Below are 63,994 nucleotides of genomic sequence, written 5' to 3'. Positions count from 1 at the left end.
TATCTAAACCGGAATTCCACTTCTCCTCTGTTATGTGCCTTTCCAATTAAGCTGAACCAGGCATTATCCACCCCCTCATATTCTGTCTGCAGTCTCACATACCCTCATATTTGATCTCAAGCGGCAAAAAAAAAGGACTTCTCTCAAAAAGGCATCACAGCACTTGTTTGGTGGGCTTTAAACAAACCAGACTGGAAAAATAAATACATTTAACAGAGAAATAACCTCTCACTCTCTTTATCTAGGAATCTTCTGCTACTATCTTCTCATGTCTTACTTTTTTTAAGATTTTATTTATTTGAGAAAGAGAGAGAGAGAGAGTGCGCCTGAGCCGGGGTAAGGGACAGAGGGAGAGAGTGAAGTAGACTCCCCGCTGAACAGGAAGCCCAAGGCCGGGTTCAATCCCAGAACCCTGAGATCATGACCTAATCTGAAGGCAGACACTTAACCAACTGAGCCACCCAGCATCCCTCTTACCACATCTTTGACCTCTACTCTCCATTTAGTATTCCTGATTCTCCATAGCAAATTCAGAAGCCAAAGATGATTGCCAAAAGAAAACCACCAGCACAGAAATGTTTGGGGGAAAAAAACCATTTGTTGATTCATTGGTTCCTAGATCAGAGCCATATTCTAGAATATTCTATGATCTTCTAGAGATTGATTGATCTTGTTTTCCTCACATCAGCACTAAAAACTTGCAAGTATTTTGCCTTCCTTTTGTGTGTGCTTTCCTGTCTCCTCACCAGAAGATAAGCTCTATGAAGATATGAAAGGGTCTCTCTAGTTCAAGATGTATCCCCAGAGCTCAGCGTAAAATCTCACATTTAGCAACAGATGGATGAGTAAATGAAGTCGCTTGGCTTACCAGTTATGTAATCCTGGGTAAGGCATTTTATATTAATGAATTTGTAGATAATATTTGAAATAAAGTTATATACAAATCAAAAAAGATAACAAAGGGGGCGGCCTGGCTGGCTCCAATGGTATAGCATGTGTCTCTTAATCTTGGGTCATGATTTCAGGCCCCACACTGGGTATAGAGCCTATTAAAAAAAAAAAAAAAAAGATAACTCGGTGGTGAAAAACTTGTTAAAAGTTAAATCTATCTGGAACAGCTGTCCCAAATAAAGCATCACAAGGATTAATACTCAGTGGAAAAACTGTTTACACTCAGGTGACCCAAAGTAAAAAGACGAGTTCCACTTGGGTTATTTTGAGCACCTCCTATGAGCCAGGTACTCTTCTAGATAACGAGTAGACAAGTACCCTGCTCTCAGAAAGCTTACATTCTAGTGGAGGGAGAAGGAAGATTTAAAAAATAAGATGTCAGACGGAACACTAAGCCGAAATTTAAAAGAGACGGATAAGAATGACTTGTGGCTTATGCAACATTGGATGTCAAGGACAAACTCTCCAGAGAATTTGGCATTTAAGTTTAAATCTGAATGGGAAGAAGCAGCCAACTATGAGAACATATGAACAACAGTAACTACTAACGCCAAAGCCCCCAAGGATGAAGCTGAAACCTGGTAGATCCAGCAGAGTGTCAAAATGAGGAGGGAGTGATAGAAATATGAAGGATTTTACAGGTTAGAGGAAGTTTTGATTAACTTACTCTCAGTAGAGGGAAGCCTGTGAATGTTTTCAACAGTAGAATGACATGATCTCAGATTTTGAAAAGATCTGCTGGCTTATGTGACAAATGGAATAAAGAGGGCAAGGGTGAAAGCAAGGAAATTAGTTTGAAGGTCAAGCTGCTGTAATACCGAGCTGACTAAAATGGTAGCAGTAAAAATAGAGAGAAGTAAATGGATTGAGGATATGTGTAGACATACATGGTTGGTTTTTATTTCAGGTTTTTTTTTTCCTTTGTTTTCTTTCTTTCATTTTGTTTTTGTTTTTAATGCATTGAATATTACATTCAGTGCTCGATTTTATAACTCTCAAAGTGTAATTCTCCCCCCCACCATAGTCATCTCCACTTAACAAACAGAGAAGAATAGGAATCTATAGTAAAAGATTAGGGAAGAGCTGGGAAATAATTTTATATTCAAAATAGAAATATTAAAAATAAGTTAGTTAAATAAAAAATTTTTTAAATATTAAAATTATTATGTAGGGCTGAATGCTGTGCTGTCTCTACCTCTAGAATAGCTAAAACCATAAATGCCAAGGAGAAGAAACAACAACAAAAAATCAACTCCAAAAAGCACTGGCTAGACATACAAAGGAAGACAAAATATTTTTACTCGTTTCTACCCTCTGGTGGCTACACATTACCATGGAATGTGTGTCATTTTTAAAGCTCTGGGTAGGATGGCTGTTCACCATTCCCTTTAGAAATTCTACTGTCACAAGATATATTTAAATGGTGTTGGATTTAAAAAAAGAAGAAATGAAGAAGTGAGTCCTCTCTATTTCTTGAAAATTAACCTAATCATAATAACAAATTCATGAGGGGATATAATATTTCTATTTTTCTTTCTTTTTTTTTTTTTTTTTTTAAGATTTCATTTATTTATTTGACAGAGAGAGACACAGTGAGAGAAGGAACACAAGCAGGGGGAGTGGGAGAGGGAGAAGCAGTCTTCCTGCTGAGCAGGGAGCCCTCTGCAGGGCTCCCAACACCCTGGGATCATGACCTGAGCCAAAGGCAGATGCTTAGCGAATGAGCCACCTGGGCTCCCCAATATTTCTGTTTTTCTTATAAGTCCACAGGATCACTTCTACTAGTACTTCACCTGCTCACTCAAGTCTTTTTTTTTTTTTTTTAAGATTTTATTTATTTGACAGACAGAGATCATAAGTAGGCAGAGAGGCAGGCAGAGAGAGAGGAGGAAGCAGGCTCCCCGCCGAGCAGAGAGCCCGACTCGGGGCTCGATCCCAGAACCCTGGGATCCTGACCCAAGCTGAAGGCAGAGGCTTTAACCCACTGAGCCACCCAGGTGGCCCTCAAGTCTTGATTCCACAGCAAGATGTCATAAACAAACACTGTTCTGCCTTGTCTTTTTTTTTTGCTTACTTGCTTGTGTGTGTCCACCTTCTGCTAAGTTTTATATCCTTTCACCAGTTGCTTCCTCTTCAAAATATAACTGCAACCAAAAATGTGTTCTGTTCCTTGAACTTTTTTCCACCTTGAGAGCAGGCCTCAAACTAGGAAAATATTACCTGACTTGGAAATGCACCCCACCCCCCATATTTCAATCAACTTTCCCAAATCCCTTAAAAATATTTAATTATATATAATTGATAATTATGGTATAATTGACATACTCAACTCCTTTTTGAAAAGGTGTTAGGTATCAATAGAAACGTGTTTGAGTGCACGGTACTACTCACCTCTCCACACTCTTGTCTGTTCCTTTGCAGGGCATCTCCGCCATCTGCCTCCAGCTGGCCTCAGTGAACAGGGCTCTGGTTTTCACCACACTCTGTCACCAGTGGCTTTGGATTCAGCCATCTTCTTCTAGAGCTGGACTTCGCAGAGCATCTAAATGATAGCAGGCCCCCGGACCTAACACACACACACACGGGTAAGAACCGCTGTTCAGATTTATAATGAGCGTTCTCTCTAAATGTTGAATCTTGAAATCATTGAATTTTTTAAAATTTATTTGAGAGAGAGAGAGATAAGAGAGAGAGAGAGCATGAAAAGAGAGAGGTCAGGGGGGCCTGCGTGGCTCAGTGAGTTAAAGCCTCTGCCTTCGGCTCAGGTCATGATCCTAAGGTTCTGGGATGGAGCCCCGCACCGGGCTTTCTGCTCAGCGGGGAGCCTGCTTCCCCCCCCCCCCCGCCCCGCCCTCGCCTGCCTTTCTACCTACTTGCGATCTCTTGTCTCTCAAATAAATTAAAAAAAAAAAAAAAAATCTTTAAAAAAAAAAAAAGGAAAGAAAAGAAAAGAGAGAGGTCAGCGGGAGAAGCAGACGCTCTACTGAGCAGGGAGCCCAATGTGGGACTCGATGATCCCAGGACCTGAGCCGAAGGCATTCGCTTAACCAGCTGAGCCACCCAGGCACCGGAAATCATTAAAAAAAAATTTTTTTTTAAATTTCACCCCTGAACACAAGCACTAAGTCACCCCTGGAAGGACACAGGAGGCCACTCCACACGGGTGGCTCAGCAACCCCCTTGGTCGCACCGGTTCTCCGAGATTTCGCGCGAAGTGGAATCTGTGAAAAGCCTGAATTCAGGCACTCCAGCCTAAAGACCTCATTCCTGGAAATCCCTGCACTAAGAGAGCAGAGAGAGCCGATCAAGGTGCGAGGAGAGCCCTCCACCGGCTTTTTCCTCCGCGAAGCCTGGTGCCATCTCACAGGGCCAGGGCCGTTTATCCACAGACTCTTCAGGGGGAAGACGGAGGTGTCCTGGAACCGCCTTGGAGCCTGCCCTACTGGGGCATCCTGACTCTCTTGTCACTGAGATTTCATCGAGCTGAGGGAGAAGACGGCCTCTATAAGGATCCCTCCCGAGCAGGCTCTTCCCACCTACCTCTCGGCGCCCGACCATCTTACCTTGGCTTAGCCCTCAAGTCCCTCGAGACTTAGCCTCCCGCCCAAAGTGCTCCTCTCCCTGTGATTGGTCGTCCGAGGAGCCTTTGGCCAATGGGGATGACGTATTCAGGCAGACGTCAGACTGAGGGCTGGGGGAGGAGGAAGGACGTCGGGCCCACAACGCGCACTGCGCAAGGACGGCGGCGCGAGGTGTGTGGCTGGCGCGGGCCGCGTGGCCTCAGGCCCTCGCTGTCACCACGCCCCGGTGCAGGAGGGTGGGGGGGCCCGCAGCGGTACGAAGGCAACAGGGGGTGGCTGCAAAGCCCGTGCGGCTGGGCGTGGTGGTGACGGTGAGCCCTGAATTCGGGCCTCGGGGAACCCCACGCTCCATTCCCAGAAATCTTCGCGCCGAGAGTTCTCTCTTCAAAGGAGTTGGGCCAGGGCGGCCAGAGCGTGCGGGACGCCCAGCATTGCAGGGCCTTCCCTGAAGCCCAGCTTTCTCCGCCAACCCCGATTCCTCCGTTCTGGACAGGGAGAGGAACCCTCAGGTCACTGGCCCACCTGAGCTGCTTTGTTAAACCTTCCCGCGCAAGGCTGGACTTTGGGAGGAAGCAAGGCAGGCTGGACAGAGGACCCAAGCTCAAAGACGTCGGCGAGCGCAACTCCGACTGCAGAGCTCTTCCAGGTTGGGTCTGGGAGCAAGGCCGGGTGCTGGTGGGTTGGGAAGCCTCCCCAGAGCCTCTGTTTGGGACCTTGCAAGAGCAGCCACCCTCCGCCCCCATTTCTCTGGCTGAAATGGAAATTGAGCCTACCCCTTCTTAATTAACCCTTCCACTCTTTTCTTTCCTAATAGTTTGACGGGAACTGTTCAGATCCTCGGTGCCACCTGACAGAAAACTGCATACCAAGGAAGGAACACCAGCTGTTCCTTCCTGTGCAGTGAGTGTGGGGGTTTCAGTGCAAAAAAGCTGGAAATGGAGTAAGCCTGAATTCAGGATATCCAGCTTGTATCAGGAAGGGTAGAATGCTTAATTATGCCTTCTCCGTTGTTAGCCCGTCGATTAACCAGACTGACAAACCTAAAGGCTAGAATCTTTGCCAATTCCCAGGCCGTATTAGGCTCGCTTTGGTCAAGAACGTCTGAAGCAAGGGTGGCAGTGTCCTTATTTCTGTGAGAGATTTTTCCCACCAAGTTCAGCACCTGCTTTTCTTTACTGTGCACCCTCTGCTGGTTAGCGTGATAGAGCGAGCTCAAAGAAAAGAAGGTGTGTACAACTTCCTAGAGAATTGTCTATTCAATGTTGTTTCTTTAGAAGTGTTAAATTGAGGTTTATACCTATGGAACTCAGAAGTGTGTTGCTCAGGAAGAATACGAGTTGTCAGCACCGTAGGCGTTGAGTCTCAGTGGTAATGTGAATGAAGAAGGTTTGAGGACAACAATAGCTACCATTTTAGAAGTGATAGTTGTTATGTGTCAGACACTCGCGGTGCTAAGCAATTTTACCCGCATTGACTCATTTAATCTTTAAAACAGCTCCACCGGGTAAGTACTGTTATCATTATCACTTCCTAGATGAGAAAAGTGAGACTCAGAAAAGTTAGGTCATTGCTTGAGATTATACAGCTAAGCTAATAAATAACAGAGCTGAGATTCAAATCTACCCTTGCTTCTAAGCTCCCACATGTAACCACTATGATATTCTTAAGAGACCCTTGGCACAATTTCTGGGCTTATGGTAACTCAGTCCGTGGCTATTATCTCCCACTTTTAAGATTTTCCTACCATTTCAAAAATGAAAAACAAATTAGATACAGGCATTCTTCTGAAATACACTTTCTCATCTACAGGAATCTGATCTGTGAAAACCTAGAAAGTTTGTTAAGAGACCAACATGTGCTCTCCTGCCAGTTCCAAAATCCTATACAGGAATCCCCGGTTTCTCCGGTTAGCTTTTCTGCAGCTTCATCACCAGCAACAGACTGGTGTGTTCTGTGATGTCCTTCTGCAGGCAGAAGGTAAGACACTAGTGCGGACTCAATTAAAAAGTCACTATAGAGGGACGCCTGGGTGGCTCAGTTGGTTGAGCAGCTGCCTTCGGCTCAGGTCATGATCCCAGTGTCCTGGGATTGAGTCCCGCATCGGGCTCCTTGCTCAGCGGAGAGCCTGCTTCTCCCTCTGCCTGCCATTCTGTCTGCCTGTGCTCGCTCTCTCTCCCTCTCTCTCTGACAAATAAATAAAATCTTTAAAAAAAAAAAAAGTCACTATAGAATACTCACTATAGGGCGCCTGGGTGGCTCAGTTGGTTAAGCAGCTGTCTTTGGCTCAGGTCAGGATCCTGGAGTCTCGGGATCGAGTCCCACATCGGGCTCCCAGCTACATGGGGAGTCGGCTTCTCTCTCTGACCTTCTCACCTCTCGTGCTCTCTCTCACTGTCTCTCTCTCAAATAAATAAATACAATCTTTAAAAAAAAAAAAGAATACTCACTATAGAATGATAAAATGAGTTCAGGGCCAGGGAGTAGAGCACAAAACCAAGAAAATGTGCCATCACCCTTGAGCACTATAAGTTATTTGGTAAAGCTGTTTGTTTCTAGGACAGTTACTGTTTCTGAGAGTGAAAATGAGACTGTGCTTTTTTTCTCTTAAGAAATGTAAGTAGATGAAAAAATAAAAAAAAAAAAATTAAAGTGCGGTATCACCACACACACACACACACAAAAAATGTAAGTAGAGGGCCCCTGGGTGGCTCAGTGGGTTAAGCCTCTGCCTTCAGCTCAGGTCGTGATCCCGGGGTCCTGGGATCGGCCCCGCATCGGGCTCTCTGCTCGGCAGGGAGCCTGCTTCCCCCCTCTCTCTCTGCCTGCCTCTCTCTGCCTACTTGTGATCTGTCAAATAAATAGATAAAATCTTTAAAAAAAAAATGTAAGTAGAGGGGCACCTGGGTGGCTCAGTTGGGTAAGCATCTGCCTTTGGCTCAGGTCATGATCTCTGAGTCCTGGTATTGAGCCCTGTGTCCCACTCTTCCCTGCTCAGCAGGGAGTCTGTTTCTCCCTTTCTCCCTCCCTCACCCCTAGGTTCTTTCTCAGGTGACTAAATAAAATCATTATTTTTAAAATTTTTTAAAGATTTTATTTATTTATTTGACAGAGAGAGAGAGAGCACAAGTAGGCAGAGACGCAGGCAGAGAGGGAGGGGGAAGCAGGCTCCCTGCTGAGCAGAGAGCCTGATGTGGGGCTCAATCCCAGGACCCCGAGATCATGACCTGAGCTGAGGGCAGAGGCTTAACCCACTGAGCCACCCGGGCGCCCCAGTAAATAAAATCTTTAAAAAAAAAAAGAAAGAAAGAAAGTAATGAAGTAATGTAAAGTTTATTAAGTGTAGAAATTCTGTGAAAGGTGGATAATTAAAATGTAACAGGGTGATTGTGAAGATGGAGCTAACATACACACAGGACTTAGAACAATTTTTTTTAATAATTTTGATTTTATTTATTTATTTAACAGAGAGAGAGAGATCACAAGTAGGCAGAGAGGCAGGCAGAGAGAGAGAGGGAAGCAGGCTCCCCGCTGAGCAGAGAGCCCGATGCGGGGCTCGATCCCAGGACCCTGGAATCATGACCTGAGCCGAAGGCAGAGGCTTAACCCACTGAGCCAGCCAGGTGCCCCTAGAACAATGCTTTTAATGTACTAAACACAATATAAATGTTAGACAATACTATTGCATATATTCTCATTTTCTTGCCAAGCTTTTGCTTAATTTTTCTCATCTTCAAATTAAAGGTTTTTGTTGTTTGTTGTTAGACTTAAAAATATATAGTTTATTTCCACCCCTTTCCTTTATACATGGAATGTTCAGTCAGTATGAAGTAGAGCCTGGTATCATGTATTTTTTTTTAAGATTTTACTTATTTGTTTGATAGATCACAAGTAGGCAGAGAGGCAGGCAGAGAGAGAGGGGGAAGCAGGCTCCCTGCTGAGCAGAGAGCCTGATGCGGGGCTCGATCCCAGGACCCTGGGATCATGACCTGAGCTGAAGGCAGAGGCTTTAACCGACTGAGGCACCCAGGCGCCCCGATCATGTATTTTTGTTGGTTTTTTAAGTAGGCTCCATGCCCAGCGTGGAGCCCAGTGGGGGGCTTGAACTCATGACCCTAAGATTAAGACCTGAGCTGAGATCAAGAGTCGGACCCCTAACCAACTGAGCCACCCAGGCACCCCGAGCCTGGTATCCTATAAAAAGCCCAAGACTAGGAGTCAGAATCTTAGCTTTGTTACTTAGAAATTAAGTGACAAATGCCCAAGTCTCACTTCATCTCTCTGGAGCTCAGTTTCTTCATTTATAAAAAGGGATTATGACAACCAACATCGTGTAGCACTCTGTACTTTGCAGAGTACATACAATATTGTCTAGTGTCTCATTTGATTCTTACAATAGTCTTGTGAAATAATGTGATATAGTTCCAGTTCTACAGATGAATGAATTGAGGCTTAGGGAGTTAATCGTCTTACCTGTTCGTTCTCTTAGTAAGTACAGAGTTGGGATTCATTCTTTAATTCAAAATTTTAAAAAAAAGCAATTGCCTGTTGTATGTTAGAACAGTGTACAAGCATGGGCATATATACTGTATGAAGATAAAATCCCTTCTTATACGGAAATCACGTAAAGGGGAGAGAAACCTGAGATAACAGTGGATCCAAGTAACTGCAATATAATAAATAACCCTGGAGTAAGCAAAGGCTGAGACAGGAGCACAAGAGAGGGGCACCTTCCCAGACATGAGGAGCTTGGGGGACACAGGTTAGGGTGATTTTCTTGGAAAAAATAACCTTTTAGTGGAGATCTGGAGGACAAACAGGAGTAGAAGGAAGTGGGGAAAGATTTCCCCAGGCAGAGAGAACAACATGTACAGAGATGTAGATGCAACCAAAGATTTGTGAGTGGTTCACTATGGCTAGAGGGCGACTCCAGGAAGTGTATTGATGAGAGATACGGGGAGAGAAATTAGCAGCAACATGTGAGTTCTGAAGTGTGCAAAGAAGTAGGTCTTATCCTCAGAACATTGGGAAATGTATTTATTTTGTTTAAGATTTATTTATTTTAGGGCGCCTAGGTCGCTCAGTGGGTTAAGCCTCGGCCTTCGGCTGGGGTCATGATCTCGTGGTCCTGGGATGGAGTCCCGCATCTGGCTCTCTGCTTGCATCTGGCTCTCTGCTTGGCAGGGAGCCTGCTTCCTCCTCTCTCTCTGCCTGCCTCTCTGCCTACTTGTGATCTCTCTCTGTCAAATGAATAAATAAAATCTTTAAAAAAAAAAAAGATTTATTTTAGAAAGAGAGTGTGTGCAAGCGGGGAGAGGCAGAGGAGAGGGGGGAATCTCAAGCAGACTCCCTGCGGAGTGTGGAGCCTGCCGCAAGGCTCAATCCCATTACTCCGAGATCATGACCCAGAATGAGACCTGGAGTCAGACACTCAACTGACTGAGCCACCCAGGGGGCCCAGGAAATGTATTTAAAGATATTAAGAGGAAGGTCATGATCAGATGCCTACATTAAAAATAGCACTTAGGCTGCATGAGAATTATTGGATTGTTGTTAAGCCCAGATAGGAGGTCATTTTGGAATCCAGAGAGGGAATGGTGGCCTAAAACTAGACATTGAGAATAGAGGAAAAATGTATGGTTTATAAACAAAAAGAATTTACAAAACTTGGAGTAGTTAAGGGCTTAGGCTCGTAACGAAACTCCCTGGGTTCAAATCCTCTTCCTGTGACTTGCTAACCGTGTAATTGTGTTGGGTATGTTACTTAGCTATGCCACGGTTTACTCATCTGTAATAGCAGCTACTTCACAGGATTGCAGTGAAGAGCAAATGAATGAATACTGGTAAAACCCTGACTTCGTATATTACAAGGCATGCAATAAGGATTCAAGAAATAGTATCTTTTTTTTTTTTAAGATTAATGTTTGAGGGGCGCCTGGCTGATTCAGTCAGTGGAGCCTGTGGCTGTTGATCTCAGGGTTTTGAATTTGAGCCCCATGTTGGGTGTAGAGGTTACCTAAAAATTTTTAGCTTTTCCATCCTCCTTGCCACTTGCTGTGCTGGCTGCGCACTCCCCAGTCTCTTCGTAGCCATGCCTTGCAAAATCAAGGAAATCAAGGACTTTCTGCTCACGGCCAGGTGAGGGATGCCAAATCCATCAAGATCAAGAAAAGTAAGGATAATATGAAATTTAAAGTTCGGCGCATAAGGTACCTTTACACCTTGGTCATCATAGACAAGGAGAAGGCAGAGAAACTGAAGCAGTCCCTCCCCCTGGGTTTGGCAGTGAAGGAGCTGAAGTGAACCTGGCCCACTGATTTGAACTATATTAAAGTTTTAAAAATTAGAAAAAAATATTTAAAAATAAATAGATAAGGGGCACCTAGGTGGCTCAGTGGGTTAAGTCTCTGCCTTCAGCTCAGGTCATGATCTCAGGGTCCTGGGATCAAGCCCCGCATCAGGCTCTCTGCTCGGTGGGGAGACTTACTTTCCCCTCTCTCTCTGCCTGCTGCTCTGCCTGCTTGTGATCTCTCTCTCTGTCAAATAAATAAAATCTTTAAAAATAAATTAATAGATAAAAATCACTGTTTGATTAGATACAGTGGTTAAAGGAGAACAATCAAAGATGACTTGTAGTTTCCAGGCTTGGGCAGCTGGATATAAGAAATGGGAGGTTTTGGGGTTAGGGAACGGAGTTCATTTTCTAGAAAGGTTGATACAGGCTATGGCATGTTTAGTGGCTCAGGAAAAAGGTATTTGGGCAGAAGTAGGACCTGGGAGTCAGCAGTGAGCCTTTGGAAATTGAAGCCATGAGAGAGACTGAGATTGCCAGGGAAGTACCCATAAGGAAGGTGGCTGAGGACAGACCACTGCCTGGTGGGTAGTGTCTAAGAGGGTCAGGAGAGAATTGAACCCTGATTGTCTACATCCAGAGCTCACATTCTATTACTAAAACAGCTTCTGTAAAATTTTTAAAACTCTCCTGTGAGTCTAAAAAAAATCTGAACTCCTCCTTTTTGTCAAGCAGCGGGTTATACCTCTGTGAGCATAGTCTCAGTCATAGAGCTTCACTTCAGTGAAGGAGGTGGACACTTAAAATATGGATATCTAAGTGCTCTGACAGCTAGAGAACCTCCCCGTGCCCAGGAGCACCTAACCTAGACTTGACGTGGGATGGGGAAAGGCTTTCTGAAGAAGTAATGACCAAATTAGATTTTCAGGGTTTTGTTTTTAAGATTTTATTTATTTGAGAGAGAGAGCGGGAGTGGTGGTTGGTCAGGTGGGAGGAGGCGTGCAAAAGGAGAGGAAGCAGATTCCCCGCTAAGCAGGGAGCCTCTCAATCCCAGAACTCTGAGATCATGACCGAAGTCCAAGGCAGACAGTCAACCAAGCCACCCAGCAGCCCCTAAACTAGATTTTGAAAGATAAAATGGTGTTAGTTAGGTAATGACAGAAGGTTCCAGGCGGACAGAAGGAACAGATTTCTCCTATTTGAACTTCCATGGAGGAAAACTGAGAGAAAGAGCAGCACATTTGGGTAGTAAAGACTCTGCTCAGCCCATGAACATGCCAGTTTGCTTAAGATAAAGTGTTTGGATTTCCTTCCAGGTGAGGCAGTCCCAGCTCATTGCTGCATCTTGTCTGCCTGCAGCCCCTTCTTCACAGAGCGCCTGGAGCGGGAGAGGCCAGCTCAGGGTCGGAAGGTGGTGCTGGAGCTGGGGGGCTTGAAGATCAGGACACTCAGGAAGCTGGTGGACTTCTTATATACCTCAGAGATGGAAGTATCTCGAGAAGAAGCCCAGGATGTGCTTTCTGCTGCCCGTCAGCTCCGTGTATCTGAGCTAGAATCCCTTCAGCTAGAGGGTGGGAAGTTGGTGAAGGCTCCCCAGGGCCGAAGACTGAACAGGGAGTGCTTACAGCCTCCAGCGGCTGCACCAATCTCTGCCAGGGTGGTGGCATCCAGCCGCCGCCCTCGGACTCCACTGCCCGTGACCCAGACTCCTTGCCCTCTTGGGCCAGTGAGATTGAAGTCCTCAGGGAAGGAGGAGGGGCCCCTAGAGAAAAGCAACCGACAGAATGCAGAGAACTTGTCTGGCAGCCTGCTCAAGAAGAAGGTCAGAGCTTGCCCAACTCCACAAGAAAAAAGCTCTTCACCATCAAGCCACAGTCAGGGACCAAGAGAGAACAAGAGTGACCCTGCCATTGTTCCTACAGCACTTTCTCCACCCAGTATGTACCCTTCTGTGGATGAGCGGCTCTTGCCCAGAAAGATCAGACTGAGTCGCTCAAAGCCGTCTCCTGATATCTGTACATCCAAGCCTTCTAGCATGGTAAGCAGACCCACCTCAGTACCCACAGCCCCTGGCCGGCGCCTTTGGCGGCAGAAGAGTATAAATAAAGTACCAGAAGACAAGGAGAAACCAGGGAGAGCTAGTCCTCTACAGAGCATCCCAAGCCCATCTGGCCTTGGGAAGACAGGTGGGAGCAAGAAGCGGAGCCCTGAAGTCAGGGCACCGAACCCAGACTCTGTAGAAGAGGGGCAAGTTGGAAGAGTGAAACTTCGGAAGATTGTCAATGGGACATGCTGGGAGGTGGTACAAGAGCCTCCCCTCAAAAACTCTCAAGACAGCCCTCAGATCCCAGAAGCTCAACACTCAGAAGGGACTGCGAGTACTCAGCCATCCTCACATAAAGAGCAGGGACTGTCATCTGCTCAGGTAGAACTATGTCAGGATTCCCCCTTGTGCTCTAGACTCCAAGACATTCTGCTTTCTGCTAGCCACTCCCCAGACCACCCAGTGGTGAAGTCTGAGTTCGGGTCCAGTCCAGAACTGATAGGGAAGGAACCTGGGTTGGATATAGACTGCAGAGAGCCCTATGCATTTGACACAGCCCTGCTGGGGCAGCCCTGCGAAGCCGAGGAGTACCGCATCACGACTGCTGCTGCCACCAGTGAGCTGGAGGAGATCCTGGACTTCATGCTGTGTGGCTCAGACATTGAGCCCCCCATAGGGTCTCTGCAAAGTCCTGGAGCAGAGGGCTGCAGGACCCCTAGCTATCACCTGACAGAAACAGGAAAGAACTGGATCGAAGGGGAAGAATGGTGTTTGCCAGACTTGGAACTCTGGCCAAGGGAGCTCACAGGACTGGAAAAGGAACCTGTTGGTGAGAACAAAGAGCCAATTGAGTCCCTTAGCCCCCTTGTCATACCCTCTGAGGTGAGTGAAGGGGAGGTACTTTCAGTAGGAGGTTCCTGGACTCCAGATCTGGAAATTACCAGTTCCCAACCATTGGATGGTCGGAGAGATAAGCTTCATATTGACTCTCTTGACCCCCAAAGGTCCTATGAGGACCTCTCACCTCCCTGTTCAAACTGGATGGACACTGGGCCAGAAGTGTCCCTAAGTATGGATGAGGTGTTGTATTCTGCTCCAGAGGCGGGCAAGGAGGTACCTGACAACTCTGAGTTGTTGGACCCGCTTCCTGCCAGCTCCGAAGAGGAAGAAATTGATGTGGTGGACTGGACATCAGAGGGGAGGCTGGTGCCCACTGGTATTCCCTCTGTGTGGCCCGACCCTTCCTCAGAGTCAGACACAGAAGTGGACATACTAACGTAGAACAAGAAGTAGGTTAGGGGCAATGGGAGGGTGGGAAATGTTGGCTAGCGAAAGGTCTATTGACAGAGGCTAGCATAGGCCCTGTCCTCTTAGCAAAAGAGGCAGGTGTACTCTTAGCTCTCTTAAGGTCCCCTCTTCTCCTTCCCAGGCTTTGGGAGCCAGGCAAAAATAGTACCATAGGTACAAAATTATGAACTTGAACCATCTTATTTCATTGTAATCTATTTTCCAGTTAGTGATAAACAAGTGAAACGATAAACTGTGTGGTCCCCAACTCTACTGGATCATAAGTAACAACCAGCACCACGTCTCCTAAGTTAGGAGGCATCTGCTAATTCAGTAATAAATGAGAAAGAATACCCTCTACAAAACATAATGTATTTTAGAAGGTGTGAAACAGTGCTGGGGTGTAACAAGTGGGTACGACTAACAGGACATGTTCCCATACCTAATGTGTGGCTTATTTAGTCCAATATGGGAGGTCTAGCCAGACCCTTGCAGGGGCCAAAGAGACATAACTTCCATCATCACTTCCAAGAAGTGAGTTGAAAAAGATAGATGCTTTTTTAAAAAAATAAATTATTTGCTTTTTTTCCCCCCCACAGTTTTTGCAAGTATTTCACATGATCCACCAGAGAACCTAGGAGCTCCAGGTTAATTTGTGACCTCAGAATATGAAAAAAATACAAAGGGAGCCAATCCCACAAATAGCTGGTTTTGTCCATTTTTTATCACAAGATTAAGTTTTACTTTATTATTCAAACACTTTATTTCAACTTTTATTGAACCAAATCCAACAACTGTTCAATGCCTTACTAGCAGGTTGCCTCACAAGTGAACCATCCTTTCTGGAGGGGAAGAAACCACGACTTCAGGTACATGACTAAAGTTTGGCCATGTTCCATCATAAATGCTCCAACATCACCAGAGACAGGAAGCTGTAAACATGACAAGGGGAAAAAAAAGGTTAGAGAAAGGGTCCAGGCAATCCAAAAGCCTGAGGAAGCTGTACCCCCCACCCCAGAACCCACAAACCAAGGAGAATTCAAGAATTGCATCCTCCCCCATTTTACTCAGCATATCAAGTGCCTGACAACATGTCCAAGGACTAGAGATAAAGACCAGTCAAATCCTTGGGGCCATGAGGGATACTACTGCAGTTTTCACATGGGATTAACAGAAAACATACTAGAAACGAAACAAAAAACACAGAAAGGTAGGGTAGGGATAAGCACACATGAGGTTACACAAAAATTCTGGCCAGTACAAAAGGGTAAAATAGCAAAAACAAGTGTCAATAACTTTAACTCCCAAACGAGGAAACCAGTGGGAATTTACACCACCAGCTTTAAGAAACAAAACAACTGCCATCAGGTGTGCAAAATACATCTAACGGAAACAAAAAGGGCCCATACCCCAACCCAGGGCAATAATCCACATCTTCAAAGGGCGCAAATTGCATTTCTACAGTCATTCACATTACCATCAGCACCCTTTAACTTAGCTCAAAAACATGCAACCAATTAGCAAATGGCACACCAACAGGAAATAATTTTACTGCCGAGTTCTAGTTTTCCTACCCAGGAGCAAAGGGGAAATTCTGAGCAAGAAAAGAAGTTATAGATCGTGTGTGAAATGAGGGCTGCTTCACAAATACCCCAAATCCACCCAAGCCCCCTTCAAACCTCAGCGTTGAGGACTTCTATCCAAAACACCCTACGAAAGGTGCTTCTTCAGCTCCTTCACCACCTCTTGAGGCTCCGGGAACTTCAGTTTGCGTGGGGGCCCCTTCTTAATCCCAGTCCAGAGCTCCACACCTGGGAAAAGACCAATAAAGCCAAGTCACTTTGGAATGCACCAGCACGTCCCCCAAATGCCGAGGTACCCACGGTCTGAGACCAGCGCCTCCCGCCTGCTCCCGGGCCCCCACTCACTGCTGCCGTCTGGGCGCAGCAGCGTCACCTCGAAGCTGCCCCTCCGGGGCTTAGCAGGGTTCACCTCCACCGGAAGCTCCGGGGTCTCCAGGCGCAGCGCCTGGCTCAGGGCCGCGGCGTTGCGCCCGTAGACGCGTCAGCTCGTGCTAGAGAGAGACGGGGAAGGTCAGAGCCTGGGGCCTTGGCCTGCGACGCCCTAGTCCGCCTCCCCGGGCCTCTCCAGGCCCCTCACCAATGCTCGATCACGACGGTCGCCTCCGCTGCCTTCGCCGGCCTCTCCTGTTTCGCAGCTGCCGCGACCACCGCCACCTCGGCCTTCCGCTTTCTCCCACGAGAAGCCATGGCGCCCGGAGCCCTGCCGGGAGCCGAGCCGGCCTGGGCGTGAATAGGGGTCCGGCCAACACCGCTCCGAGCTCCAAGTCACAGGCCCGGAAGCCCGCCGCCGGGACAAAGCGTCTCCCTAGCTGCGCAGAGCGTGGCCCGGCGCGCACGTGGTCTGGGGGCGTTCTCCCTGGGCACAACCACTCGGCCCGCGGACGGGGGGGGCGGCCCTCTCTGGACAGAACCACTCTGCTCGCGGAGGGGCGGGGGGGGGGGGCGCTCCCTAGGGCACAACCACTCTGCCCGTGGCGGAGGGGAGCTACAAGAAGCCCCAGACCGAACCACCCGCGCTTGCGGAGGGGCGCGGACTAGGCAGCTCTAAAACAACCTTGGCTTCACACAGGCGTTTCTGCAAGCCTCCATCGGGCTAAATAGCTTGGACCACGACAGACAAACCACCCCCGCTCCCTGGAAACCGCGGCCCAATCCCAAACCAAACCCATAGCCTAACTCGGTGAGGTCAGTACTCTGGGATTCAGGTAACTAAACTCCCTGATCCTGGGGACCATTGCCGGGCAGTTGGAGAAACTCATCAGTTTGGCCTTTGAAGTTGAGGAGGATAGGCGCTTCCTCAGCAATGGCCAGGCTTTTCTAATAGGCGAGGAACACACAAAGGCACAAACAGAAGGAAATCCCAGTTTCTTTATTATGGAAAACAATCAACTGGGCGTTAGGAGTAGGGAATAAGTGAAACCCCATTCCTGCCCAAGGGCTTTCTCTGGGAGGCCCCACCACACAAAGGAATGTCTCAAACCTATTCCCCTTCCTCCCAAACTCCAAAAAATAAGGGGATTATGCAATATTATCTTCGATGAGTACCCTCTGTGGTTAAAGGTGCCTCCTTGGGACCAGTGACAAAATTAGCCTTATACTTTTTAATGAAGGCCACAGACCAAGCCAGAACTGCCTAGAGAAGCAAGGGTCCTTGAGGGAAAAGTCCTAGCGCAGACTCCATACACAGGCATCTTCTGCTGGGTTGAATATAATCTAAGCAGACTGTGTAGGTCCACTAAGAGGAGGGATGAACACACAGCATGTTGGAGACATGTGAGTGATGGACAAGAACTGATAACTGACCCAAGCTCGGAGGGAAAGCATTTCCTCATCCATGGCAGATTTCTCCCTTCTTCCAGTGAAAGTTGGTCACAGCAGTGGAGGCCATCCTGGAGGGTGCCTGTCAATTCCCTGGAAGCCTCTTTAAAATCAGAAGCAGCACCCTGCCCCACTCAGGGATAGCCAAAGGAGAAAACATAAATAAAAGGCCCAGGCCTCACACAAGGCTTGTGGTTACAGGAGGGGCTGGGCCTCAGAGGTGAGGAAGCACTGACAAGGCAGGGATTCTATTTGTCCTTCTTGCTTTCCCCATCTGGTACTTCCATGGGGTTTGAGGCCACAGGCCGCTCCTCAAGGGTATTATCTCCACCCTTTGATAGCTTCTTGGCCCGTTGATACAATTCATTCAAGTTGAATTCTCGGATCACGTTCTCCTGCACAAAAGAGGTACATACGCACATCAGGGTTCTGGTGGGACAGTCCTTACTAGGAAGTAAGAAGTATTCAGACACTTAGACATAGACAGTCTAGGAAAAAAGGAAGAAAAGGACAGAAATCTATTCTAACTCTCCTTTTTTGGGTACCTGGAAGAGTCAACCCTGTACAGTTAAGTACCCATTATGCGATCATCCCTGTGCCAAGAATTACAGCTACATTATTTAATATCCTCTACAAAACAACCCTGTGATCCAAGTGTTACTCTCTTCAATTTTCTGCTAAGTAACCTCAGGTCTACAGACTATACTGACAAGGGCTCTTGAGACCGAATCTTAACTAATAACTGTTCCCCTGTGCTAGGAGTTCTGACACATGGTAGAAGCACAACAAATTTGCTGAGTGAATTCATGAATGAAAGCCCGTAACTAGTCCACACCCTCAAAACTAGTGGGCCAAGCAGCAGAGCCAGGAATCAAACCTAGGTTGGACTCCAAAGCGGACCACTGTTCTACACTCTTCTCCAAACCACTCGCTCACTCTTTCAGATACCTCAGAGAAGGTCCAAGAGACAGCTCGTCCTTTCTTGTCAATCTGTGGCCGCCGCATGACCTCCTTGCCACCTTGGAATAGGATCAGGGTGGGGAGCTGCTTGGTGAGGGGCGACGTGCTCACTTTGTACCTACAGGACCCAGAAAGGACTCTATAAATGGATCTGTCCACATCACTGCAAGTGATTTACTGCTAGGCCCTCTGTCTAGGCCCTTACATACCGTGTACTAACATCAGTATAGCGTCCAACGTCCACCTTCCCAAAATTTAGTCCTGTACAGTTGTACCTAAGAAAAATATATTATTTACATAAGGAAAGAAGAGAGTGGGTCAAGGGAAGTGGAAATACAAATATTTAGGGAGGGGGGAAAACGCCTTTGGTTGCAATGTGAGAAATAAAGGCCAAAAACAATGAGAGGGAAAGCACAGCACCTCTGCTTCCGTCATCCCTCCCCATACAGTACTCACTTGAGGGAGAGGTCAGCATAGATAGGAGCGAACGACTGGCAGTCATTAGACCAATTGGCAAAGAATTCCACAATCCAAGTGACCCTCTTGTCCCGCTCTAGTTCTTCCTGCCACACACAGGAAAGAACCAGTGAGCTGAATCACAAAGGCTTCCAGAAAGGTTCAGACTTGAGCATCTAATTCCTCACCCTGGCTTTCCCTCCCCTCTCTCACTCCTGAAACAAACCACCTTGACTTCCAATCTGAAGCAGTTACTCCTCCTAGTGAGTAAAAAGCACAACTACAAAAACACCCACAAAGGACACAAGAAACAAGGAGAGAGGAAGAGAACTCACATCAATGGTTTTATCACTGAAGTACTTGATGTACTCAGGGCCCATATACAGAGGAGGTTTACATGTCATCAGGAACACTAAACATGGAAAACAGATGTCAGAGGAAACATATAAGGCCTACAGCAGGAGATTTACTTCCAAATTGACTCAAAGATTTTAGGCCCCCAAGAATATGTGTTGTGGACATATGCAGACCACTGACACATTCCCTTCTTCTTAAAGTTTCTGTAGATTCTTATCACCTGAGCCACATACATAATTAATCAGGTAAAAGATATGGAAGAAGGGTATGGAGAGACCGATCTGGGGTTGGAATTTGGTTCCCACAACTGATCTCCTTACCTATGCAGAGTGTGATGTAAAGCAGGCCCATGCGAATATCCAGACGGAAGAAAAGAATTGCATTGGCCACTTTACTAAACATGAAGATGTTGCCTATATGTTGCTCCACAGTGACTGAAACACAAAGAGGTCACAGGTCAGGCTAGGCAGCATGCTCCTATATCCTGTTTGTCACTCTTCCTGTGGTACTTCGAAATGGGAGAGGAGGAAGAGGATAAAAGTCCAAGATCAAATTCAGCCCTGGCATGGAGTGAGGGACTCAGTCACCAGATAATGCCCCTCTCCTAACAAGGATGAAAGCAGCTCCGGAGGGCATGTGGCCTGAGCTGGAGAAACTGAGGCGCAGGCTAAACTTACTGGATCTGCGGTTCTTCATCATCACAATGGCACTGAGGAACATCAGGATCTCCACTTCTCTCTGGAACAGAATCAAAGTGACGGGAAGGCCATAAACACAGACACTTTGGGTGGGGAAGGGAGCCAAATACGGACTAAAAACCAACAGAGACCCAAATTGAAGATGGTACCAGCAAAGAATAACTGGAGTTGGCGAACATGTAGTGGGAACACCACCAGTCCGGTTCTACCCTGCCACAAACTGGCTGGTGCCCTTCGGCAGATCACTTAACTTCCGAGCTTTGGTTTCCTCAGTGGAAGAGTATCTGTTTCAAAATGTTACTGTGAGGAGTAAATGAAATAATGGGTATGAAAGAAATGCATAAAGCCCAAAGCCACATAATATTGTAAGACAGTATTACCAACTCAAAATAAAACAAAATAAAACTTTTCCCATCCAATATTCATTGTTTAATCCATGCATCTTTTTTTTTTTTTTAAAGATTTTATTTATTTATTTGACAGAGATCACAAGTAGGCAGAGAGGCAGGCAGAGAGAGAGGAAGGGAAGCAGGCCTCTGACTGAGCAGAGAGCTTGATGCGGGGCTTGATCCCAGGACCCTGAGATCATGACCTGAGCTGAAGGCAGAGGCTTTAACTCACTGAGCCACCCAGGCGCCCCTAATCCATGCACCTTTAATAGGCTTTGAGAGCTGAAGGGGGCCTCTCAGAACTTTAGAAGGCCCTTCTCAGTACCTTGGGCTTTTAGTTCTTTCTCACTTTCTATCTAGACTCTAAGGCCTGTGAGACAGGCAATAATCACCTCAAAGAAACAAGGTAATTTCAAAGAGTAAAGACTGTAATGCATAACAAGGACCCTGTGGGAGAAAGCATGGGAAGGGAAGGCAACTACAGTCTAGATGGTCTGAGGCCTACCAGACCTTTCTGTTTACAGTACAGGAACCCAGATCACTATTTCACACAGAACCAATCAACCACAATTTACAGCTAGAAGTCAGGGACCTTAGGTCCTGGGTTTTTAGCATCAGTTTCCAACAAAAAGTAATCAACTGGCTTTAGCAACAGACATATAAAGTGGGGGCTAGGGAATACAACAGATCTTACTAAATATTTCAGAGCAGAAAGCAGCACATTTTCACAAATGAAGTTGGATTGAGAGCTGGCATTTAACAAATGTGGAAAGATGAACTTAAAAGAAAAAAAAAAAAAAGGACCTGTAGTCAAGCAGGATACCAAACATAGGAGTGAAAGGAAAAGTGCCTAAAGACAGTGGGTCAATGGCAAAGACTGGCTACATATACTCCAAACTCAGTTTCCGTTTCCTCCTGCGCATACTGCAGCCGGATTCTCAGTCTACTTGAGCGGAAGGAGCACTGTATGACTAGTATTCCTGCGTGGAATGTGAGTGGAAGCCATGTGCCACGTCTGCGCCAGCCAGTAAGCAGGTGTGTGTCCTCACATTCCAGTTTCCTGTCCTCATCAGCTGGCTGGCTGATGATGGCATGACCCTACGGCCATAGGGGGAGGCAGAAGGAGCCTGGGTTCCAGACAAACGCTATGAAGCAGAGTCCCTTTTGGTTGTTCTGCATGTTTGTTCCTTGTTTTTAAACCTTTTATTATGGAAAATTTCAAACATACATAAAAATAGGCTACTAGAAGGTAGCAGAATGTGCCCCCCCCCCCAAATATGCCACTTTGGATTATTCTGCATAATAATTTTGAGCCTAAAAGCAATTAAGAAGTAGATACAAGAAAAGCTCCTTGCCCTCTATTTGTCTAAAAGCAAGACATAATTTTTTCTTTTTAGATTTTATTTATTTATTTGAGAGAGAAAGCGTGTGCAAGCTCAAAAGCATGGGGAGGGACAGAAGGGGAAGGAGAGGAAGAGAATCTCAAGCAGACTGTGCACTGGGCTCAGAGCCCCACAATGGGCTGGATCTCAAAACCCTGAGCCAAAACCAAGAGTCACAAGAATAACTGACTGAGCCACCCAGGTGCCCCGAAGCAAGACATAAGTTTTTTTGTTTGTTTTTGTTTTTTTTTTTAAGATTTTATTTATTTATTTGACAGAGAGAGAGACCACAAGTAGGTAGAGAGGCAGGCAGAGAGAGAGAGGAAGAAGCAGGCTCCCCGCTGAGCAGAGAGCCTGATGTGGGGCTCGATTCCAGGACCCTGGGATCATGACCTGAGCTGAAGGCAGAGGCTTTAACCCACTGAGCCACCCAGGCGCCCCAAGACATAAGTTTTTAAAAGTATTCCTCCAGGGGCGCCTGGGTGGCTCAGTGGGTTAAGCCGCTGCCTTCAGCTCAGGTCATGATCTCAGAGTCCTGGGATGGAGCCCCACATCGGGCTCTCTGCTCATCAGGGAGCCTGCTTCCTCCTTTCTCTCTGCCTGCCTCTCTGCCTGCTTGTGATCTCTCTGTCAAATAAATAGATAAAATCTTAAAAAAAAAAAAAAAAAAAAAAAGTATTCCTCCAACCCTTACCAGGAAGGACAAAAGTTAATCAAGGGAGACAAGTTTAGACCCTATCAGCCTGGAGACAGCACCAGAGGAAACTAACCAAACAAACAAGAGTCTTTATCTACCTTATTTTACCTTCCGGCAGTCTGCCGTTCTTGGAAGCCTAAAACTTCTTTCCTTTGTCCGGTCATTTCTCCAAAAATGTATTGCTCTTTGTTGAGGATATGCTATAAGCCGAGTTTTTTTTTTTTTAAGATTTTATTATCTATTTGATAGACAGAGATCACAAGTAGTCAGAGAGGCAGGCAGAGAGAGAGGAGGAAGCAGGCTCCCCACTGACCCTGAGACCGTGACCTGAGCCGAAAGCAGAAGCTTTAACCCACTGAGCCACCTAGGTGCCCCATAAGCCAGAGTTCTAATCCACCTCTGAGTTAATTCATTTTCCCTGGGTATCTCCAGTGCATATATGAGATATACATGTTAATATACTTGTCTTTTGTTTTTAATCTTTTATTACAGGGGTCTTAGCCAAGACCTCGGAGAGGTGGAGGAAAAATTAATTTTCCTCCCCTACAATACTTTAATCTCTTCTACTCAGATTTAACAGTAACATTTGGCAAAAGGTTCCCTTTCATCTATGCTACCCACTTTTTTTGGAGAAACTTAAAGCAAATTCTAAACTTCAGTGTGTATCTCTTACACATAAGGACTTTCTTTTTTAATAGAAACTTTTTTTTTAAGATTTTATTTATTTATTTGACAGAGAGAGAGAGAGAGATCACAGGTAGGCAGAGAGGCAGGCAGACAGAGAGGGGGAAGCAGGCTTCCTGCTGAGCAGAAAGCCCAATGCAGGGCTCCATCCCAGGACCCTGAGATCATGACCTAAGCCCAGGCAGAGGCTTAACCCACTGAGCCACGCAGGTGCCCCATGGACTTTTTTTTAAAAGGGGGGGCAGGGTAGAGAGGGAGAGACATAATCTTAAGCAAGCTCAGGTTGACCTGAGCAAAATCAGGAGTTGGATACTTAACCAACTAAGCCACCCAGGTGCCCTAAGGACTTTTTTTTAAAAGAAGTCCCCCCCCTCTTCGCCTTCCCCAAGATGGCCAATGGCTTCCAGGCTGCCATCTTGCCCCCCAGCCCTGTCCCTCTGTCGGTCCCCGTGGCGCCCACTCTCGGCCCACCTCCTTCCCACGGTTCGCCCGGAGGAGAAAGCATGCTAGCTGCATTGCTCAAGCCTGACGCTGGTGTTGGCGCTGGAATCAGCATGCAGCAAGCTCATGGTGTCCCGGGACGGGGCGCCTGCTGTCCATGACAAGTGTAACCCCTCCCTGCCTAGAATACACACACACCCTCCAGTGCATGCCTAACCGCCCACTGCCTTTCTTTGTGATGATGTAGTCAAAAATAAAGTAGGAATATCCAGGAAAAGAAAAAAAAAAAAATGTCCCCCCCAACCCCGGCCTTTTTAAGTTTATTTGTTTTAGTAATCTCTACGTCCAATGAAAGGCTCAAACTCACAACCCCAAGATAAAGAACTACATGGTCTTCCAACTGAGCCAGCCAGAGCCAGGCACCCTGGGACTTTTTTTTTTTTAACAAACCAAAATACCATTTCACACTTAACACAATAATTCCTTACTGTCATTTAATACTTGGTCCTTATTCAAATGATACCCATAATTTCAAATTGTCTTTGTGCAGTTTGTGCAAATCAGGAACAAGCAAGCCAGATCTATGCAATGCATTTGGCTTATGTGTTTCTTTGATCTTCCTTTATCTCTAAAGAACATCTATTCTTGGGGTGCCTGGGTGGCTCAGTGGGGTAAAGCCTCTGCCTTCCGCTCAGGTCATGATCTCAGGGTCCTGGGATAAAGCCCCACATCAGGCTCTCTGCTCAGCAGGGAGCCTGCTTCCCCCACCCTCTCTCTGCCTGCCTCTCTGCCTAGTTGTGATCTCTGTCAATAAATAAATAAAATGTTTAAAAAAAAAATCTATTCTTGGGGTGCCTGGGTGGCTCAGTCATTAAGCATCTGCCTTCGGCTCAGGTCATGGTCCCAAGGTCCTGGGATCAAGCTCCCTTGCTCAGCAGGGAGCCTACTTCTCCCTCTGCTTGTGCTCTCTGTCAAATAAATAAATAAAATATTAAAAAAAAAAAAAGAGAGGGGCGCCTGGGTGGCTCAGTGGGTTGAGCCGCTGCCTTCGGCTCAGGTCATGGTCTTGGAGTCCTGGGATCGAGCCCCGCATCGGGCTCTCTGCTCAGCGGGGAGCCTGCTTCCTCCTCTCTCTCTGCCTGCCTCTCTGCCTGCTTGTGATCTCTCTGTCAAATAAATAAATAAAATCTTAAAAAAAAAAAAAAGAGAGAGAGAGAATATCTATTCTTCATTTTTACAAAATCCAATCTACTTATCTGTTGAAGACATTGAGTCATTTGTACTCCTAACTTTCCCACTTTCTGGATTTGGCTGCTTGCTAACTTAAGGTATGTGTTCTTCTGATGATGGTTTTCGATCACCCATATTTCTTGTAAAGTGGCAATGAAATCTAGAGGCTTGAATACAATGCAATCCAAATCTTTTGCCAGAAATACATCATGGGTGGTGCTAAGACACTCCCTATTGCCTCCCTTCAGAGGACACCCAATCCTTTCATCTGAGGGTTTCAGCATCCACAGATGATCATTCCCTAGGTTTATCATTTCATTAGGGGTTGACATATGCTTTTGTTTTTATTTGGTTGGTTGGGTGTTTGGGGTTTTTTTTTTTTGTTTGCTTGTTTTTGTTTTTAGTAAGCACTATGCCCAATGATGTGGGGCTTGAACACATGACCCTGAGATCAAGGGTTGTATGCTCTACTGACTGAGCTAATCAAGTACCTCTGCTAAATAACTTTTAAAATGTTATCAATCCTTGACACTCCTGGGTGGTTCAGTCGGTTAAGTGTCTGCCTATGGCTCAGGTCATGATCCCAGAGTGCTGGGATCAAGTCCCACATCAGGCTCCTTACTCACTGGGGAGCCTGCTTCTCCCTCTGCCTGCTGCTCCCCATGCTTGTGTTCTCTAATAAAGTCTTAAAAAAATAAATTTTATCAATCCTTCCATGTTTATTAGCTCAAATTTATCTAAAGAAATCAATTATTTGGGGCGCCTGGGTGGCTCGGTCATTAAGCATCTGCCTTGGGCTCCGGTCATGGTCCCAGGATCCTGGGATCCAGTCCTGCATTGGGCTCCTTGCTTGGCAGGAAGCCTACTTCTCCCTCTCCCACTGCTTGTGTTCCCTCTCTTGCTGTCTCTCTCTCTCTCTCTGTCAAATAAATAAATAAATTAAATTAAATTAAAAAAAGAAAGAAATCAATCATTTGTCTATTATATCAGATTTTTCTCACAGTAGTCTAATGCTATGTTACAATGTCTATGTCATTCACCTCACATCATGTCACCTCACTTTATCATCTGATATCATCATCAGAAGGATGAGTGTAGTACAGTAAGATATTTTAAGGGAGGTAGACAGAGACCACAATGACATAATTTTCATTATGTTACTTTGTTATAATTGTTCTAATTTACTATCACTTATTGCTGTTAATCTCTTACTGTATCTAAATTATAGATTGATTTATCAGAGATATATATGTATATATGTTTGTGTGTGTGTGTGTGTGTGTATCTATATATAGGACAAAACATATATATATAAAAATAAATAAATATATATGTGTATATATATATATATATATATACATAAACACACATAAATATATAAACATATATAAGGTTTGGTACTATCCAGGGTTTCAGGTAACCACTGGGGGTCTTGCAATGAATACCCACCGCCCCAGCTGCCCCACATAAGGGGGGACCACTATAAAAATAGGAACTTCTGAAGTCGCGTGGCTACAATTGAACTAACTTATCAGTAACACTGGGGAAGGGCAGAGGAAGTATGAAAGCATTAACAAGGGATGGAGAATAAAAATAAGGGACTGGGTCCTAGTAAAGGTCAAGATTCACTTTGGGGGCTGGGAAAAAGACAAAAACTCAGGTTGCCCCTCCCCACCCAGAACACAGCTGCAGCTGTAGAGCAGAGAGCACAGAGCTTCAACTCATTTTTCTCTGCTCTTCCTCAAGTACAGCAAGCGTCTCGAGAGATTTCTTTACAATTTTTTTTTCTTTCTTTCTTTTTTTTTTTTTTTTTTTTTTTTTTTTTTTCTTTCTTTCTTTCTTTTTTTTTTTTTTTTTACAATTTCTTTCCAACAACTCTAACACTTGTGTTCATTTCTGCATCCTCAGGATGCAGCAGAGTGCCCAGCAGATAGTGCGTGCTCTCTGGAAATGTTAACTGAAGAGACGGCTGATGGGAGTGTGCAGGTACTATGGCCAAAGAGTTGTTTCAGGTCGTATTCACTCACTAGTTGACTCATGAGTGACAAGTTTGGCAACTCGCCTAACCTAACTCATCTAAGCACGCCGAGATCAACTTCTCCATTAATAAAACAGGAGTACTACTACCCTCCTTTATCTCGCTGGCTCAGGAGGCTTTACATGATGGGTAGCCCTGTAACACTACACACGTGTTGAGTTTGGGTACAGCTGTTGACCAGCATGGATGGTGAGATGGAAAGAACCCTGGACTCAAGAATCCTAAGAGCCAGGCTGTTGTGCAAGTTCACCGGCGGTTTTCCCATCTTAATTAAGCATGAAAGGGTTTAGGCTTGATGACGGTCCAGGCCCTACATTCTAACTATCTGTAAGTCCGCTACAGGCTCGGAACCTCAGGTATCCTTAAAAAGGTGAACCTCGGGGCTCCGCATGCAACCTCGGGGAACAGGGACAGTGAAGGTCGCGGGGTCCGCTCACCCAGTCAAAGTCACACGGGTTGCCGTCTTCGCGTTGCGTGGGGAGACTGTTGCAGAGAGGGGGTAGCTTCCTCACGAGTAGGAATGCAACAGAAAGCAGGGCTGACAGAAGATAGTAAGGTCGGGCCAGCCATCGTGAAAGTCGTGGCACCGAATACACCAGAGCAATTAAAGGTGCCAGGACCGCCATCTTCCCGGCCTTTGCGGTGCCCGCCCAGCTTCGGCGTCTGTAGGTCTGGTCCCGCCTCTCCCACCATTGAGACTTCCATTGGGTCTAGTCTCGGATGCTCCGCCTCTGAGCCCGGAACTAGATCTCTGATTGGACATTGCAGAACGTAGGGGGATTTGACACCTTATTGGTCGATCTAGCTGTCGCTTTCTCTAGTTAAGTCATTTTATTGGATACGCGACCGTGGCGATCGAAGACTACAGAGAAAACTTTAGTAAGTTTAGAAAGCACTTCCTGAACGTTCTCATAAAGCGACGGAAGTAGTTGCCAGAAAAAGGTAGGCTGGGTACCCAATGATAAGCGGCTCCTAGAGGAAGAGGGCGGAACATCGTGAAAGGATTGTCCAATGAAAACGACAGACGCCAGACACCCGGACCGCGCCGGGGTGGAGAAGACCATGGAGAATTTCTCGGCACTGTTCGGAGCTCAGGCTGACCCACCACCACCCCCAACCGCACTCGGCTTCGGACCAGGAAAACCTCCACCTCCTCCTCCCCCTCCTCCGGGCGGGGGCCCCGGCACGGCCCCGCCGCCCACCGCGACCACGGCCCCTCCGGGCGCTGACAAGTCGGCGGCTGGTTGTGGTCCCTTCTACCTTATGCGGGAACTTCCAGGTGAGTACTAGGCCTGGCCGAAGACAGCCAATCAGATCATAGCGAGGAGGTGATGGGCGTGGCTCTCAGCCCGGCCGGGTAGGTGTGAGGGAGCCTAGACAACGGGTGTCGGGACCTTGGAGCTCCAAGTCTGAGCGGCTCTGAGGATTCACCGCCAGAGGGACGGCATGAATTTTTGGCCTGGATTGGGAAGGGGAGAGAATGCATTTCCATAACCATGTTTCGCACCGTATTTGGCTCTGTCCCTTATACTGGTTTATTTTCCTAAAAATTTTCCAGAGCTTGAGTTTGGAATTAGGGAGGCCCGATTTAACATCCTTGCAGATCTTAAGGTTTTTCAGATCTGTCACAAACATGCTCTTGGTTTGAGACACGTTGCCCTCCTTCTAAGGGCCTCTGTTTCTTCAGCTGTCGGAAGGAAGGGTTAGAATCGAACCCAAAAATTGTTTTGTTGAGTACCTTCTGGGTACCAAGCACTGTGCTCTAAATGCTTAAGATACAGCTGTGGGTAGGGCTGACAAGATCTTTGCCTGTTTTGGAGTTTACATGTCAGAGGAGGCGGCACAGAGCATACCAGATAACATCAGATAGTGGTTAGTGCTACAAGGAGAAAATGTGATAAAGAAGTGAGGCAGAACTGCTTCAGCTAGAGTGATCAAAGAAGCCATCTCTGAGTAGATAATATTGGAGCGTCAGTGTAAAGAGCCAGTCCTGTGTGAGTGGGAGAGATAAGATGCAAGAAATGAGGTCAGAAGCCGTGGTGTGAGGGAGAAGCTTGGAATATCTGAGGGTCAGAAGACCATTCGGATTCCAGTGAAGTTTCAAGGGAAAGAATGGTAGGAGATGAAGGGGGGAGGAGTAGGCAGAGGCCTTTGTAAAGCATTTAGATTTTAAGTTCAGGAGCCATTTTATTATTTATTATTTATTTTTAGTAATCTCTGTACGGTAAGTGGGGCTTAAACGCACCATCTGAGATCAAGAGTTGCATGCTGTGCTGCCTGGGCCAGCGAGGCACCCCTCAGGGGGAGCCATTTTAACATAGGAAAGTGACATGATCTGATTCACTTATTTGTAATTATCCAAACAGCTACATTAAGAATGGAAGGTGGGGAAATCAGTCAGAAGTTACTGCTTAGTAGTCCAGGAAAAAGATGATGGTTTGGACTAGGCAGTAGCAGTGGAGGAGAGAAGCGAACTGATGCAGGATAAACGTTAGGGACAGAGCTTACAGGAGTGAAGGACTGAATAAAGAAGTAGAAAGGAACTGAAAATACTTGTAAATTCTTGGATTGAATAGTTGGGTGGATGGTAGTACTGAGACCAAGAAGGAACAAGTTTGAGGAGGTGGAAATCAAGAGTCGTTTTGGACATGTTAAATCTCCAGGTTGGGTTTCAATTCCTCCCAAGTCCTACTGCTACGTCAGGAATTGAAGGAAGAAATAATGCATACTGATACAGTGCTTTGAAGTTCACAGTGCTTATAGTTGAAAAAAACTGAAGTTATGGTTGATGTCTCCTAGCAGTTTCTCTTTCTGTTCTGATCGTACCTATTTATGTCAAGCAGTTGACAGATGCCGAGTATGTCTTGGGCAAATGCTGGTTTTATGTAGGAAGGACGGTGTGTGGTGAGAAGGGGAGAGAACTGGTAAGTCTAGTCCTTGCTTTTAAGGAGCTTATTTGACTTAGGGATATAAAGTATGTGGTTTAAGGGTAGTGACTGTATTTCTTGTTAAGGCTAATCTCATTTCTTCATGGTCGTGCCTCATATACAACTGCTAAGAACTACATGATGGAGACTCCTGGCTGGCTCAGTATGTGGAACATGCGACTCTCGATCTTGGGGTTGTGAGTTCCAGCCCTGCATTGGGGGTAAATGTTTATACTGGTTTTTTGTTTTTTGTTTTTTTTTTAAGACTTTATTTATTTGACAGAGATCACAAGTAGGCAGAGAGGCAGGCAGAGAGAGGAGGAAGAAAGCTCCCTGCTGAGCAGAGAGCCCAATTTGGGGCTCGATCCCAGGACCCTGGGATCATGACCTGAGCCGAAGGTAGAGGCTTTAACCCACTGAGCCACCCAGGCGCCCCTAAATGTTTATACTCTCAAAAAAAAAAAAAAAAGGATCTACATACTGTTTTTTTTCAAAATGTGTTCCTTGTTATCCAAGATGACAGAAAAAGTTGTCACTTGAGCCAGACCTTTAAAATTTCAAATTGAAGAAAATTTGGAAGAATTGTCTTATAATTACATCAGCTTTCCTAAAACAAACTTCCTAAAAGGAAATGAGATGAGAAGTATGTTTCTCAGGAGATAATGGAGACTTATTTAGATGGACCAGAAATGTGACACAGGGGAGTAATGGTAGATCAGCCCCCAAAGCTAAGTTACAGTAAGATGTGTTTTACTGTGAGTGCCAAAGGAATTTGAGCATTTTCCTGAGGATAATGGGAAACGACTGAGATTTTTGAACCGAGGAGTATTGTTTCTAAAGAATCTGCAGAATATGGGTACCATGTACTGAAATAGAGAAGCCATGAGTGAGGTGGGGAAGATTTGGAGGTTAAAAAAAAAAATGAATCTGCAAGGAATTGACTAAGAGGAAATTGGAAATGTGAGACTGGTTCTTAGGAGGGGAGTTTTTAGGAGGCTGAGGAGAGAGGCTTATAAATTATTTTCATGGAATTGATGGTCAAAATAGGAAGTTGGAGGGACTCATAAAGTGTTAGAGAAAAGCAGGAGTGCCTTCTCACCTGAGCCTTGAGGATGACTCCCTAGAAGAGGATAGCTGACAGAGGGGGAAAAAGGCAGGGTGCTAGAATGACAGGAGGCAGTTCCTAGTATGAGGAGCAGTACTGTGGCACCGAGTGTTCTGCTGCTACAGTCGACCACGCTTCGGAAATGTTTGACACAAGAAAGAAAAAAGGGAAGGGTAGGATAAGGCCTTGGGGTATGGAGAGAAAACACCTTGCTCACTTAACTGAGCACCGACGGTGTACACTATGTTGGGCAGCGGAGATACATGTATGAAGAAGAAAGACATTGTCTCGGGCCCCCAGGGGACTCAGATCAGAACCTGGGTTTTTCCAGGCGAGTGATTATGAATAAGCACTTTCTTGTCATTATTTGCATTCTTCGAGTTCATCCTAACTGTAGCTGAAATTGTAGGCTAGCTAGCTCCATCCTTGGCCACTAGATCCTTATTGTTAACAAGCTTCTATTTGAAAAAAGCCATGTGGTATTTGTACTGATAGTGCCTGGCATCTATACAGTACTTTATACTTCCTAGCGTTTTCATTTGAACCTTGAAAAAAAACTGTGTGCTTAAGATAGCTGTTACCCCACCTCAGAGGTAAGAGGAAACTGAGGCATAGAGCACCGCTAGGATTAGACTTCCAGCTGCCCAGATGCTAATGGGACATATCTTTCTTTGAGGCAGAGCATTATACTTGGGCTTATGAGTAATAGAGATAGTGGTAACAAGTTAGTCAGCAGTATCTTAAAAAATCCCATTTCCTAGGTAAAGGTAGTATTTCTTGCTAGTTTTAAAAAAAAAAGAGTCCTTGACCAGACACTCAAGCCATTGGGTCATATTTGGCTCTTACATTGCTGGTAGCTGAGCTTTGAGGTAATACCCTGCTGTGTCAGAGAGTATAATTAATCATTAGTATATTATATGAAAAGCACTCGGAACAGTGTTCAGCACAGAGTTAGCATCATGTAAGTGATTATTGTGGTGAGTCTAAGTTGGGGAGAGTGTCTGTTTCTTTGGGATGGTTTCCATCTCTGCCCTCTTTCGAAGTTTGTGGATTTTTCTCCTTGTTGCAACTTACCATACTATATGTATTTTTAGTGTTCATTATTTATAATTTTGCTTGTTTCTTTAAAAAATAAATTTAAGTCTTTGTAATTCTCACTTAAAAGATTATTTAGTCTAAAATCTAGTCCTTCACTTTCCCTCTGGGTGACTTAAAAATTCTCTCCTGTTGGGACTAGTATTTTTTTGTTGTTCTTCTCCCTGTGTCCTCTAGGTAGCACCGAGCTGACAGGCAGCACCAATCTGATCACACACTACAACCTGGAACATTCCTATAATAAATTCTGTGGGAAGAAGGTGAAGGAGAAGCTAAGTAACTTCCTGCCTGACCTGCCAGGGATGATTGATCTGCCTGGTTCCCATGATAACAGCAGCCTCCGCTCCCTCATCGAGAAACCCCCTATTCTTGGTGGTTCTTTTAATCCTATCACAGGGACCATGCTGGCTGGCTTCCGCCTCCACACTGGCCCGGTGAGTCCCCTCTCCCAGAGGAAGAAGGCAAATGGGGAGGCCTGAAAGGCGTGGAGGTGGTTTTTTTGTCCAAGTCTGTTCCTTTATAATGTACTGAGCAAAACAGATGGGAGCAGGGCATTTCCTCCCTCCACTCACCTGGACCTTCCTTTGGTTCCTTCAGTTACCAGAGCAGTGTCGTCTGATGCATATTCAGCCTCCCAAGAAGAAGAATAAGCACAAGCACAAACAGAGCCGTACCCAGGATCCTGTCCCACCAGGTAAGAAGCACTTCTGGTCAAAGCCAGAAACCCTGGATCTGGTTGGACCTTCCGCAGTTAAAAACCCAGTTAGGTTCCTTACAGAGCCCTGGACTCCCAAATTCTCTTTAAACTGGTATAAAGGTAATTAATGTTTCCTGCAGGTAGGTCTCCTGGGCAAGGAGAAAGTTGGAATGGTGCTGTAGCAGGGACTCCCGATCCTTTCTGGCCTTTAGAAGAGAAGTTGCCCTTGACTAGGTTTTCCTGTGGTCTTGAGTTCCAAGTAGTAGGGAATTTTGAGCTCTACGGTAAGGAATTTTGATAGGCACATACCGTCTCCTACAGAAACACCATCTGATTCTGATCACAAGAAGAAGAAAAAGAAAAAAGAGGAGGATCCTGAACGGAAGAGGAAGAAGAAAGAGAAGAAGAAAAAGAAGGTAGGGTAGGGACCTGCTCCTGCAGGCCATGGAGTCTCCCTGTCTCACCCTGTCGTCAACGGTCCTTTCCCTCAGGTAGAACCCAAGACTGAAAATCCAGGGCATGTTGCAGTTTTTTCCTGTACAGCGCCGATCAAGGCCAAGGCCACTTCCTAGTTGTTCTCTTACCCCTCTTTCCTTGTCTTCCCCAGAACCGACACAGTCCAGATCATCCAGGCGTGGGCAGTTCTCAGGCCAGCAGCAGCAGCAGCCTCCGCTAACAGGACTCTACTGGGATGGCTGTTCCTGCTGGACTGAGCCTGCTGACAAAAGCTGCCCTCCAGCTCGGACACTGCCACGGAAGCATCCCCTGCAACCGGGACAGATGCCAGCTCTGACTGTGCTGGGCTAAGATTAACGCATTATGTGAGAGAAGGGCCATGCTTTTGTAAGGCTCAGCCCAGTTGGCTTTCTCACGGACATCTCTTCCTCTCCCAGGAAGCTTTCCTTTCATCTCTTTTGTGCAATTGGTCTGATTTAGGACATTGATCTGTTAGGGTTTTTCTTTAAAAAAATTTTTTTGCATTTATCAAACTGGCTGAACTGTGGCTGCCTGTTAAGAGGTAAGTGCCTTTCCATGTGAGAGTCAGGTTTAAGCCAGGGCACTCAAGAGATCTGAGGAGAGTTTGGGTCCTATCATTACATTAATTAGTTGGCAGGAAGACCACCAAAATGAGAGTGGAGAACATGGTACACAAGTGAGGCAGAGCTTGCTAATACCTGTCCACGGCGGACATGTAACACTCTGCCCATCATGGGGAGAGCCAAGCACCTGGATGAGCCCCCACCAGAAGAGCCGATCCAGTTAAGGCTTATCTGTCTTCTAGATCAGTTTTGTGTTAAACAGAATAGCCAACTGAAAAAGCACCCACAATCACCAGTGTATTTCAGCAAGGTTGATTCCTGGTGAAGCCTGTGGTTTTTATTTTTATTTATTTATTTTTTCTTAAATCTCCGGCAAGCAAAGGTAAATGCTTTTTTCTTAATGGACTCTCTGACCTGCCTCATTCCTTAGTTAAGATACTGAAACTTAGGCTGATAGAAAAACATTTCTAAGCTTCTAAGATAGCCACAAAAAGGCAGCCTAAACTAGCAGAATGTGAGATTCCTTCAGTCTTTACAGCAGGCCAGGTAACTGGAAATGTCCATGAGAAAACCCAAGCTATTGTAATCTGACTTTAAATAAATTTGAAAGAACAGCTGAAATCTGTTGCTATGAGCCAAGGTTGTTACTCCATCAGTAGGTGGAAAACCATTCATTCAGCTACAGGTTTAATCTAGCATTTCAGTGCAAGACTGTATATGCTTATGTCATGGACAGTGAAAATAATGGGTTCTGGCCAGTTTCCAGAGATTTTGTGTCTGAGGCAGCCTATTTAAAATTAGGGCATAGCCTTTGCTTTGGACAAACAGAAGAGACACCATGAGCTATCATATTAAAGTGCCAGCCATATCCAGGCAGTCTGCCTCTAACAGGCTTTCATCCCTCCATCATCCACGGTCTCACCTCTGGCTACATCCAAAGAGCTTTACTTCCCAGAGACAAAATTCTGTTAACTGTAGCAGTAAAGAGTTCTCTAAGCCTTGAAAAGACAAAGAGCTTAGGTGGTCACAAAAGGTGTCTTCTAGGAATTTTTGCATTAAATCACCAAAATAAAAACAGGACCTGCTGTTTTAAGTGGTTACTTCCACTACAGTCCTGCCTAAAGGTGGGCCAGAAGCTTCTGAGGTTTTCTTTGAGACTTTCCACCAGAGATCATTCACCTTGCCTTAACCAGACAAAATAACACAAGTCAGGGGGAGCTGGTTAGATCAGGATTTCTTTTTATTCCTTGTTGGTTTAAAATGGCTAATCAGAATAAAAAATAAAAGGGCCTCTATCTAGAGGCTGGGGTCTCCCCTATTTAGAGGTTAGAACCCAGGTACCCCCACTACCCAGCACCATACTGAGGTGGGCTGAGGGGTAACCCCCAAGGGACAATCGGAGGGGCCTAGGCCTGCCACTCCTTCTCTCTATCCCATTTTTGGCATGTGATGAAAAATATTGCTTTTTGGATTCATCTCTCCCGGCCTTGGATTTAAAAATAATGTTAACCATGTGAGTTGGGGGAAGGCTCTGAGGGGACTAAAGAAGCCCCGCCCTAATCCCTCTCCCCCAAGAAGGGGTGGGGGGGATTATCCAATATTGTTCCTGGAGCTCAGCCAAGCTCTTTTCCTGATCTCCCCACCACCACCAAAGTCATGGGGCTGTGACCCCTTTCCTGGGGAAACTAAGTGCCAATGAACCTAGAAAACTAACTCTCCTCTCCAAGTCCTTCCCTCCTCTGACCAAGACCCCAGACTCGCCTCTCCCAAGGTTTCTTTCCTGATTACTACGCACCAATAGCAGTGGGGTGCGGTTTCCTTAGTTGGTAACTGGGACAAAAGAGAGGGAACCACTGGGAAAAGGAAGACTTCAATGGATGTCCCCACTTCTTTCCTGCTGGTCTGAGGAGTGGGAAGAGTAAGATACCCCTCCTTCTAGATATCCCTCCCTCATTTTCCCATCCCAGGATAGATATATAATTTCTTTGATATTTATAATATATATATATATGTATATATATATATATATATATATATATGTACACACACACCTGGTAACGCAGAGAGGAAAAAAATAGAATCCGTAACAATAATAAAAAAAATTATTTCTGGTTTAAAAATGATCTGGTTCCCTCCAGGGCGAGCAATTGCACAAATGTCCACTGAGTCTGGTCCAGGAGTTAAAGAAGGGAAGGTCTTAAAAGGTGAAGGGGGTTGCTACCCCAGTCTCAGGGCCCCAACTCTCCAACTCCCCACCCCACTGCATTTTATAAAACGCTCGTCATCCTCTTGGAATCGGTGGTTTAAAAAAATGTCCATGCAGGGGAGGGGAGCCCCTTGAGGAAAGGAAGGTGGCCACCTGGGGCCCTTTGGTGTAGGCGCAGAGGCGTGGGGGGAAGGGAGTTGCGGAAGGCTCACACGGAAATCTCATAGGTGGTACCACCCACCCCTGACACCTTCTTGACTCCGCCCCTTGTGGGGCTGCTGAGAGGCGGCTGGCCTGGGCCAGGAGAGGCAGAGCCTATACTCTTGGGCTGCCCATTGGATTTGCTGTAGGTGGTCTTGAGCTGTACTTCATCTCTAGGAAGAGAAAAAAAAGAGAGGTGTCAAGAAGCAGGACACAAAACACAGAAAAGGGAGACCGTTTTAAAAGTTGGGAGAACTGACATACTTTTCTATATGCTTTCTTACCCAAACATTTCCACCTATTTTATTGTCCTCTTAAAACATACCTGATGCCCTATCTCCTCTATTCCTTCCCTCCAACAGCAACTATCTTAAATACTTACTCTTAGGCAAATAAATACATTTTGGGAAAACAGGATTAAGAGACAAGTATTAATCGTTAGGGTCTTAACAGGAATAGCCCATGAAGGCAGCTAGAGAGAGTGAAAGGAGCTATCTATGAGCAGGCACCTCTGAGTCCACTTGCACACAAGTGAAGTCATGACACCTTTGGTAATGCTATGCTAATTTTAAGTCCACTGAAGTTCCAGATGGACTCATACTTACTTGGGTGTCAATAATGGCTGCAAGGCTACTTCCTCTGCCTCAGAGACACCAGCTGGGGCTTTTTGGCTGCTGTAAGACATAGATCGGCCCAGGTATGGGGCAGTGGGGCCTGGTTCAGGGGACCCTAGTCCCCGGCCTCTTAGCCCATCTGGCTTGCCAAAACGGGGGGCAGCTGGGCGTCCCAGCGGAGTCTTGACCAAGGGTGATCTCTTTGAATCATCTGAGGAGGAACTAGTACGAGGGGCATGGCCTGAGCCCGGTGTTGACTGAATGCCTGAGTCCCCCAAGCCTGGTTCTTCCTCACGGCCCGGAAGTGGGGGTGACTGGCGTAGCAGCTTCTCTCGTTCCTGGAGGGAGGCCACAATATGGCGCGACAGATTGTCGTACCGGACTGGTGAGGGCTCTCGGTGTGTTGGGCCGGTTGGCACCAAACGTGGGTGCCTCTCGGCTTCCCGTTGCTGGGCCAGTCGGGCTGACAGGAAGGGAGAGGTGTAGCCTAAAGGTGGGTCTGGCTCAGGCCCTGCCTGCACTGACTCGAAATCAGGGCTGTCTGAAGGAGTGAGCAGGCTGTCATAAGATAGGCTTCCATTGCGTGTCTGGTTGGCCAGGCTCTTATAGGAGGTGGAAGTTGTGCCCTCTGAACGAATGGACTGCAACTGGCCCAGCTCAAAGCCAGTGCCCTGGGCTGACTTGAGGCTGGAGGAACGTGAGCCACTGGATAGTGGATCGAAGTGGAAGCTTTTGCCAAAGGTGGGAGAACGGAAACTCTCTGGCTCCAAGCTGGGTTCCGAGCGGTAGCTGGGATGGCGGCTGCTTTCTGCAATTGAAGTTGGCTCCTTCAAACTGTCCCCACGACTCAACTGAGGGAGAAAACAAAGCATGCTCTTAGTGTTCCTCCTCTTGTGACAGATGCTAGGCCCAGAGCCCAAGTAGTCATGCCCTGCTAATATGCTTATTACAACTTTTTCTATGCGTCCTCTCGTTCAACACCTAGAGCAAACTAGCAAGTTAGAACAAATAATACCTCATTTTAAGATGCAAAAAATGAAGCTTAAAGAGGTTAAATAACTCACCCATGATGGGTTTTGAACTCAGATCTGATGCTGTGATCAGTGCTTTTACTAGTATGCTACACTGCCCCCTCTTAGATGACAGACACACTATCAAGATTCAGTCCCATTAATGTCTTTGGTTTTTTCCCTTCCCTTCTCCAAAATTCTTTTTCCCAGAACAGCTGACATACATCACAACCCTCCTCCTTCCAGAGTGTTCAGTACCTTGGCGCTGGAGGAATGAGGCATGGCGGCCGACGTACTGCTGCTACTGTAGCCCGGCCGGTACTTGTACATGGTAGGTGTGGGAGGGCTGTCCTTGCCCAAGAGGCTGCTATCTGCAGGAAAAAAGGCCCAGGGACAGACTTGACTTTACAAGCGGTTCTCTTAACTTGGTCAGAGGTCATTAAAGGACAGAGGGAGAACCAGGTAGGAATGGATACACCAGCCAACAGCAAAGTCCCAGGAACATGATTTGCCTGCAGTAAAGACTACAGACTCATAATGGCCCAGAACTCAGAGAGAGAATGCACCAAACATGTCTAGGATGTTCTATGGTCTATCTGGATGCTGACAGTTCCTTACCCGCAAAAGTCCAATTTGCTGCCACTAGCTACGTGGAATCCCCTTTCTCCTCTACTAGCTGCCCAAAGTGGCCAAAGGCCCACTTGATGGGTGTTCTCAGTGACAATGCAAGTATTACCTCCCAGGCCTTGCCTGTAAGTCTTCTCCACAGCACATAGTAACCTTCTTACTCTTGCCACTATTCTTACCCTCATTAGTAGCCAGGCTGAGGTGTGTTCGTAGCCCTGTGTAACGGCTCAGGTCCGGTTTAGGAGGAGGTGGGGGTTCAGCATCTGCAGACTGGCTCTCTGTTATCTCCAAGCTTCCCTTAGACTGGATGAATGAGGGAAAATCAGATTTGGAGAGTCGGGTGTAAGGACAACGCATCAATTATGTATCTCTAAACTGGGACCAGAAGACAAGGGACGAAAGCCATTTTGGGGATGACAATGGATAAAGAAAAATTTTCAACAAGGGTTTAATCCTGTCATTTAGGTGTTCATTTCCACCAACTATTTGTTGAGCTCCTACCATCCGCAAGCTGCTACATTAAAGTACTATGAAAACATGGAAACGAAAGGACTCAACTTCTACTGTCAGTGGACTTAAAATCTAATTAAATTTTTTTTCTTTTTAAGTTACTCCACACTCAACATGGGACTTCAACTCATGACCCCAAGGTCAAGAGTCACATGCTCTACCAACTCAGACAGCCAGACGCCCCCGTACTTAAGTAATTTTTAATACAAGTTATTAGAAATTGAGAAATACTATAAGGGCAATGTCAACTGAAAGTTTCCATTTCTCTGCCATTAAAGTCCCCAAGTTACCTACTTTACTTCTCTGAATTCCTAACCTTGCTTCTCCTCAGCTCTCCCTGGATGCCATTGTCCATGATCTTCACAGTTATCTGCCCATCTGACACTTCTGGTCGAAGGAAGGGAGGTCTGATGACAATCGTCTTCTCTTTCTTTGGTCTCCCCAAATACCTGAGTGCCAAGAGTAGGGGGCTCTCATTCATTCATTCTAAAATACCTAGTGGTTGCCTATCTTGTATAAAACATTTTTAGAAATAAAGAACAGTCTGACCAAGACAGCAAAAAACTCAGCATTGAACTGGTTTCTTAGATTCCAGGAAGAACTGCACCAAGACTAGGCCTCTGAGCAAATACCTAGTTCAAGCCACTCTGGAGTAAATCTCACCCTCAACTCTCCAAGGAGAGTAGCCATAATACCCAAAGGCTATCAACTGAATTTGGGGGGTCCACTAAAGGACACCATGGCTCTCCCTTGCAGGTACTTCCCAGTCTAAGAGAACCCTTCCTCAACAGCAGTTTCCCACCCGACTTCCCCTATACTAGAACAAGTCCAAAGACAAACGTTTTGACCAACAGTGAATACTGGGTGTACCTGGGTGCTGGGGAACTGCAGAGCACACGGCTGACATTGTTACAGCAGCCATTGGTGAAGGGGTTCACACCTCCTCGGAATTTACCCGTAACCTAGAAGAAGGAAAGATGGGCCATTATCACTTAGACAATGGACCTTGACCTCCAAAGGCCAAAACACAAATCGATAACCAACTATTGTGCACCCTCTACTCAGAAGATACAAAAATGAGTAAAACACAACCCTATCATCAAGAAACTTATAGTCATAAAAGTTAAGAATGGGAACTCTGGTGGCGCCTGGGTGGCTCAGGCATCAAGCGTCTACCTTTGGGATGGAGGCCTATATCTGGCTCCCTGCTCAGCAGGGAGCCTGCTTCTCCCTCTCCAGCTCCCCCCATACTTGTGTTCCCTCTCTCACTATCTCTACCTGTCATAAATAAATAAAAATCTTAAAAAGAACGGGAACTCTAGAGTCAGTTTGAATCCTAGGGCTACCTCACCCAGATAGTGTAGCTATCTGACCCCATACATCAGTGTTCTTATGTGAAATGATACACAGCTCTCTCAAGATTGAAAACTAAGATAATATATATAAAAGGAAGCAGGTAAAGTCAGCTTTATTATAAGCACAAGAATAAGCATTTCCCTTTAAGTAGTACCATAAGCTTCCTAAGAGCTGGCCTAAGTCTACTACTATTTCTTTAAGCTCAAAGCTTAAATTGTCCGATATACAGTGTACATTCCGCAAATGTCTGTCAACTAAGAAATGCTTCTGGGACACCTAGGTGGCTCAGCTGGTTAAGCATTTGCCTTCAACTCAGATCATGGTCCTAAGCTCCTGGGCTCGAGCAGTGCATCAGTGGGGAGCCTGCTTATCCCTCTCCCTCTGCTTCCCATTACCCCCTGCTTATATACTCACTCACTCTGTCAAATAAATAAAATCTTAAAAAAAAAAAAAGAAAGAAAATGGTTCTGTTCTCATGCTTTCATGAGGAGCACGGACACTTCATCATAAAAAGTATTCATCAGGGGCGCCTGGGTGGCTCAGTGGGTTAAGCCTCTGCCTTCAGCTCAGGTCATGATCTCAGGGTCCTGGGATCAAGCCCCACATCGGGCTCTCTGCTCAGCGGGGAGCCTGCTTCCCCCTCTCTCTCTGCCTGCTGCTCTCTCTCTGTTAAATAAATCCAAAAACAAAAAACAAAAAAAATCCCACCAGATTCTTTAAAAAAAGAAAAAAAAAGTATTCATCAGGCATCCATCTCTAGAAGCACTCCACAATACTTTTATTAGAGGGCAAAGATTTGCAGGCCCAGCTCTACAATGCGTCTCCCATCACTTCACCCCATACCTGTTCATTGGTTGTGCGTCCCCTAGCCACCAGCACCACATGAAATCCTGTGAGGCCAGCTACAGGGATGAAGAATAAGCCAGCCACACACATCACTGTCATTCTAAAGCCAAAGAATCAAGGAGAACAGAGCAACATGATCTCACCATCCCCAGCCCCTACCAAGAGCCACCTTCCCTTTGACCCTTGCTACCACAGTGCTCGACTTTCCTCCTCCTCCCCGCTCCCAAGCCCACAACCCACAGAAGGATACGTGACAGCTGTGCGGACCCCTGAGAGTTCCTCCATGTGGTAGAGGACATAAAGGAGGCCAAAGCCAAACACACCCATGATGTGCGCTGTCAAGGAGAGGAGGAAAAGGAAGAAATAGCGGTAGTTCCGGCGACCAATACAGTTGTTCACCCAGGGGCAGTGATGGTCAAACTCCTAGAGGCAAAAGGAGAAACACTGAGAAGCATCCTTGGACCAAAGCCCTAGATCACTTCTGTTAAGAAAGAGACCAAACTGGGACACACCCAGGTGGCTCAGTCATTGAGCACTGGCATTCGGCTCAGGTCATGATCCCAGGGTCTTGGGATCAAGCCCTGCATCAGGCTCCCTGCTCAGCGGGAAGCCTGCTTCTCCCTCTCCCACTCCCCCTGCTTGTGTTCCCTCTCTCGCTGTCTGTCAAATAAATAAATAAAATCTTAAAAAAAAAAAAAAAATGGACCAAACATCAGAACTGAAGTGCTGCTTTCATTATCAGGCGATTGTGTTCACCGTTTAGTTGCTAAATTAACAAGCTCAGGCACTTTATCTTGCTCTATCAATCTGTAAGGAAGACCTTCCAGAGGCTGATCGAAGGCCAAGGCCCCCTCTCAGAGTTTATCCAAGGTGACCAAGGAACTCTGAAGAGATGAACATCAGAGGTTTTACAAAAACATCAAGATTCATTAGAAAAAAAGCCCTGACAGGCAAGTGCTTATAGCAAAGTAAAAACTGATTGGGGAAAAAAGGGTTAAAAATAAGAGACAGGGGACGCAGAAGGACACACAGGAAGAGAATATAGCTGTAAGATCTGAGTGCAACAGACAGCATGCAGTGGATGCAGCAGATACACAAACCCAGAACAAATGACCAAAAAGATGAGTCAGAAAGGCTACAGGTGGGAAAGCCTATTCCCACTTGGGGTCCCTCCTATAAGAGAGGAATATGCTCTACCTCTCATTCGTACATCACTGCTAACATTTTTTTTTCCATTTCCAATTTCACCTAAATTATAGACACTAAAATGTACACATATATACATAAGAATAAGTGTTCGCTATTTATAGCTGTTAGATAATATAAAACTTTTAAATTAAAAAGATAAAATTTGGGGCGCCTGGGTGGGTTAAAGCCTCTGCCTTCGGCTCAGGTCATGATCCCAGCATCCTGGGATGGAGCCCCGCATCAGGCTCTCTGCTCAGCGGGGAGTCTGCTTCCTCCTCTCTCTCTCTCTGCCTGCCTCTCTGCCTACTTGTGATCTCTATCTGTCAAATAAATTAATTAAAAAAAAAAAAGATAAAACTTTTAAGTTTTAAATTTTAATTCTGGGATACTTAACATACAGTATTGTATTAGTTTCAGGTATACAATACAGTGACTCAACAATTCTATATACTACTTAGTGCTAATCTTGGTAAGTGCACTTTTTAATCCCCATCACCTATTTCACTCGTCCCCCTACCCTCCTCCCCTCTGGTAACCATCAGTTTGTCCTCTATAGTTACGAGTCTGTTTCTTGGTTTGTGTGTCTCTCTCTCTTTTTTTCCCTTTGCTCATTTGTTTTGTTTGCTAAATTCCACATATAAGTGAAATCATATCTGTGTTTCTCTGACTTATTTCACTTAGCATTCCACTCTCTAGCTCCATCCAGGTAGCTGCAATTGGCAAGGATGAGTAACATCTCATTGTGTATATGTCCCACTTCTTTATCCATTCATCTAATTGAGAACACTTTTTGACAGAGCTAGAATACAGCCCAGGTAGTCAGCCAGGGCTAGATCGCACCCAAGACCCAGAACGCAGAGGATTCAATTCTTATTCAACAGACAGGAAGAAGAGAACTTAGATTCAGCACCCAGGCCCACCCCCATCAGGCTTCCTACCTCCACACAATTGTCACAGACACTGCAGTGGGAACATCGAGGAGGACGGTAGAAACGGCAGGTGGCACACCACTTCATGCGCACCTGGATGCCCTTAATCTCCACTGTTTTGTAAAGGGGAGCTCGGAAGTCGTCTTCCTTGTCTTCATCCTCCTCAGCTGCAGAGAGGAAAAATCAGTTAAAAAAACTATGCCAGAACTGCACTAGGGGGGCGCCTGGGTGGCTCAGTCATTAAGCGTCTGGTTAAGCGTCTGCCTTTGGCTCGAGTCATGATCCCGGGGTCCTGGGATCGAGCCCCACATCTGGCTCCCTGCTCAGCGGGAAGCCTGCTTCTCCCTCTCCCACTCCCCCTGCTTATGGTCCCTCTCTCGCTGTCTGTCAAATAAATAAATAAAATCTTTAAAATTTAAAAAAAAAAAAAACTGCACTAGGCATGAAAGATCCAGTGATATTTAAAATATGGCCTCTGCCTTTGAGGAATTCAGTCTACTGGGAAGAGAGAACAGGAACTAATAACTAATACTGTGAGATCAGCCCTACAATACAACACTACCAAACACACTGGAAATGAGGTTCAAGACAGTATGACTCAGAGGTAGCTCTGCTACGGGAATGCTGACACTTGGTTTACATACTACAAATATATCTGTCATGAAATAATTTACATATCAAAGCACATATGTAATGAGTCTGCATAATAGTTCGATGTCTACAAGTACATGAAAACTACAGCAATCCAAGAGAGGAATTAACAGCAACCCTTTTTATCCATGCACAAACCCCTTCCCCAAAAGATCTTCCCTAACTCTATTAATTCCTTATAGATTTCAGTATTATTTGCTGGCTCAAGATAGTCTCTCCTTACCTGAATGCCTTTTCTTTCTTTTTTTTTGAAGATTTTATTTATTTATTTGACAGAGAGAGATCACAAGTAGGCAGAGAGAGGGGGAAACAGGCTCCCTGCTAAGCAGAGAGCCCAATGCGGGGCTAGATCCCAGGTCCCTGAGATCATGACCTGAGCTAAAGGCAGAGGCTTAACCCTCTGAGCCACCCAGGCGCCCCACTGAATGTCCTTTCAATTTCAATGATCAGAAACTCGTGGTCCTACTTCATAACTTAAAGGGCACTATTTGCCTTCTCATCTACAGTGTACAATTTTTATTTTTTATTATTAATCTAGAAAAAATACACGTGGGAAGGAAAAATTAAATAAATGAAGGTATAGGGATTAAAAATCAAGTTTCCAACTTTCACTGACTGGGGAAATGCTTTAAAATATAAATAGGTGAAAAAAACGCCAAGGTAAAGAACTGTACAAACAAAAGATCCATTTTGAAAATAGAAAACAAAAATCCACACTCGTAGGAGTGCCTGGGTGCCTCAGTCAGTTAATCCATTTCGTCTCAGGTCAGAATCTCAAGACGTGAGATCGAGCCCTGAGTAGCTCAGCAGGGAGTCTGCTTGAGATTCTCTCTCACACACCCCGACCGGCTGGCACTCTCTAAAATAAATAAATACATCTTTGAAAAACCAACAATGACATACATTTGATATAGATAAAGTAGTATATGTAAAAAATATATATATATTATACATATAAATCTTTAAACCACTGAAAGGAAACAGGAACAGTAGTTATCTTCTTTTAAAATTTTATTTATTTATTCAAGAGAGAGAGCACGAGCACAAGCACGAGGAAAGGCAGGGGGAGAAGGAGATGCATGGCTCAATCCCAGGACCCTAAGATCATGTCCTGAGCTGAAACCAAGAATCAGATGGCTCAACCTACTGAGGCACCCAGGAACCTCAATAGTAGTTACCCTTGGCTGTGAAATTACAGGTAGTATTTGTGTTTTTTATGCATCATGAATATTTATTCCTTATTAAAATCTTTACTATTTATAAAAGTCTTCTTTTAAAGGAAAAAAGTTAAAAATATAACTTATTTTGAAATTTCTGATCTTTCCACACCGGAAGTGAACACCTTCTCTTCTTAAAGTACTATATGGTTCTTAGGTTACTCTTGTAACTTAGCACAGTATAGCATATTTATTCCTAGAAATGTCTTCCCTATCTTTCTTTATAGACTGATGAACTATTTGAAAGCAAGGACCTTTAAAACAAAACAAAACAAAACTCATCCCAAATGACAAGGATAATGTCTTCCATACAGATCAATAAATATTTTATAGACATTAAAGTCTCATTAAGAAAGCCCTCCTTGGGGCACCTGGGTGGCTCAGTGGGTTAAAGCCTCTGCCTTCAGCTCAGGTCATGGTCTCAGGGTCCTGGGATCGAGCCCCGCATTGGGCTCTCTGATTCGTGGGGAGCCTGCTTCCTCCTCTCTCTGCCTGCCTCTCTGCCTACTTGTGATCCCTCTGTCAAATAAGTAAATAAAATCTTAAAATAAATAAATAAATAAACAAACAAACAAATAAATAAATAAGAAAGCCCTCCTTGGGGCGCTTGGGTGGCTCTGCGGATTAAAGCCTCTGCCTTCGGCTCAGGTCATGATCCCAGGGTCCTGGGATTGAGCCCCATGTCAGACTCCTTGCTCGATGAGGAGTCTGCATTTGCCTCTCCCTCTGCCTGCTGCTCCCCCTGGCTTGTGCTCTCTCACTCTCTGGGTGTCAAATAAATAAATGAAATCTTTTTAAAAAAATAGCCCTCCTGGGGCGCCTGGGTGGCTCAGTGGGTTAAAGCCTCTGCCTTCGGCTCAGGTCATGTTTCCAGGGTCCTGGGATCGAGCCCCACATCGGGCTCTCTGCTCAGCAAGGAGCCTGCTTCCTCCTCTCTCTCTGCCTGCCTCTCTGCCTACTTGTGATCTCTGTCAAATAAATAAATAAAATCTTAAAAAAAAAAAAATAGCCCCTCCTTGGCGCTAGAGACTCCAAGTTCCTTAGGTTCAACTAATCTTTGAGACAGAAGTCACAAATAAAGCACAGTGATACAGGCTTTGTGAGCACAATGATCTCAGGAAAACCTCATTCTCTCCAAAGCCTTCTTCCCAATTTGAGTCTCATCCATGCAAGTTAACTTCACAGGTGAGAGAAACATTGGTTACCAGCAACAACCCTTATCAACCTCTCTAAATCTAATGACGGTTCCTGACTCTCACCTCCTCTCCTCTGCCAGAACAGCCTACTTCTTCTCTAAGCTTAACCCTTCCAACATGCATGGGGAGACCACATCCTCCCTCTATAAGGTAATTCTTCTATTATTCCCCTTTCCAGTTCCAACTTCCTTCTCTTCTCCAGTTCCACCTCCTCATTCTATCAGAGTGCTTTAATCTTCTCTATCACAAAAACAAAAATAAACCAAAGCTCTCTCTCTCCCCTAAGACATTCCATCTTCTGCCTTCTCTCCTTAACTTCTTGAAAGAGTAATCTCAACACTCACGGGCTCTGTTTCCTCACTGCCCATTCACTGCCTTCCAAACCATCAGTTTTGCTAATTTAACTGTATTTTTCCTACATACACACCCAAACACACTATAAGAACTATCCCTGCCAAGATCTTAAATTCCTTAGTTACCAAAATGATAGGCAATTCTGAGTTTTCAAACTACCAGATCTAATTTCTGATACTGCCAACCATCATGAACTTCATGAACCTTAATTCCCACTTTGTCCAGTTTCTTCTCCTACTGACCTCTCTTGCCCAATCCCTCTCCAATGGCTCCTCCTTCTCCTCTGCTCATTATTAAAATGCCAGTGCTGGTTAGATCTGACCTTGGTTCATTCCTAATCTTCTTCTACTTTCTCTAGACAATCTTACTCCTGTTGCTACAAACACCACATGGCTAAAGCCTCTGAGATCAAAGTCTCTGAGTCTGACTACTCAATCGGCCAGTGGGCAACTATATCTGAATAAACATACTATCTCGAATTCAACGTGTATAAGAGGCTATCTTCCCTCCAAACATGTTCAACATTCCTGTAACTCCTATCTTGGTTTATAAAAATCAGCATCCAACTTATCTTCCAAGTTAGGAGCCTTGGGACTACCCTAGACAATTCCTTCTCTCTCGCTCTCCTCAATAAACAAATGGTCATGAAGAAATGTGTTGATTCTGCAGGGAAAAATCTCTAAATCCAGCCTTGAATTCAAGTTCTCAGGTGGTCTACATTACGGCAATAGCCTCCCCAAAAGTATCTGTATTTCCTTCAATAATTACTTTTGTAAAAAGAAATCTGAGCCCATGATTCCTCCAATTAAAGACCTCTTGCTGTCCAAATGAAGAAATATAACCTATTTAATTTAGCACATAGTCTTTGACAATTTGGCTCTCATTCACCTCCTACCTCTTCTGGCCCCACTATGTGCTTTATCTTCCACCCCACTGAACTCGGCATTTGTGGCACATGCTGCTTCCTGGACCTAGAATGTGCTTCCCTGCCATCCTTCACCTGACATCCTTCCTGCCTCCTCTTTGCAGCACTGCCCCCATTTCCTGGGGCAGATGTAAGTGCACCCTCTTCTATGGCCTCAAATAACTTTGTTCATGCCTTCACCACGGTTCACGCCACCTGCTGTAACTGTCAACCCTTCATCCTAGATTATTACTGTGCCTGGGGACTCATATGTTCAAAATGAATCCCTGCTGGGGAGCCTACTTCCCCTTCTCTCTCTGCCTGACTCTCTGCCTACTTGTGATCTCTCTGTCAAATAAATAAATAAAATCTTAAAAAAAAAAAAAAATGAATCCCTGCTGAATGAGTAACTGAAAATCAAAAGTTGACCGACCCAAAGTGAGTGAACAGGACTAGAAGTTATGGCACCTATTCTGGAAGACTCTGACCCACTTTTCACCATTAGACTATTGACGTATTCCAAAACCCTCAGAGTCCTAAGGCCCAGGACTAAATGCCTATGTCCAGAAACCATTATTTTTCAAAGGTAGTTGAGGAGTTTCCAAGAGAGGAGAAGGAGATCTTACCTCGAGGGAAAATCCCTGGGTCCATGAAGGTGGCCATGCTGAAGTTGGCCAGCACAAAGAGAAAAACAATCGCATTGTAGATGGGCACTGCAGGTGACACAGAGAGGCTTAGTCCTGGACAGCTGCACAGATAATAAAGAAAATGAGGGGCTGCCCCTAACACTTGGGACACCAACCATATAAAAACCTGAAAGATTTAGCCCCCATACCTATACATCATGTGTGCTTCACCTCTGCTGTCCCAAATTATCTTCATCCTTCACAACAAGTGGGTCTAGTTTTCCCATAGAAATGCTCATTTTAGATCAAGGTACGAGGCTCAGAATCTCTCCTACCATAACCCCTTGTACTAAAGGTCTGTGTTCTTCAGATTCACTCTCCCCCTGTAGATCTTTCCACATTTTGGAATCTGTCCTTATCTCCTTTTAAGCAGGCACAAGAGTGAGGGACTGAGTATGTAACTGACGCCAGCTACATTCCCTTTTCTTGCAAAGGCCGAGGCTGCTGGATCTCAGCCATGCCCCACTGACCTGCACACAGGCGCAAAGCATGGGATACCACCTGCCTCTCTGGCTCCCCTTCCCTCTTCCCAGCTGGCTTTCAACCACTCTTAACTGCCTAAAATTTCTTCACTGTACCAGATATTCCTGAGAGTTTTATTCAACTAAAAGCCAGTTCTTAAGGGGGGGGGGGACCACACAGAGATACCTATGGGTATCAGGACATAGAACTAGACCCCTTGAGGTCTATAAATGACATAGAAGAGTAGGGGAGAGAAAAAAAGGAGGGAGCAGACCAAATCAGCCCTAAATCCTATAGGAAAAAAAAACTGGCCAAACATATCCAATATTTCACAGGGTCCAAATCAAGAGATATGCTTTAGATAACTTTTCTTTGACACCCCCCCCCCAAAAAGAGAAGGGTGCCCTAGTCCATGATTAAACTCCATTTCTCTCAGGATATGAGTTCATAAGTAGGAATGCTGTAAGAACTCTTCCTTTCTGCTGATTTCCTGCGAGGTGGAAATTTCAGAAGAACATCTGATGTGCTGGTGCTTTGTCAGTACTATCAAATGCGCGGTCTCCTATCTCAGCTCACGAAGAACTTCCCCTTACAAGACAGCGGCTAAATACCCTAATCTGCTTTGTGGCTGAGAACTTAATCTCCAGAATGAGGACAGCATCTGTCCTTGTCCCCTCTATCTGGACCAGCCAGAAGGAAAGGAAGAGTTCACTGAAAGGAAGAAGGGGCCAGGAGAACAAGACAGCAAAGGAGTCTGGAGAATTAATCCACAGTAGTCCTGGATTCTGTTGAGAGATCTGTCTCCGTCAAAACAAGAAGCACAGCCCTGAATGGTGATTCGAGATGTGAGGAATTCATAGGAATTGAGCTCCTTAATCAGAATAAGACACAAAACTGATTGTCACAAAGCATCTCAGAGGTCTTCACCACCTCCATCTATTTATTCAAATTTGCCATTCACTTAAAAAAAAATTAAGTGCATATTTATCATGTGGTAGGCTTTTTAGATAGTATAATACCAACTCTTTGCTTCTCTGGGTAGGTGAGTACGTAATTGGGAAACGAAATAATGAAGCGAGGTACAGGCACTGATTTCAAGGGAAAACAGACCCTGAGTCACAGCCCTCGTTTTCCTCTATCCACATCTCCCAGGAAAGCCTCTTCCTCTAGGGGGTTCTCTGGTTCAGAAAATATGTCCCCATACTCTGACAGGGTTTGGGGAAGAATACAAGCAAGATGAGTCCTTACAGAGACCCACCCAAAGGCTGACCTCCCAGGTTCCTTGGGAGGGAGGGACAGAAACTAAAAACCAGTCATCCAGGTCAGAGCCCCTCCCTGGCGCTTAGCTGTCTTGCTCTGACTTCCGCCAGGGGAAGAGGAGAAAGGGTGACTCACTTGACTCCTACAGCCTGGGAAGATAATTAGAAGGGAAGAAGAAATTAAATCCTTAGAACACTGAGGTGCCCATGATTTAAACGTCTCGTTCCTAGAACTGACGACTGTAGCTACAGTGGCCTCTCCAGCTTCCAACAGACTAAAGGTTGCTCGATCTCTAAAGGGAGCTAAGGTCAGAATATGAGATGTCAGCCCCTTGCAGGCTCAGATAGCAGTCTTTCTGATGCCATTTTTTCTTCAGTTTTTCCATTTCCAAATGAAGAAAATCACCCAACTTCTTGGGTACGCTGCCACCCACCCATCCCTGGATAATGAACATCACCCCTGCAATCTTCTCCCCACCCTCAAAGATTTCAAAGTGATCTCTACACCCAACGTGGGGCTCCAACGCATACCCCTGAGATCAAGAGTCGCATGCTCCACCAACTGGGGCAGCCGGGAGCTCCACTCCCGTAACATTCCTGATATCCCTGATATCGACTCATCCCAGCTGAAGCGCGTGTAATCCTACAATCTATCCAGTTTCAGTTTCTGTTGCCAAAATAAAGCCTAGAGTAGCTGGCATCTAGAAATGATGTAAATAACTCCACTTCCCAGGCAGCATCTGCCCCTTGATTGAAATCAAGGACCCACTGCGTCCAACCTTCACACTCTAGCTGATGGAACACTCCACCAAGGAGAGGCGAGAAGCAACAGAGCCTGTTCCTGCCACATCCCATATACTACTTGGCTTGGAGAGGCTTGCTGTTGCTATAGTACTTTGCCAAATTCCTAGGTGACCACTCCAAGTGGCCTGTCTGAATCTGCTGCCTTTGAAGGAAGGAGATGAGGCCTGGGCTGAGGAGGAGTTGTTAGGTCTGGTCTTCAGCCTATGGCAATAATCACAGAGCTCCAAAGCAAAGGGAGTGGCCGGAGCCCAGAAGGCTGGCTGACTCACTGATGAGACTCCCAGACCTATACCAACCCAGGAAGAACAGGTTCTTCTGCACCCTCATTCAGCACTTCTGTTTTCCGACAGAATGGGTTTCAATACCTACACTCCTGGGGCACCTAGCTGGTTCAGTCAGAAAAGCATGCAACTCTTGATCTCAGGGTTGTGAGTTCAAGCCCTACATTGGGTGTGGAGATGACTTAAAAAAATAAATAAACTTAAAAAAATACCCACGGTCCTGAAAAATCTGTTTCCTATCCCTCTCTAACACTTCTATTACAAAAAATGGTTAAGCTGCTGGTAAGAAAAAGTAGGAGTCAAGAAGCTTTGGATCTTAATCCCATCTCAATCAATGCTTTGCTATGTAGCCTTAGGTAATCTACAGAAAACTCTCCAATCTTGTTACTTCAGCTACATAATACAGATAGGAGAATGAAGGAGACTGGTATCTGAAAAAACCCTAGAAATCTTTTTATTTTTATTTATTTATTTTCCTAGAATTCTTTTTAAACCAGCTAGCTTCATACTGAGCATTCACTGCATAGAAGACATGTGTCCCCCCAATACATTAATAACTATCACCATCATCATCAATTATCACTCCAGTTCCACCTTCATCCCTAATTCCACCTTCCCTATGTGAGGTACTAGAAATTCAACATCACTTAAAACAGAGGCGCTAAGCTCCTAAAGAATAGGTCTAAGCATTCCGCCCATGCCTAGCACATAGTTTGACTCTATGGCTAGTGTTTCTTGTTGATGAGGCAAGGCTGGAATGAACAGCCCACTTCCTGCCCCTGGGGATCCTCAAGACTCCACAGGAAAAAAAAATTTTCCCCTCTCAGGTGGGTAAGTTTCTCCCTAAGATACCTGATTGGTCGTGTCTTACGCACACTTTCAAGCAGCTGAGTACAAGATGTAGGACTTGGGCACTTATTCCTGGATGAAAAAACAACGTGGGAAGTAAAAGGAACATCCACTGCTCAATTAATGCCCTAAATCACGAGGCTGCTCCCACTCAAATCAGGTGCTAGCACTTCTGCAGTCAAGAAAAAAAGGACCAGAGGGAGAGGCACTAAGGTTACCCAACTCTGTGGGTAAAGGGTTGGGAGGGGCCAGAGGCAGAAAGTGAAAAGAAGCTCTTTCACAGACTGGATACTGGAAAGACCATCCTGGATTTCTGGACAACCCTGACTTCTATCCTGCCCGTAGAAGACAGCTTGCAGCAGAGATTTTAGGACTGTGCCCTCCCTACCAACTTCACAACTATACACAATGAGACATTGGTTGACTCAACTAAGAGCTCAAGGAGATTTTAGGGAAGCAGTTCAATGATTTATTTCAAATGGCACTGCTGGGAGCTCTAAGAAAGACACAGGGGTCCCCAAGGAGGCAAAGAGGAGAGAAACCAAATGGCTGGGGCTCTACATACCAGCCTCAGTTGACCCAGAGCAGCCCTCCTCTCATGTTTTACACACTGGGGTTCCACCTAAGATCTCACTGGAAAAAGGGTCACTGTGCTTAAATAAACTACTCTCAGTCAACCTCCTCATTTTACAATAAGCAGACTCACAAAGGTTAACAGACTTTACCAAAATTAGCCTCCTGACCCCCAAACAGTGCTGATTCCTCTTACCTAGCACTGCCCCTACCCTTGCCAATCACAAAAGGGAACTAAACTAAGACAGATGAGGATCCAAGCCCATTATCTTAAAACACAGGGTGTAGGATCTAATCAGGAGGAAGAAGGTTACTTTAGCAGACACTCTCCTTCCCCAACAGTGGAAATGGAAAATTCAAACAGAATCCCCAATAACTCTCCCACTTAGTTTTGGTACAGGACAAATTCAATGAACGGAAGAGAACAGGGTTCTGGAGGGAAGGCCTCAACTGTTCTACTCAAGCTTCCCCAGGGCAGATCACCTTTTGGCGACCAAACCCAGCTGATAATTTCTGCTCACAGCTTTCCCTACCTGCCAGAGAAACACCAAGGGTAAATTGTTCCTAATGAGTTGAACCCTACATGCCTCCACTAATTATGTCTGCCAACTGAAAAGGACTCTCTCTCCTACTCTCAGTCCTCGAGGTCCCAAAGCTGTTCCCAACTGGGACTTAAAGATTGAGGTAAGAACAGACAGTTACAGCCCGGTGAAGAGAACAGGAGGATGACAAGAGTTACAGATTCAGGGCCCCAAACAGGAGGTGGTTCAAAGACAGCCTCCCTCTAGGGCACTTGACTGGCTCAGGCGGTAGAGCACCTAACTCGAGATCTCGGGGTTGTAAGATCTGGAGCCCCACGTTGAGTGTAGAGATTACTTAAAAATAAAATCTTAAAAAAAAAAAAACAAACAAAAAACTAACCAATGAAACAAACAAAAGAGAGGCTTCTTCTCGTCTTTTGAAACCAGAAACTCTTTTTTAGGTTGTATATAGTTTTAAATTGGGGAGGGGGGGTCCCTCCAAGGAACTGAACCTCAAAAAGGATATAATCTGTGGGGGGAACAGTTTTTGACAACAGTGGCAGCTCAGCCCAGATATATACTTATAGAAGAATTGCTAAGGTCCGATGTAAAGGAAGAGATGAGAATTTCACTGGTACCAAGAGCTAGGTGATAGAAGATAAGGAGGGTGTTTATCTCCATGAGATGGGCAGGGGGGAATCGAGGAGGAAAAGAGCCCAGAAACTGGCTGAGGAAACTGCCAGGGGAAACTCTAGCTATGACTTGATTTTCTAACTTCGGATTAGAGGCAGTGTTTCCAAAGTCCATTACTGTTCTCCAAAATACTTTTTCCTGGGGCTGAGAGACCATGAATAAGAAGGGCCCCTATTTCTCTGGCACCAGGGAATGAGAAAGTAGGTTAAATAGCTTCAACTATCTGTCGAGAAAATGCCTATGTCAGGACAACTCTTTGTGGTGAAACTGGTATAACCAGCCACGCACTTCGATGGCTTCAGATTAACAAAATAAGAACAACGATTCTGCTTGCTCCTTCTCAAGAACAGATGGGCCGAAAGAGAGACTGCTCAGTCAGGCCCCCTGCATTTCCTAGCTTCCCGAAGGCCTTGCCTTTTTTTTTTTTTTTTTTTTTAAGATTTTATTTATTTATTTGACAGAGAGAAATCACAAGCAGGCAGAGAGGCAGGCAGAGAGAGAGAGGAGGAAGCAGGCTTCCTGCTGAGCAGAAAGCCCGATGTGGGGCTCGAACCCAGGACCGGGGATCATGACCTGAGCCGAAGGCAGCGGCTTAACCCACTGAGCCACCCAGGCGCCCCAGGCCTTGCCTTTTGAAGGAAAACAGACCCTCCTCAATCAAGTGGGCCTAAGGGTGTCAACCTGGTGTGGTGCCATACCCTCTACCCTCCTGACACAGCACCACAGCTGCCACAAGGATACGAAGACCCCATATAACCATCCCTTGGTTAAAATTCTGATTCTAAGGCCACCTGGCTGGCTCAATTGCTAGATCATACAACTCTTAACCTCGGAGTCATGAGTTCGAGCCCCACACTGGGTGTAGACATTACTTAAAAAATCTTAAAAAAAAAAAAAAAATCTTAAAAAAAAAAAAAAAGTGATTCTATTTACTGGCCATAATAGCAGAAACCAAAACAAGTCTAAGACTAAAGATTCTTAACTCCTTAGTGACAGTCAATACATGAAGAAGGAAAGAACACTAAGCACGCTGAATTTAAGCAGAAGAAAAAAATTATGAGGAAAAGTCAGATAAAGAAGAGTACAGAGAAGAGTAGGGCTGCGTTAGACCCTTGAGGGACTCAACAGGCATGCTCAGGCTGGAGAGCTGGCGGCCAAAGAATCCATGACCTCTGCCCTCCAGACAAATACATAAAAAGCAGGATGATGCTCATACCTTAGATAAGAGAATCATTTTTTCCCTTGTTTAAAAACTAAACAGAAAAACATCATTACTTTGCTGACTCTATTGGCCAAACAATCCAAATCTTTTAGAATTCCTTTGGATACCCGAAGCTCAATTTAGGGGGGAAGAGAAGTTTCCTCCCCTACTCAGACTTAGTATCAGTTCTTAGATTTCTCCCCATAATAGTAACTGCCCCCTTCCCAGCAACTCCTGCTTCATTCATCCTTCAGTGAGTCCAAACCGTTTTTATTCCCTACCACTTCAATCCATTTCCTTCCTCTTCCCAGCAACCTCCCATTGCTCTAAACAGCACCTCACAATTAGGTCTGAGCCCGAAATCACGGCAGAGTAAACTCCCCAGAAAATCTAGCACGCTCCGATTGCTCCAAGAGCTACAACTAGGACACTAACTCAGTGACTCAACAGTTTAAGGCTCAGAAGCCTAAACAGGTAACGGCAAAGAGGCCAGCCAGGTGGTCGGCAGCTAAAATACTGTGCAAAGAGGAAAGATAAATCAGTCTTCTCCAGTGACCAGCAGAGAACAAAGTCTGAATATCCTAAGCAGGAAACCCTCTGGTGCAACCGCTTTTCCAAACAGGACCAGGGAATGCAGGAATGACTGCCATCCCTTCAGTGGGAAGGGCTGCGAAGGCAGCCTACCAGGATTTTTCCTAAATAAAATCTGCCCTTTCCCAGTGGCCTTCGCTGGTCCAGGCTTCAGCCCTTAAGAGTGCAGAGAAAACCATCTGAGCAACAGGAAAAGCCCAGCTGCCTCCTTGGTAGGTCTCTTAAATCAATTCTGCAATTCTCCAGTACACTCAGCTCCAGACATGCTGGGGAAAAGCCATTACTATCTGAAAAACCTCTCATCTAGTTCTTTCTCTCACAGAACCAATTGCTTAAGCTGCTTCAAGCCTCTCTGGTGGTTTCCTCCTACCTCCTTCCTAGTTCACGATCATCTCATGATGGAGAGCTGGGTAGGAAAACACAAAAGACATCTGTGATTCCCAAGGAAGCGAGGCAGGGAAAAGGAGAGGATTCAACAGAGTAAAATTTTTAACAAGGCTGACAGGGTAAGCTTTTCCTCCCTGTGCTTAACCACATCTCTGAGATGTGTTGTTGCCTCTATCCGACAAGATGCCCAGGCACGTGGCGAGAAACTAGCAAAACTCATGTGACAAAAACACCCCTCACCTCCCCCATGGAGCCCCCCAAATGCCACCACTGGGAGAAAACTCACGTAAAGGCAAAGAAGAGGGTTGTGGCTCCCACTAAGAAGATGGCGGCTGCTGAGACTGGAACATACTTGCTGGGCTTGAATCTCTTTCCAGACTCTGCGGGCATGTTGGAGCTCTGATGGGAGGTCTGCCCTGCCGCATAGCCCAGGCCCACACGGCGGCAGAACAGACAAGAAAACGGGATGAGGGAAACAACGGAGAAAAAGAGTACAGAAGGAAACCAGGGAAACAGAAATTTAAAATTATCACCCTTCCCCCTCCCAAGGAAAACAAAAGGTCAAAAGATCTCAAATGAAGGAAAGCACACGGGAGGGGGAAAGGTGATTCCAAATCATGAATAACCACCTCCCAAGAGCAAGGCAAGAGGGAGAGATTAAGAAACACAACTTGTACAGTTTAAAAACTGGAGACAAACAGTAGGCTGTACACATGCAAACGGTTCCAGGTGGAAAACATGGGCCGTCAGATAGATCAGGGAATAGCTCATGGATGGAGCAAGTCTTCAAAGGGCAAGCAGGGGAGGGTATTAGGGTAGGGGAGAGCACATGGGCAAGGAAAAATTCTTCTGAGGAGACACTCTAGCACCTCCACGACCAACACACTCCACCAGATGTGAGCTGCACCTAAGAGGTGTGCCCTGTGTTTCTATTTTAATCCAAAAGGGAAACTGAGGCCCCTTCCAGTTTTAAACAGAAGGTGTTTTTACTGTAGTCCTCGTCCCTTTTAGGCAGTTTTCTCAATGCCACCACTCCCACACCTTGACTTCAGGGCCTGTAGTCTGGCAATGGTGGTTTAATTTTATTTATTTTCTCTTGATGGCTAAAGCTGGGCAGCAGCTGTTACAAGGTTGAGTTGTAAATCCTTTTCTTCGAAGGGGGGGAAAACAGAGAGAACACGAGCAGGCTTGTCTGTCTTCAATCTCTTCTTGTTATTCCCAAACCCTTTAAGGGCTCCGTTTCCTATAGAGTTCATGCAAAACTAAAGAGAAACGTAAAATCCCTGAAGCCATGTTCTTCCCAATAGTAGCAAAATAAGAAGAAATCAATTCCACTCAATGATAGTTCTAAAAGGGTACTGTGGATGAAAGCAAAGTTCCAAAGAGGTCCCTATTTCCAGGTTAGTCAATGTCTTTGATCTTTCTTCTTCAGTCTTGGGCTTTCTAGATGCAGAATTCAATGGGGTTACAGTGCCTCACCTGGGGGAAAAAAAAAATAACACAGATATCTTCGTCAGATAAATTCTTTCAGAGGATTTCTTAAGAACATCAAGGTTAATACCCCACAGGCTACTCTGTAAAAAAAAGCGCCTTTTTATGGCATACACTTCACTTATGTGCATGTGGGAAAGGATTCTGAATTGGGAGAACAATGGATTCAGAATCCTTCACTCTTCTAAGTGCTGTTCATACTGGAAAGAGAAGAACATGGTTTCACCTGGCCTGAAGTCATCAAAGAACTAGCTCTCTTATAAAGGATACATCTCACCTGACACAAATGGGCAGTAACAAACATCAAGAATATCAAAATCTAAAAACAAACAAGGGCATAGAAGTGAAGGACAGTCCTAGAAAAGAGATTTCTCTTTGGACAAAGAGAGTATTTACTGCAATAATGAAAAAAGAAAAAAGTAACCTCAAAATTAGGACAGTATGTCTCATTTCCTTTCTGTGTATGTCTCTCTTATCTCTCTATGCATTTTAGTTATAACCCTGAAGAGGCAAAAGCTGAGTTTTTGGTTTGCTGGAATAACCCATGAAAGCATCTGGTGAGAACTGTCCTTGAGCTGAAAGGTGAGCTGCTCTCTCTAAGAAACTGAGTCAACCATAGGGGCTGGCCCTTTTCTTCCCAATTCAACAATTTATTTCTACACTGGCCTATCAGAAGTCAACTGGGCCTCACATTCCCCATATGACTAAGAGTAACAATTATTTCTGTTGACTGTAGTAGCCAAGTAACACTTTGGATTTTATAGGATGCTTTTCATCTAGTGATCTCAAAGCACTTAACTCACATTATCTGGTGACACAGTCCCTTATCCCACTCCATAAAATTGAAGGCTAGAGAATGCCTCAGGCCATTCTACTTAATCACTTGAGCAGTCAGTTTAAGAACCAGAGTTCACATGCCCCTCTGCCAACACAAAGCCATTCTACCACTTTCTCATCCACTACCCTACTTGCCCAGTGACTGGATCTTAGAATCTGCAGACGAAAATTTTACTTCAGTTAGAATTTAAAAATAAAAGTTCATTTGACCCAAGCAGTTCAGTATTTCCCTTAATACCAATGGCAGAAATTGCTACGTTGGAAGATTCAAACAGTGAAATAAAAATGTGCCCTGGAATTCATCACTTCCTCTCTTAACCTGTGGCATGGAAGGCAAAGACACCTTCCTTCAAGATGCACTGTCTCTCTCCGTAAAAAAAAATAGAGCATTAGAGGGCAAAGAGCAATATTAGAAGAGAGTGAACACTCAGAGAGTACAAGAAATTATGAAAGGCCTAAAAAAGATAAACCCCCTCTAGCGCCTGATTTTATGATTATTTAACTCGCAGTTTCTATAGTAATCAAAGCTCAACCTTCTCAATTTAGGCCTAAGTAACTTTGTGAACAATGAGAAGCAAATTCTTGAGTTTGTGGGCAGCACTAACTAGTAAAATAAACTTTCCCCTCAAAACCCCAACAAGAAGATGTAAAGCTACCCTGCTTCAGTTTTATCTAGAGTAAGTAATATCATTTGGACACCATATATTAGGGGCGCCTGGGTGGCTCAGTTACTGAGCGTCTGCCTTTGGCTCAGGTCATAATCCCAGGATAGAGCCCGATACCTCATTAGGCTCCCTGCTCAGCAGAAAGCCTGCTTCTCCCTCTCCCACTTCCCCCTGCTTGTATTCCCTCTCTCGATGTCAAAGGAATAAATCTTAAAAAAAAAAAAAAAAAAAAAAAGACACCATATATTATTTCAGATCATATTTTCTGACAGGAAAAACATCACGTGGGTTAATATTGCCATAGTAATGCAGCATCATTAAAAGCCATGCAATTTGGGGCATACCATACTGTGAAACAAAAGTGATCAACATTTGAAATGTTTAGGGAATATACATTAGAAGGCAGAAAACAAAAATGGAACAATTTATTAGGTATAATAAAGACGTACCAAGTCTAAGGACAAAAATGTGCTGTGGGCAGTAGGGATGAGACTGCAGGGTGAGTATGGTTCATCACAACCAGCAGTCTGGATCTGTACCAGCATGAGAAAGGTGTACAAGAATGTGTATGACATATTCAGACACAAAGTAACCAATGGAATAAATATATGTACACAGAAAACAAACTACAGATCATATTGTATAAATGTTTAATACAAGTAGGTACCGCAAAAGGGTGAATGGAGAACAGCAGTACCACTGATAACAGAAATTATAATTTGTTGAAAAAAAGTAGTGTAACACTGCAATATAGTAAACCTGAATACAAAGTAGTCAAGGTATCATGAATAATCCACATGTCAAGATGTTGGCTGGAGTCAAGCAGAAGTTTAATAAGGGTGTTATTACATATGGAAGAAGACAAGTACATGGCAGTACAATTCTTATAAGCATTAGGTGAGTCTTTAAGAATGAGCGATAATGAGCAATATGAAGAGATCTGATAGAATAAGAGGGATACTGGGATAAAAGGATAGGGATGTGATATAAAATCAACCTAGTCAAGATGGCATTACCCAGAAAGTGAAAAATCCAACGCAAAAAATGGTCTAGGGTATAACACATATCCGATCCTACACCTCTTTCCATAACTTTTAAGTCACTTTCTTCTTTCTCATTAGCGTGTTTTCATTTACCCCAGTGGGTAAAACACTTTCCACCTCCCTGTCCCACAAAGACATTCCTATAGGTAAAATACTGGCAAACGCATTCGAGCTCCACTGGCAAAAAGTACAAAGTACTAAAAGCACCGAGCACCCAGCTGGTGGGGGTAGGGAGGAAACGGAAAGATGGGAGAGAACAGGTAACAGGATGAGGCTTGAGCCAAAATAAGTATCAGCAGAAGGGGACAAGGGACCTGAAATGCGAGGAGGTAAAAAGGGACCAGCACCCCGTCCCCACCCCGGAGCTGGGGCAGAGTTGGCTAAGACCGAGAAGACGGAATCCACGGCGGTAGGGCCCACTGAGGCTGCGAGAGACGGCAGAGCCCGGGGGCGCAGGGCCGGGGGCGGAAGGGGCGGCGGCCGGGCGCCAGGCGCGGAGGTCCGGAGCCAGGACCGGGAGGCCGGGCACTAACCCGTTCAGAGCCCCGGTGGCCGCGGATCCCCGGCCTCTACTCGTCGTCCGTTTCCGGGGCCCACGGGTCCCGCCGCAGTTGGATGACCCGGCCCGGGGGAGGAATGGGGCCTCAAACCACCTCCCCCCTCCTCGGTCCCCCTTCCCTAGAGGTCACACTCCCCTCCCACCTCAGTGGCCCGGCACTTCCGGTTCCGCAGGGGCCGGTGTCCCCGGTACTCACCCCCGGCGCGGTTCCCGTCACCGCCGCCGTCGTTGTCGCCGCCGCCTCCCGGCAGTGCCGTCCGGCCTCTGAGAGGCCGCGCGCGGCCCCCGCACGCTCCACGCCCGCCCAGCTACGCGCGCTCCCGCCCGGCGACGCTCGTCTTCGAGCCGGCGCGCGGCCGCTGCCCTCAGCGCCGGGTCTCGAGCCCTCCCAGCGTTCCCATTGGCTCCCTGTCCCGGGCGCGCACGACGCCTCGCGCAGGGCACGTTTCTCTCATTCATGCGGCTCGCGACGCCGCGCCCGCCCCCTTTCACTCTCCCATTCACCCCTAGCCCCCACCCCCACTCCGCTCTAGGGCGTGCGCGCGATCAGGGCGACCGCGGCGACCTCGCGGCCTGATTGGCTGCAGGAGCACAGCGCCGTACGCACGCGAGAGAACGAGCGCGCGCGCGCACGGCCGTCGGGTTCCGCAGGCGACTGGGCGAAAAGGACTGGCGTACTGCGCAGGAGTCAGAAATGGGGAAGTGGCTGGGCGAGTCTTCCGTTTTCCTGCGTCCTATTTTCAATCCCTACAGTATCCAAGAAGAAATCCTCGGAAGTAAAATTAGTTATATGTGTGTGCTGGAGATACTCAAAAGCGAGGAGCCACCCTCACTCCTTCTCCAGACCCCCTCCAAGTAAGTGTGGTACGGCCCAGACAGGCTTCTGCTATGGCCAATCATCATTCAGCCCCGTGGCGCATTGGCCAACCGCTTGGCGACTGAATAGCTTCACCCCACCCTCGCCTCTCCCCTCGGCCCCATGGCGATAACTTTACTTAAAGCGCTCCTAATGGAGGAGTCCTCAGTGGAGGGAGCTCGGTGGTCCCAGCATAATAATGGGTTAATGGGCCGGTCTGGCTGTGACTCCTGCTTGGAAGGCGCGCCAGGACTAGAAGGGTCGTGTGGGGCGAAGTTCCTGCCAAAGGCGCGGGAGGAAGAGGATTGAGAGCGGCGCGAGTTGCGGCCCACCGTAGGGCCACCGGTGGAAAAAGGCTCAGAGTAGGCGCCCCCTGAGGCGGTGGCAGCCCCCCGGAGTGCGAGCAGACTCTTGGCTTCATTCCCTCAGTTTCTCACTGCAGCACAAGGGATGGACGCCCGCTTCGCTAGCCTCGCCGCAGGCCGGGAACACCCTGGAATCCGGCTGTCCCTGGCGAGCAGCTGGCCGACTCTGCATAGATCGCAGCGCCACACTTCTTCCCTAATTAGCCCTACCCAGCTGTGAACCCAAGAGCAAGGCCAGGTGTTCTCTCCTCTTTTAGCTCGAGGCCATTTCTCTTTTGAAAGGAGCGCTGGCTATTACATAACAGTCTTTCAAAAGTGTTCCAGCAGCCACTTCTCTGAAGCCAAAGTTGCTCACCTGTAAAGTGTGATTCTAAATCCTGCGGTCTGTCCTTGGGCTTGGTGTCAAATGTTGCTGGTTTAACTGTGGTCTAATACTTCAGTACTAGGCAGCAAGGTAAACGGGAAAGGTCTACCTTCAGTTTCTGAGGTCTCGTTCTCATACGTATGCCTCCTCTGGCATGGCATATGTATCACGGTCTAGTTCATTCTTGCTAAGGACTTCAAGCCACGATTTATTGCACACTAGAGAGTTCTTTTTTAGTGACCTTTAGAGTTCTTTTTAGTGTGTATTAAGAAATGAAGTTTTCTTTTGTTTTTAGGGTTTTGTTTTGTTTTTTTAATTAAAAAACGAAATCTTGGGGCGCCTGGGTGGCTCAGTGGGTTAAGCCGCTGCCTTCGGCTCAGGTCGTGGTCTCAGGGTCCTGGGATCGAGCCCCACATCGGGCTCTCTGCTCAGCAGGGAGCCTGCTTCCTCCTCTCTCTCTGCCTGCTTGTGATCTCTGTCAAATAAATAAATAAAAATCTTAAAAAAAAAAAACTTTAAAACACTTAAGCTCATATAAAAGGTAAAGTTATTATTGGAGATAGAGTATTTATAGAGGCTTTCTATCTGTAAATCAGGTTGTTTCCTTAAGAAATCAAATTTCAGGGGCGCCTGGGTGGCTCAGTGGGTTAAGCCTCTGCCTTTGGCTCAGGTCATGATCTCAGGGTCCTGGGATCCAGCCCTGCATGGGGCTCCCAGGGAGCCTGCTTCTCCCTCTCTCTCTGCCTGCCTCTCTGCCTATTTGTGATCTCTGTCAAATAAATAAATAAAACCTTAAAAAATAAATCAAATTCCATTTTTCTATGGTATATTTTTCTTGGATTTTAAGACTTCCACTTCCCCAACTTCACAAGTTAGGCGTCTTACCTTTCCTACTTTCAGCCGTCTTAAGAACTTGTAAACTGTCTTGTCTTTTGGCTAGACACTGCCAGATGAAAATAAAAATTCGATCTTCCACCAACCAGTCACACATAATAAAGCTCTCCTAGGACATTGGACTACTGGATGCCAACCTTTTAGCTGGATGAGCACTAATGGTGGCATAATCACTATCCCAAGGTTTAGGCACAATTATATTTTCTTGTCCATTTTATTTTAGGATTATTTAGCAAGATATTTCCTGGAAAGGATGTTTAATAGAACATAAGGTTTAAACTACCAGCCTCTTCTCAAAAATATTGCACAGTGAAATCTAGGCTAAAACAAGTTAGACCACCAAACTTCAAATAAATTACTTTACTATGTATGTATATCACATAACACCTTATACTTTTTTTCTGATGTGTACTTTTTCCAGTCCTCTTCGCTTGTATCTTCACATGCCTATAGATGGCAAACCACAAGGTCATTTCAACATACCATAAATAAACAGGCAGACAGAACAAACTGCTACCCTTGGGTATAGGCACAGTGAAGTTTTTTAGTACCAAAATTGCCACTGACCTCTTTGGGTTTAAGTTTATTTTTCTTTTCTTTTAGTAATACCTGCACCCAACATGAGGCTTGAACTCATGACCCCTAGATCAAGAGTCACACACTTTTCCAATTGAGCTAGCCAAGTGCCCCAACCTTTTTTATGTTTAAATACCACTACGCATGGGGGCGCCTGGGTGGCTTGGTTGGTTAAGTGTCTGCCTTCGGCTCAGGTCATGATCTCGGGGTCCAGAGATCAAGCCCCACATCTGGCTCCCTGTTCAGCAGGGAGTCTCCTCCCTTTCCCACTCCCCCTGCTTGTGCCCTAATAAATAAAATCTTACAAATACATACATGCATTCATACATGCCATTGCCTTCCTTCCTGTCCTTAGGCAATCTGCTTGTGTTAAAGCACTTTATCCCTTTGTGCTCTGGATCCCATCCCCTTCACTCCTTCATTTTCTTCCAGATTTTTTCTTTGATGTATTCTTTTTAAGATTTTATTTATTTGACAGA

The 63,994-nt window shown here is 45.7% G+C and overlaps 5 protein-coding genes and 1 pseudogene across 6 annotated transcripts; 3 read left to right on the top strand and 3 right to left on the bottom strand.

The window, feature by feature from the left end:
• The first annotated feature begins 4,698 nt into the window (after positions 1–4,698).
• BTBD18 (BTB domain containing 18) lies at positions 4,699–14,441 on the top strand. The gene is made up of 3 exons (XM_047691262.1): positions 4,699–5,178; positions 6,342–6,509; positions 12,138–14,441. Exons 2-3 carry the CDS (start codon positions 6,386–6,388, stop codon positions 14,144–14,146), a joined length of 2,133 nt encoding a protein of 710 aa, XP_047547218.1. The 5' UTR covers positions 4,699–5,178; positions 6,342–6,385; the 3' UTR covers positions 14,147–14,441.
• LOC125078483 (60S ribosomal protein L38-like) lies at positions 10,570–10,874 on the top strand (annotated as a pseudogene).
• Positions 14,442–14,858: 417 nt separating the features above from the next.
• On the bottom strand, positions 14,859–16,617 carry SELENOH (selenoprotein H). The gene is made up of 4 exons (XM_047691267.1): positions 16,313–16,617; positions 16,081–16,226; positions 15,832–15,963; positions 14,859–15,084 (listed from the first exon to the last, which is right to left on the bottom strand). The coding sequence occupies exons 1-3, from the start codon at positions 16,420–16,422 to the stop codon at positions 15,863–15,865; spliced, it is 357 nt and encodes a 118-aa protein (XP_047547223.1). The 5' UTR covers positions 16,423–16,617; the 3' UTR covers positions 14,859–15,084; positions 15,832–15,862.
• A 471-nt stretch (positions 16,618–17,088) lies between these two features.
• TMX2 (thioredoxin related transmembrane protein 2) lies at positions 17,089–27,570 on the bottom strand. Of its 2 annotated transcripts, XM_047691263.1 has the most exons (8): positions 27,323–27,565; positions 20,004–20,064; positions 19,647–19,760; positions 19,305–19,381; positions 18,970–19,076; positions 18,723–18,788; positions 18,502–18,631; positions 17,089–17,948 (listed from the first exon to the last, which is right to left on the bottom strand). In XM_047691263.1, exons 1-8 carry the CDS (start codon positions 27,509–27,511, stop codon positions 17,802–17,804), a joined length of 891 nt encoding a protein of 296 aa, XP_047547219.1. In that variant the 5' UTR covers positions 27,512–27,565; the 3' UTR covers positions 17,089–17,801. The 2 variants fall into 2 exon arrangements, with proteins under 2 accessions (XP_047547219.1, XP_047547221.1); XM_047691265.1 differs by lacking the exon at positions 17,089–17,948 and having other exon boundaries at positions 18,539–18,631; positions 18,734–18,788; positions 27,323–27,570.
• Positions 27,571–27,861: 291 nt separating this feature from the next.
• Positions 27,862–34,370, top strand: MED19 (mediator complex subunit 19). The gene is made up of 5 exons (XM_047691266.1): positions 27,862–28,164; positions 32,190–32,446; positions 32,610–32,706; positions 33,031–33,125; positions 33,317–34,370. Exons 1-5 carry the CDS (start codon positions 27,897–27,899, stop codon positions 33,383–33,385), a joined length of 786 nt encoding a protein of 261 aa, XP_047547222.1. The 5' UTR covers positions 27,862–27,896; the 3' UTR covers positions 33,386–34,370.
• A 596-nt stretch (positions 34,371–34,966) lies between these two features.
• On the bottom strand, positions 34,967–60,962 carry ZDHHC5 (zinc finger DHHC-type palmitoyltransferase 5). Its single transcript, XM_047691261.1, has 12 exons — positions 60,657–60,962; positions 56,152–57,344; positions 48,185–48,306; positions 43,246–43,403; positions 41,370–41,542; positions 41,117–41,219; positions 39,788–39,879; positions 39,234–39,366; positions 38,587–38,710; positions 38,039–38,151; positions 36,762–37,621; positions 34,967–36,329 (listed from the first exon to the last, which is right to left on the bottom strand). The coding sequence occupies exons 2-12, from the start codon at positions 56,253–56,255 to the stop codon at positions 36,164–36,166; spliced, it is 2,148 nt and encodes a 715-aa protein (XP_047547217.1). The 5' UTR covers positions 56,256–57,344; positions 60,657–60,962; the 3' UTR covers positions 34,967–36,163.
• Positions 60,963–63,994: the final 3,032 nt, after the last annotated feature.

This window comes from Lutra lutra, chromosome 10 (assembly GCF_902655055.1).
Source record: "Lutra lutra chromosome 10, mLutLut1.2, whole genome shotgun sequence".
NCBI classification, from domain to species: domain Eukaryota; kingdom Metazoa; phylum Chordata; class Mammalia; order Carnivora; family Mustelidae; genus Lutra; species Lutra lutra.
The sequence above is the reverse complement of the archived record's forward strand: the minus strand, read 5'-3'. Positions and strand labels throughout refer to the sequence as shown.

Excerpts from the sequence above, each read along its gene's own strand:
- ZDHHC5 (XM_047691261.1), bottom strand. The coding sequence starts at position 56,255 with ATGCCCGCAGAGTCTGGAAAGAGATTCAAGCCCAGCAAGTATGTTCCA. Across the intron at positions 48,307-56,151 it reads ACCCTCTTCTTTGCCTTTAC|CTGTCCAGGACTAAGCCTCT; the intron begins GTGAGTTTTCTC and ends TTATCTGTGCAG. Across the intron at positions 38,711-39,233 it reads GAGAGCTGAGGAGAAGCAAG|TCTAAGGGAAGCTTGGAGAT; the intron begins GTTAGGAATTCA and ends TCATTCATCCAG.
- BTBD18 (XM_047691262.1), top strand. The coding sequence starts at position 6,386 with ATGTGCTCTCCTGCCAGTTCCAAAATCCTATACAGGAATCCCCGGTTT. Across the intron at positions 6,510-12,137 it reads TGTCCTTCTGCAGGCAGAAG|GTGAGGCAGTCCCAGCTCAT; the intron begins GTAAGACACTAG and ends ATTTCCTTCCAG.
- MED19 (XM_047691266.1), top strand. The coding sequence starts at position 27,897 with ATGAAAACGACAGACGCCAGACACCCGGACCGCGCCGGGGTGGAGAAG. Across the intron at positions 28,165-32,189 it reads CCTTATGCGGGAACTTCCAG|GTAGCACCGAGCTGACAGGC; the intron begins GTGAGTACTAGG and ends TGTGTCCTCTAG. Across the intron at positions 32,447-32,609 it reads TCCGCCTCCACACTGGCCCG|TTACCAGAGCAGTGTCGTCT; the intron begins GTGAGTCCCCTC and ends TGGTTCCTTCAG.
- TMX2 (XM_047691263.1), bottom strand. The coding sequence starts at position 27,511 with ATGGCGGTCCTGGCACCTTTAATTGCTCTGGTGTATTCGGTGCCACGA. Across the intron at positions 19,382-19,646 it reads TTACATCACACTCTGCATAG|TGTTCCTGATGACATGTAAA; the intron begins GTAAGGAGATCA and ends TTCCATGTTTAG. Across the intron at positions 19,077-19,304 it reads TCAGTGATAAAACCATTGAT|GAAGAACTAGAGCGGGACAA; the intron begins GTGAGTTCTCTT and ends TGTGTGTGGCAG.